The 72,089-nt window shown below is 42.1% G+C and overlaps 1 protein-coding gene across 3 annotated transcripts; it reads right to left on the reverse strand.

The window, feature by feature from the left end:
* Window positions 1-13,449: 13,449 nt before the first annotated feature.
* lrrc3b (leucine rich repeat containing 3B) lies at window positions 13,450-51,652 on the reverse strand. Of its 3 annotated transcripts, none has more exons than XM_078421011.1 (2): window positions 51,465-51,652; window positions 13,450-17,122 (listed from the first exon to the last, which is right to left on the reverse strand). In XM_078421011.1, exon 2 carries the CDS (start codon window positions 16,975-16,977, stop codon window positions 16,198-16,200), a length of 780 nt encoding a protein of 259 aa, XP_078277137.1. In that variant the 5' UTR covers window positions 16,978-17,122; window positions 51,465-51,652; the 3' UTR covers window positions 13,450-16,197. The 3 variants fall into 3 exon arrangements, with proteins under 3 accessions (XP_078277137.1, XP_078277127.1, XP_078277117.1); XM_078421001.1 differs by having other exon boundaries at window positions 51,265-51,652; XM_078420991.1 differs by having other exon boundaries at window positions 51,249-51,652.
* Window positions 51,653-72,089: the final 20,437 nt, after the last annotated feature.

The following is a 72,089-nucleotide window of genomic DNA, read 5'->3' on the forward strand; positions in this document are numbered from 1 at the left end:
GTATACCTCTATAAGGTCTTCCCTCAACCTCCTGCACTCCATGGAATGGAGACCCAGCCTACTCAGCCTCTCCCTATAGCTCAGACCCTCTAGTCCTGGCAACATCCTTGTAAATCTTTTCTGAACCCTTTGAAGCTTGACAATATCTTTCCTATCACATGGTGCCCAGAACTGAACACAATATTCTAAATGCGGCCTCACCAACGTCTTATACAACTGCAACATGACCTCCCACCTATATCCTTCCTTTGTCCCGCCCCCCTGACATCAGTCTGAAGAAGGGTCTCGACCCGAAACGTCACCCATTCCTTCTCTCCTGAGATGCTGCCTGACCTGCTGAGTTACTCCAGCATTTTGTGAATAATTCCCAACTTCTATACTCAATACTCTGACTGATGAAGGCCAAAGTGCCAAAAGCCTTTTTGACTACCTTATCTACCTGCGACTCGACCTTCAAGGAACCATGCACCTGTACTCCTAGATCCTTCTGCTCTACAACACAACCCAGAGGTCTACCATTTACTGTGTAGGTCCTGCCCTTGTTCGACATCGCAAAATGCAACCCCTCACCATTTTATGTATTAAATTCCATCAACCATTCCTCTGCCCACCTGGCCAATCGCTCCAGATCCTGCTGCAATCTTTCACAACCCATCTGCAAAACCACTAACTTTTGTATCATCAGCAAACTTGCTAATCTTGCCCTATATGTTCTCATCCAAATTATTGATGTAGATGACAAACAGTAACGGGCCCAACACCGAACCCTGAGGCACACCACTGGTCACAGGCCTCCAGTCTGAGAAGCAACCTTCCACCATCACCCTCTGTTTCCTTCCATCGAGCCAATTTGCCATCCATTCAGCTATCTCTCCTTGGATCCCATGCGATCTAACCTTCCAGAGCAGCCTACCATGCAGAACCTTGTCGAACGCCTTACTGAAGTCCATGTACACAACATCTACACCCCTGCCCTCATCAAACTTTTTGGTCACAACTTCTAAAAAATCAGATTTGTGAGACACGACCCTCCACGTACAAAACCATGCTGACTATCCCTAATCAGCCTTTGCCCATTCAAATGCCTGTATAACCTATCCCTCAGAATATTCTCTAGTATCTTTCCAACTAAAGATCTCACCGGCCTATAGATCCCAGCATTTTCCCTGCAACTCTTCTTGGAAAGAGGCACAACATTTGTCACCTCTCCTGCATTTAAGGACGACTCGTAAATTTCAACCTAGTTTCCCACAATGTCCTCGGATATATCTGATCAGGCCCTGGAGATTTGTCTACCTTCAAACATGACAGTACCTTCAGCACTTCTTCGACGGTAACCCTGACTGCTCTCAAGACACTTCCAGTGACTGCTCCAACTTCTCCGTCCTACTGTCTTTTCCCTCGGTAAATACAGAGGGGAAATACTCATTTATTACTTTGCCCATCTCCTATGACTCCACACAGAGGTGGAGATTCCTGAGAGGTCTTTCATTCCTGAGGGGTAACCTTTTCACAAAAAAACGGTGGTGGGTGTACAGAACAAGCTGCCAGAGGAGGTAGTTGAGGCAGGGACTATCCCAACATTTGAAAAACAGTTAGACAGGTACATGGATGGGACAGGTTTGGAGGGAAATGGACCAAACGCGAGCAAGTAGGACTAGTGTAGCTGGGACATGTTGGCCAGTGTGCCATTTACAGTTGGCCATTTACTTCCATTCTTGCCACAATCATCCTCTGCCAAATTGCAGTTTGCTCTTGTATTCTCTTAACCAGGGTGCTCCTTTAGGCAATCCTCTACCCAGCCTCTGTGGCAGGCTGAACGTTGGTCTGTGTTGATATCCAAGGACAGAATTTGGATGCCCATAGGCTGCACCATTCTGGCACAGCCAATTATCCTTTCATTTCCTCCTCCTATTCCTGACAAGGTACAAATGAATTTTTAGCCCATTACTATTTCAGCCCTGATCTAATTTTATATCCAGGGCAAATTTGGTCGACATGCTTACAATCTATTGTTTCAGTGAAGGATCAAGTAAAAGAAGCAGTGATTTTTCATTGATTATTCTGAAATTCTAAGTCCAGCAATGAACAAAAAATGACACTAAATCACATTCTACCTTGAGAGGGCTGGTGGGAAGCAAAAATTATGTTACTCAGTAAAACTGCTAAGGAAGTTAGAGTTTACCCAAGGGAAAGTTCTGAGATTATTTGGCTGGTCTTATTTGGATATTTCTTTTCTCAGGCCAATCTACAACTAAGGAGCAAAGTTTCAAAATAAGGTGGGGTGAAGAGGAATTTTCTTCCTCATGAGAGAGGTTTGAGAGTTTTGTTTCCTTCAAGGGATTTCCAGGGCTATGAAGTGTAGGGAGTAGCAATGAAGTCAAGCTCAGATCAATCATGACCTTATTAAATGGCAGAGTAGGCTCTAGAGCCCATGTGGGCAAACACTGCTCCTATTTCTTACATTTATTTCTGACAAATAATAGTTGCCTTGTGAATAAAGTATTTTCAGGTTTTCCAAGGTGATAGAGTGCTATTTAAATGTAAAAATATATGCATTTAATAATGACTTGAAAACATGGGTACAGAGGACAATATTTCAGAGCTCTTGAAAGCCAGTTAAATAATCCTAGATAAAATAAAACAATAAAAGTTGATCAGGCAAAGGTTCAATCATAATATTCCACCATAAAAATGTATGATTTGAATGTTGTTCAATCAAACATTTGCTCTATCATATCATAGTTTTATAATTGTAAACTGTTTTGAAGTAAGAATTAAGAAAAAAATGTATATTTTGAAATTAAGCCATGGAATTCAAAGGTTTCAAAGGTCTTTTATTGTCACATGTACCAATTAAAGTACAGTGATATGTGAATTACCATACAGCCATACGAAAAAAACGCAACAAAACACACGACTACATAAAAGTAGTTCTGGCAGTGCGTTCATTTAACATCCACCATAAAATAAATGGGAATGTCGATCTTTTAAAATAAAATTCTCTGCTGCAAAAACAGAAGGTGTTACCAATGTTCACGTGATTATTTCAAAGCCTGCACATCAATATTCATTTTAGGTAATCAAGTAATCTGCAGTCTGCTTGCTCTCCAAATGAAACTGTGAACTGTGACCACTATTTATTTGACATCACAAAACAAATAGTTTCCCAGAATCGCAGAGCGAACATAATAGGAACACTACCAGGTTTGGTACCATGGTTACTAACAGATGAAGATGACCAGCAAAGAGAAGTATTTTCATTACAATATTTTGCTGTTATCTTTGTTGTGTAATTATGTTAAACAGTGCATTTGGCGCAATTATTTCCATTTGAACCTTGCAGAATCCAACCAGACCTGAATGAATTGTAATTTAGTCTTGTCGTGCTTGTAAACTTGTCACGTTTGTATTTTTTTGTGACTATTTTTTAACCACAGATCTAAAATCATAATTTGTCTTCATATTTGACTCAAATCCAATGAACCATCATATAGGTCAAGTACCTGAAGGACAGCTTGGCATATGGTCTGAGTTGCTGAATCAATACCCAAGTATCATCTATTCCCATGGCCTCTATCACTGAAACTGGAAATCCCTATATTTCTGAAAATGTGAACTTTATTTGAAGAATGGCTAATGCTGCAGAGCTTCAAGAAGTTCAAGAAGTTATTATTGTGTTAAAATGTAGAATCATTTGCAAATTCAGCATACTATCCATCACACCTTGTGAGCCAAATGCACTGAACATAATTACACAACAAAGATAACAGCAAAGTATTGGAAATGGAGTAGTGAGCAACACAGGAGCCCCACGGGGGATGGTCCTCCCTTCCTGTTCACTATCTACACCTCGGACTTGAGATATAACTCGGATTCCCGTCACCTGCAGAAGTTCTCGGATGACTTTCAATTGTGGGCTACATCAGTGAGAGGAGGAAAGCTCAATGCAGAGGTGTAGTCAATGACTTTGTTGAGTGGTGTGGGCTGAATCACCTGCAGCTCACCACCGACAAGACTATGGAATTAGTGGTGGGGTTTAGCAGGAGAGGAACACCCCTGTCCCCTGTCTCCATCAATGATGTTGATGTGCAATTTACCAAGGAGTACAAATACCTTGGAGTGTACCTGGACAGTAAACTGGACTGGTTCAGGAACGCTGAGGCCCTGTACAAGAAGGGACAAAGCCGGCTGTACTTTTTGAGAAGGCTCCGCTCCTTCAACTTCTGCAGTGAGATGCTGCAGATGTTCTACCAATCGTTGGTAGCCAGTGCCATCTCCTTCACTGTCGTGTGCTGGGGCAGCAGGGCAAAGGCCGCGGACGCCAATAGGATCAACAAACTCATCAGGAAGGCTGGCTCTGTCCTGGGAATGGAGTTGGATTCATGGGAGGTGGTCTTGGAGGGGAGGATGCTCCTCAAACTGCGGAGCATCTCGGACATTACAACTCACCCCCTCCATGACACACTGGTCAACCTGACTGGCTCCACCAAGATGCAGTACAGAACACTACAGGAGATCCTTCTTCCCTGTGGCGATCAAAATGTACACCTCCTCCCCATTCTCTGGCGCTGTGAGGCAGCAGCTCTACCAGCTGCGCCACTGTGCCGCCCTAATTAATCTGTGTATCGTCAACTCATTTATGATATACATAAAACATAGATTAGACTATGTGAAAAACAGCAGCATCAACATAATTACATCCATTGGGGGAGCTTTTTTTCTTAGACTAGCATCCTTTAACTCAAACCCAAAATGGTTGGAAAACAATTTTTTTTTCTCTCAGTGGGGTCCAAAGATAATAAAGCAGAGCAAGATAGACCACTCAACCCTAAAAACCGTAGTGTGTCATGGCACCATTTTAGTAGGCAGAAACTTGCTGAAACATTTAAAAAGAAAAAAAACTAAAATCTGTGAATTGATAGATGAGATATATTCTGCATTTTTATGGTATCAACACATACTGTTCCCCCAAAACACTGATTACACTGCGAGAGGCATAACGGACGGCAGGTTTTGCTTACTAAAATGGCTCCTTTGCGTACTGCACTTCAGTATAGGTGATTTCGACAGGGTGGTCTATCTTGCTCTGCTCTTTTATCTTTGGTGGGGTCTTTCCATGCCATTGGTTTTGCCTGTGCTTGGCTGATTCCCTAAATTTCATCCCCATCCCCATCCCCATTCCCATTCCCATTCCCATTCCCATTCCCATTCCCATCCCCATCCCCATCCCCATCCCACAGTTGCTGCTTGAAGATATTTTTGAACAGTGTCAATGTCTAACCTGCCTGAGTGAAATTGCTGCAATTCCTCCCTCCACAACCAGCAGCCACCTGTCAACACCTGCCAGCAATCAGAGGGGCAACATTCTGACATCACCATCCAAACTCCTCCTCCCATTGGTCAAAGAGCAAAGTGCACCCACCCCTTCTTGCCCCTCAGCACCTGTGAACCGCATCCATGTTCCACCCACAACCCAACTCACGCTCATTGTTGCTGCCATCTTTGCCTCTGCCTTAAATTCGACATGGATATTTAGCAGATTTCCCGTGCTCCACCACTGGCGGCCATTGATTAGTGATCCGTCAGATGCCTGGCACGCTGCTGGCCTGCCCCCATTACTGTAAAGACCACTCCAAAACATTCTGTACAAGAATGGTAGATTAGTAAATCAGCTCTGCTTTAGGGAATCTAACAATTATTTGAAGATTTCCTTTGCACAATCTACTGATGTTATTCCATCTGTTTTCATCAACCCTAAAGCCACATAATTACTTTGAGCAGACATAAGCTTTTAAAGGCCACAGGAATGCTGCACTTTCTTAGGCATCAATATTGCATCCAATTGGTGTCATCCCTTTATTCTCTATTCCACCTTCTTCTATAAGAGCCCCAACATATTCTATCTTCTCCCTTCACGCCTGAAAACAGCTGTCCAGCGGAAGGAGGCATTCATCATATTAGAAATACAGGGCAGTTTCCTTACAATGTTGTAGATTTAAAGAACATTTTATGACACATATTGTCCATTTTTATATTATCAACCAAAAATAAATTCATTATAGGCGATATCTGGAAATCTAAAAAAAGATTGGAATTATTCTAAATTTATTTTGTTAGCAAGCAAGAATGAAGGCCTTTGCATACACAAATTCATCTGCTGAATGTCCTATAATAAGGTTGTCTGAAAGGAAGACTGAAATCAAACAGACCGCTGAAGCAAAGCTTTCAGCATAGATAACATTTAGAGAAACACTATCACATTCTCATTGGTATTAATAGCAGGCTCCTAACTATACAAACACTGTACACATATTGACTTCTTAATGACACATTAAGAAAAACTGAAGCTTATTCATTGACTTTCTGCTAAGAATGGATGAGAAAATATGGAGCAGCTTTTTGTTTTGGGCAGTAATCATGTAATAATCATATAAGCATAATAAGCAGTAATCATATAATACTAAACTCAAATATCAATGATTTCATTGCAGTTCCAAAAAAACTGTTACTATTATACATTTCTCAGCCACTTCTTTTATAGAATCAGAATGATACAGCACAGAAACAGGCCTTTCGGTCCAGCTTTTAACTACAGTCCTGGAAAAATCAGAACATACACTATACAGTATACGTATAATAGTAACGGTATTTACATCAGTAATTCATATAATTAGCAAGCTACAAAATTGTTCCTGTTTGTGCTCTTTTAGTTTAACTCAGTTATGATATAGCAGTGCGTGTGTGTTCTTTTGGGAAAGAAGGGGCAATTAGACCTGTCCAATCTCAAGCGAACTCATCTGGTAAATCTGCTACTGTGTGATGAAATAGGCTGTCAACACAGACCATCCAGAATTACATATGCAGTCGGATTTCAACTGTCAAAAATGTATTGAAAATCAGATGTAGCAGTACATACAAAACTAGAATCATGGAAAGATAATTTTAAAATTTGTCATAATAGTATTAAAGCATGACCTGTGACAGGATAACAAAATAAAGCTCCGTTTGAATCCACTCTGTGAAGCCATCTTTTAAATCTCTTTATTCCCATGGATCAGTTTTGTGCTATTTTTCAGACCAAGTTTGCTATATAGAGACTCTTACTAGCATGGATGGACTTTAGTGCCATCTACAAAATGATTAAAAAAAACTAGGAAAAATTGGCTCATTGGCCTTTTAGGACAACAATATTAAATATTACTGGGTATAGTTGTTGCTTAGTTGGCAGCAGGTGTGCTGATGGACTTTATCTTTCAGGTGCTGGTAGATGGCTAGTGTGAGACCCCTTATTCTAGAATTGATCCTGCCACTCTTCAGTGCACCTCTTGTTCTTGGTGCCTCCTTTTTCAACCAAGTTGTTAGTCTTCAACAGCTTTCTTGGAAAGTGGGGAACCATCGGTAATTGCGGCCTGTTAGCCATCCAAATACAATTCAGAATAGACATAAAGATCCACTGAGTGAAATTATACTGCATAAAATAATAAAGAGAAAATCGGGAGACACCGTGCCGGTGTTTATTGGTGGGTCAATGGTGGAGAGAGTCAGCGTCTTCAAATCCTGACTTTTTTAACATCTTGTATGATCTGTCCTGGGCTCAGCACAAAGATGCCCACGGCTCTACTTAGAAGTTTGAAGAGATTTGGTATTTTTCTGAGCACTCTAACAAACTTTTACAGATGGATCATAGAAAGTATCCTGAATGATATGGCAATTGCAATGCACACAAATGCAAAAGGCTGCAGAGAGTGGTGAACTCAGCCTAGTCCATCACAGACACAGTCCACCCCTCCATCTTCCTGAGGCCCTGCCTCAAGAAGGCCACGTTGTCCAAGACCAGGAGAAAATTGTCGCACAACTCCAAAGGTCTAACTAAAATAGGATTGCATCTCTCAGAGCAAGGTTGGATCTCCCAAAGCAACTCTTTAAATGATGATGCGAGCCTTTTCAGGAGGCAGATGATGTTATGGATTGCTCCATTCATTTTAGATGCCATGCTGGGAAAAGGAATAGCAGAGAAAGAAGCTGCCGGTTTTCTTCCAGAGCTGGAGAGGAAACTCTGGGGTCAGAACGAATGTCCTACTCCTGCACCTATTTTTCTATGTTTCTATACACCCTGCACCTGGACTGAGGTAGTTGGCTGAGTGCGATGTGAAGACTGGGATATTAGAGGATACTTATTTCTGGATGAAAGCAATTGTAAAACAATTTGGTATGAGTCTTAGCCAGTAGCAGCAGCAACTCCAGACCTTGGGTGCAGTACATTTCACCCCATCTTCTGTATCTGAAAATACTTTATATTAAACACAATGCTTCTGAAATATAGTCAATCTAATTTAGGAAAGATAGCAGCCCATTTTCGCACAGCAATTTTAAGCAAGCCGCAAAGTGTGAATTGCCATAAATGGTCTCGAAATGTTGATCATAGCACCAAGGATAACTCCCACGTTTTCTTTAAAAGTGCTGAGGAACTTTTTGTATCCAATCTAGAGGAAGTAGGGGTTTCGTTCAACATTTCATCTGAAACTTGGCATTGCCAACAGTGCAGCCTCCCTCCATCCCCTCTGAGGAGTTAGTCTACATTTTTGTGCTGAAGTCACTGGATTTGTCTTTCGTTTTGCCACCAGTTCCCCACCTTACATCCCATTCCTGGTTAAATAATCATTGATATTGGTCCAGGTATTGGCTTATTAATGTTATTCATGCTGAAATACGGTGAAAAAACTGTTTTGTGTGCTATTTAGACAAAACATACCACACATATGTACATCTGGTAGTGCAAAATAAATAAACAGAGTGCAGGATATAATATATCTACAGGTTTGACTTAAAATCTGCAATGCCTGTGGCTGAAGAGATGGGGAAACTATTGCAGGGGAGATATAAGCAAAAACTGCACATTTTGAGCTTCAGTCAATTCATTTTTTATTTCTCTAAAAGGATCACCAGACTTCAGACTTGTGAGGCATGCACTGATGGACAGAGAAATAACTAAATGTTAATGCTGTTGAAAAGATGTAGAAGGTTTGTTAAAAAATATCAACCAACCAGTGTAATTACACCTACTTTAGCTCCAATTTCTTTACAGGCAAGAACATTTAATTCCAAAAATAAAACAATATTGGCAGAAGACTAAAAATGGCCTAAAAAGAAAGGCTTATCATGCTGAAAGTCTACATCCAAAGTAAAGCAAAATAAGAATGTGTAGGTTGAAATTTGAACCTATTATTTGCAACAAAGATGGGTAAATGTATTTTGTTTCACGTACATCTGTAAGAGGCTATTTAACTTTTAAATATAATTACAGACACTTGTGTATATATAGCTGAGTGCTGTGCCAGGTTATTGTTCTGTGTTTAGTGTAGACTGAGGGCTCGTCTATTTTTATGCATATTGTCAAAGAGTACCAAAATAAAGAGAGATTTAAGTTGGAAAGTTATATTTGAGATTGTAATCGCAGAGTAATTTTCATTTTTACACTAATGATGCCCATTTCACCCATCAGCTGCCACTCTCAGCTACACCTTGAAAAGAAATACTACAGATGTTGAAAATCTGAAATGAAACATAACACACTAGACATGCATCTTATCTTACATTTACTGAAACATTAAGTGAGTTAAAAATCCTGTCAGGCAGCATCTGTCAAGAGAGAGGCAAAGCCAATGTTTCAGATTGATGACTTTTCATTAAAACTGGGAAAAATGATTTTTAAAAAGATTTTAGTTGTAAAGAACATGAGAGGTCAACCTTTTGACAACCCAATGTGATTAGTTCGGAACCAGTCACTGGTTACTACATATTAAAGGCACGCATTTGGCCTATCAAACTTGGTCCATCCAGAATTACCCTACTGTACTCTCATTGTGGGTTCTCATTATTTCTTAAATGTAATTGCTGAATCGGGACTACATATTTTGAATTCCAGTTTGTGATCCTTGTGGAGTCCAGGTAGGCGAGGAAGCATTTACTGAAGGAATGGATCTGGCATAGAATGAAGTGAAGTTGGGGTCCATTGCAGGTCTGGGTGAGTGAGGCCCGGAACTGTCCGAAGAGTTAGAGCGAGGGTCTGCTAGTGCCAGTACACGGTGATCGGTGTGGAACACAGAGCATGGTAGGAGAACTGTTGTGAGAAGCGGTGGATTGACTGTCGGTACCTGTAATCTGGGGTGGGTCCAAACACGGAGGCCTGGAACCAGAGATGGAGGCCATGGGGCACAAAATGGAAATGGAGGCAAGTGCCGAGGAAACACATGTGGCTGTGGTAGCGAGTCTGGGTTAAACCTGCTCTGTGGTCCTAGAGTTGGCGAGCATTAGGAATCACAGAGGGGGAGCAGTGAACGAGTGTCTTGCAAAAGACGCCAGACGCAACTAAATTTAAGGCAGCTCTTCTCCAAGAAGCCCTTCTTGCTTAAGCCCATACTCCGCCACCTCCAGTTTAAATTCCATTTGGAATATTTTGGAGGACCAAGAACCAAGAACCAAAACTCCCTTGGAGAACAACTTCAAAGTAGAAATATTAAGTTTTTTTTACCCCCTTCTGTCATAGGTGGGTCCCTCATATGTATCTCTTTTGTGTCCCGTAGTTCTGCTATCACTCCCCCTCTCGTCAGATGCAACAAGGAGAGATCCCTGGTCCGCATCTTTCACCCCAACAGCCTCCACATCCAACACATCATCCTCTGCTACTTCTGTCACCTCCAACATGATCTCACCACTAATCACATCTTCCCATCTCCACTCCTTTCCACCTTCCACAGAGACTGCTGGCTTTGTAACTCCTTGGCTCACTCACCCCTTTCCACCCAAACCACCGCCTCCCCAGGTCCTTTCCCCTGTAACCGCAGGAGATACAACATCTGCTCTTAGGCCTCCTTCTTCGACTCCATCCAAGGACCTCAACGGTCCTTCCAGGTGAGACAGAGGTTCACATGCACCTCCTCTAACTTCATGTACTGCATCCAGTATTCCCGATGTGGGCTCCTGTACATTGGCGAGACCAAGCATAGACTCACCAACCATTTCGCTGATCGCACGCCCAGTTCGCTAAGGCCTAAAGAATCTCCCAATTGCTAACTATTTTAACTCTCCATCCCATTCCCATGCTGACCTTCCTGTCCTGGGACTCTTCCATTGCCAGAGTGAGGCCACACATAAATTGAAGGAACAGCACCTCATATTTCGCTTGGATAGCTTACAACCCACCAGCATAAACATTGAATTCTCACATTTTAGGTAACTTCAACATAAACTCCCCTCCCACATCCCCTTGCTTTTCTCCCCCTTGTCCCCCCTTCCTCCACTACAAGTTTGTTACCAGTTCCACTGTTCTAAAGTTCGCAATGATGTGCCCCTCTTAGGATCACACCGTTCCTAGCCAACAATTAGCCTATCAGGGAACCTCCGTGCCTGAGGTCATCTGTTGCTGGCCCTGATTTATCCTGGTCTTTACTTGCCTCCAGTTCCTTTGCTACAATCAATCTGAAGAAGGGTCCCGACCCGAAATGTCACCTATACATTTTCTCCAGAGATGTTGCCTGATCCGCTGAGTTACTCCAGCATTTTGTGTCCATCTTTGGTATAAACCAATATTTGCTGTTCCTTTTTATTACATTTCAAATGGCAGATCTGTTCACAATTACTTTTTGAAAATGCATATCAGTAAACTCCTGGAACAAAGGAAACACTTAACCTGATCAAATGACTTTACCATCCATGTCCAGAGTTTACACAGAGATGTCACACATGGCTCAGACAAGGAATGCTCTGCAATAATGCCAATTTGATATTTCATCATAATGGGACACATTGGGCATCTCCATGGCGGGTTCCCTAACAGCTATATAATCAAGGACAGACTTCAAACAACTGGACTGGTCATTGTGTCAGAAGATCTTAAATAAATATAGGAAGGAAAAGAAAATATGAAACCTGTCAATGCCCTTGTCCCATAACCAGCCCATTTTTGGAAAGGACTATTGGCCTCAGTAAGAATGCTATTCAAAGTAATCTCTGAAGCCAACAAGCAGCCAGGCCATTCAGAAAAAATATTTAAATACCTTTCAATGGTCAATGGTTCTTTATTATTTGCATACAATTCAGTAAAGTATTGCAATACCCAAGTACAATCCCCGATTAGTACAAAGTGCATAGATCGGGGATTGTACTTGGGTATTGCAATACTTTCCTGCTGGTCCTTACTCTTGCGTCTGCCATCTCTGATCCTCAGCGACCTCCCTCTGCAAGCTGCAGCCCGCCACTCCTGCTTGTGGTCACGTGGGTCCTGTGTTCACGTGGGTCCTGTGCTCACGTGGGTCCTGTGCTCACGTGGGTCCTGTGCTCACGTGGGTCCTGTGCTGACAATCTCCTGTGTTTGAGCACCATTCACATTTTTCAGTGTGCTTGTGCATTTCACTGATGTGGAAGTAATGTTCGGCATGTTGAATGTTGACTGACCACAATGGGCACACCCAGTGCCCATCAACAAGCACATTATATGCATGAAGCAATCACACACAATAATGCTGATCACTCATCATCAACAGTTTTCCATTTCAAACATGTGCTGTGCAATTGAATTTCCATTCCCTAAAAATTCATAGTACATTTAGTTCAATGGTCTATGCACTGTTTATACTTCCATAGAAGTCTCTTCCTAATGTTTTATCCTTGGCAGCACATTGTCCCTTTCTCCTTCAGGTTCTTTAATACCCCTTAAACAATCAGGACTGTTTAGCGATGCAGATCTGGATTTTTATCTCTATTCTTGCAATGTGGACATTCCTGGCAATGCAATCAGTATTTGTCTTATAAAAGGGGAGGTGCTATCACATTGTGGTCAATCCCTCCCCCCCCCCTAACACACCCCCCCCCCCCCCTCCAATAATGCAGGCTCACACACACATACACACTAACACATACACTAACACACTCACACACACTAACACACTCTCACGCTAATACACTCTCCCACTAATACCCTCTCACACACAGGTTCATTTAGTAATTAGGATACAATCACATTGGTTGGTATCTGCTCCTTCGGCTATACCAACCACGGTTTACTAATTACAGCCATTCACTAATGCCACACTTTTTTATCATTGTTTGATACTAGCTTATTTTATTAGAAAATTGATACACTTGGCCTCTAGACTAATAGTCTAATAACTACTGTCCTCTATTGCAAAAATGTCAAAGATTAGTCACTCTGATTATCTAATTTTACCAGCTTGGATATATGTGTGGATAAAAAGACCGGGAATTTAAAAAATGCAATTCTTGATATCAATTTTACCATTCGACTGATCTAAACAAAATCCACAATTCATTTTATACTTTTAAAGAATAATCCATTAGTCATTTAAAAAATGAGAGAAGAAAAAGAAAACAGCTTAATTATCTGGCATTTATTTTAATCTAAGACTCAATACAAGCATGACATAAGGTAGCTGGACAAAATATGAATACTATAATATACAAATGCATTTGCTACAGACATCAGATGAAAGATAACAAAATTTATTTTCTTGCAGAAATTATCCAAGATTTGATACAAACAGGCAAACAGATTTGAGGCACTTAAAAAGGAGATCAGGATCATTCAGTACTAGATTGTGCTTGATCTTAAGACGCAAAATGGTCAGCGTTACTAGGTCAGGAGAACTATCTGTTGGTGCTGTTTCAACTCAACTCAGCACCCCCATTCCCATCTCATTAACTCCTTAGTGAAACAAGCACACTGCTCCTTTGTTACAACTGTCCCATATGCTGCCATTGATTTGGTAGAATAGCATTTTCTTTTTCACACCAAATGGTGACCAATTCATAGGATACAGCCTCATGTACTGAGTGCTGCGTTGTACTCCAAGTGTCTATTTTGATTGTGAGAATGAGCACTGGCAGAGTAATTTTGCATGGGAGGGATGCTTAAACTTACATTCTCCACATCCATTGCTGATAACACCATCCATTTAGAATGTGCACAAAAAGTATCTTGGCATCATCTTAAATGTCAAACAAAAGCATTTGGTTATTTCACATTAAGGGAAATTGAAATTGGGTTCTTTCTCCAAAATGTGTTGATACTGGGTCAATAAAAAATCTGAGACTGAGATAACTAGATGTTTGCTAAGCCAGGATGTAATATAAAGTAAGTTTTTGACAACCCAAACTATGGTCCGACTATTCCCTCCACAGTTGCTGTCCCGACTGACGCAGTGAGTTACTTCAGCACTATGCATTTTGCTCAAGATTCCAGCATCCACCGTTCCATGTGTCTCAGTTTTTGAGAGACAGTTCTAGTTCTATTCAGTTTTAAGCGGCTGAATATTATATTCCTCTTCCAAAACCCCATATATTCAGGTCTCAGCACACCAACAAACAGATCTCTGAAGAATGAAACCCATTTTCACTTTGTATCTCAGGTCAAATGAGCTGCAGGAGACAAGTCATAGAGAAACCCAGCTCCTTTTGTTGCTACAATAGACCCACCCTCATTTTGCCATAATACCCATAATAAAATCAGTAAGGAATTTAACTGCCTGCCTCCCAGCAGACTGGCAGGCACAGGTGCACATGAATTTTGATACTGAGTGTGCTATTTCTTCATGCCAGCTCGAGTTTATATTCTCATAGGGTGGGACAGTCCATTGACACAGGCCAATTAAAACTGGGTACAATTAATCCAAAAAGGTACAATATCTATTCTGGTAGATATTTTACATTATTTTGTGGATCTTGGCTATACATTCAAATTTTATCCTGGATGAACCAAACATTTAAGGTGTAATTTTGTCCTTTACCTGAATTAATGCAGAAGATGAGACCGACAAAATCAGAAATTATTCTTATTATGACGATAACCAGTGATCAAAAGTTTATTCTGATTCTAGTGCTACTTTTAGATTGACAACTATGCAAAGGTTAGGACCCTCACCTTTGCTAGCTGTGCCCACTGGCCCGTAGGGTTCAGCTTGTTACAGATATCCTGCAAGTGGAGTTCCAGATCTATTCTTGTCCTTCCCTCCTGTTTGTTTTTACTCGGCAGCTTGGTAGAAATGTTCCCCAAGAATAGCTTTCCTAGTCTTTTCCTACTCAGTGATCTTTCCCTTTCTTTGATCTTTGTTTTCTCAGCTCGGGTCTAACCCTTGCCCACCCAGCCTTTGGCTGATCGCATTGCACAACCAGCTGACAGCAGCAAGCTGTCCCAGCTGTGACGGGAACTGGTACAGTGGCTGAGTCCTGCTGACCTAGTCCCAGACGAGCTGAGTTGCCAGAAGATGCAGAAACTCTCCCGTGAGACCAGGGTCATTTCACTAAGTGGGCCACTTTATACTTTTCACTCCGCTGCCAGTTCAGGTAGGATGCAAGCATGTCTACCTGCAGAACTCCAAACATGTGAGCAGAGAAGCAAAAAAAACTTTACTGCCTCTGTCAGTCACTTGCAAACACTCTTGCAAGGTTATCATTCAAATTAAACTCTCATGTAGACTGTGTCCACAGTGATGCATCAAGGAGTTCTAAAAGTGACCCGGCACATTCTTCCACTATCAACTGATTATTGTCAGGAAGTGATTACTGTAGCAACTGGATGCTTATCGCCTTTGCATGTCTTCCCTTTCACCAAGTCAGAACACGTTTGAATAAAATATGAGACTAAGGAATGCCATGTGATACATGAATACCATTCACTAGATTTTTTCAAGCTTTTAACTCCCTCATTTGCTTCATACCGAGGGAACCCATGGCCATAATTGCTACTGATTAAAGTGTTTGTAGAGATTACAAAACAGATGTCTTCTTTCTCTATCTTTACCCAATTGGGGAGGGTGGGAGAACAAAGGACAATGGGGGCCCGGTGTGGAGGAACCGATGTGTGGGAGGGAGGTGGGAGGGAGGAGGGAGGGGGGAAGAACAAAAGGAGGAGCCGGCGTGCTTTGTAACTTTGTCAGCGCCGTAGGTGGCTGCTATTTGTATACGTTGTGTATGCAAGCAAAGAATCTCACTGTGCCTAGTCACATGTGACAATAAAGTATTCCATTCCATTCCATAAATCATGGATTTTTAAAAATCACTACCTCCAATGTTATTTGCAGTTAGACTTGTTGGCTACTTTTCTGCTGAGTGGGAATAACTTAAATATCCACAGAATAAGCTCCATTTCAAACCCTTTTTATGAAAGCATTTCCCACCTCATTATAGCACAGTACTAATGTCATCCGATTCCTCCGGCTTCTTTTGCTTGCTTGGGAGTGATTTTAAATATTCAAGATGCCTTCTTGTATCCTCCTGGTTCTGTCGCACATAGTACACCACATAAGATATTACCATGGTGAACCAGCCAAACATCGTGACCAGCATTGCCACATCGGTTGTCTTTTTCCACAGGTTACAGAGGTCAGCTTCTTTGGCAGCATTGAGGAAGGACTTGCCAGTGTGTTGCTCCAGGACGGCGGTCTCACAGATAATGTTGCTGGCTGTTTCATGTTTGGAGGGCATGTCGTGCAGTATCTTCTGGAGGGTGCAGTCACAATGCCACGGATTGTCAGAAATCTGGGCTCGGCCTTTGAGCTTACTGAAAGTGTCTTTGTGCACGCTTCTAATTTTGTTGTTCGAAAGATCGAGAGTCTGCAAGGTATCCACCACCCCTTTGAACGCCTGCTCCTCTATGGATTCAATAACATTTTTGGACAAATTAAGTACTTTGAGCTGATACAGGTCTTTGAAGATCTCATTGGGAACAGACCTGATTTGATTGGAGTCCAAGTAAAGTAAGGCAGTGTCTAGGGGCAGGTCCCTGGGAATCTCTTTAAGGTTCGCATTGCTGCAGCTTACATTTAAGCTGCTGATGTGAGAACACAGGCACCCCTTAGGACACATGCTGGTGGTGTGAAAGCACAGTATCAAGAGCACAAAACTTTGCAGCAAAAAATATGTGGAGAGAGAGCGAGCTAGGAATAGGTCCATCAGGTTCATGCTGGGATGTCTGCATAATCACATGGCCAGTTACTTCAACCAACAATGTGTGTCCAGAGCACTGTCATGATTCTTTCCTTTTCCGCAGGCATCTTGGTCAGGTCACACACACTGCCCACTTACATGACGTTTAGAAGTATTTTATCTGAAACAGAAATGTATGCATTTTATAAATGATGCAGCAAAATTTTAAAATGGACAGTTTATTTAAAATACAGACTATGGTGAACTCAACAATCCTTGATGTTGATTGCAAGATTTTCCAAGTGATAGTTTAACCTCTCCCTGTACTCGCTAAAGTGCACATCCCAGTTTGCACTCCTCCATCTCAGCTTCACCCATGCCTCATCTTCACCATTCATGGCTCATCAGTCAAGCAATGTGCTCCAGCTGAAGACAGACACACAAGGTTAGAGTAACTCAGTGGGTCAGACAGCACCTCTGGAGTAAAGGAATAGGTGTAGGAAAGAACTGCAGATGCTGGTTTAAATTGAAAGTAGACACAAAATGCTGGAGTAGCTCAGCGGGACAGGCAGCATCTCTGGAGAGAAGGAATAGGTGATGTTTCACCTATTCCGGTGAGGATTCTTCTCGACCTGAAACATCACCTATCCCTTTTCTCCATAGATGCTGTCTGACCTGCTGAGTTACTCCAGCTTTTTGTGTTTGTCTTCTGCATTTCCTCCCTACACAATGTGCTCCAGCACTTCCATTCCCTTCATCAACTCTTTTGTCCTTTTCCACTTCTCACCATTCTCGAACACTCCCTTAAACCTTTCTCTTCAATCATCCCATTGAACACAGTTGTGGTAATTTCCTCCCAAGAAGAATCTTGCAAAATGTTGCTCTCAGGAAAGGTCCAAAAAAATGTAGAAACAGAAAAATAGGTGCAGGAGTAGGCCATTCGACCCTTCGAGCCAGCAGCGCCATTCAATATGATCATGCTGATCTTCTAAAATCAGTATATTCACAAAATGCTGGAGTAACTCAGCAGGTCAGGCAGCATCTCGGGAGAGAAGGAATGGGTGACGTTTCGGGTCGAGACCCTTCTTCAGACTGATGTCAGGGGGGCGGGACAAAGGAAGGATATAGGTGGAGACAGGAAGATAGAGGGAGATCCGGGAAGGAGGAGGGGAAGGGAGGGCCAGAGGAACTATCTAAAGTTGGAGAAGTCGATGTTCATACCACTGGGCTGCAAACTGCCCAGGCGAAATATGAGGTGCTGTTCCTCCAATTTCCGGTGGGCCTCACTATGGCACTGGAGGAGGCCCATGACAGAAAGGTCAGATTGGGAATGGGAGGGGGAGTTGAAGTGCTCGGCCACCGGGAGATCAGTTTGGTTAATGCGGACCGAGCGCAGGTGTTCAGCGAAGCGATCGCCGAGCCTGCGCTTGGTTTCGCCGATGTAAATAAGCAGTACCCCGTTTCTAAAACTAAAATCAGTACCCCGTTTCTGGTTTTTCCCCATATCCTTTGATTCCTTTTGCCCTAAGAGCTAAATCTAACTCTCTTGAAAATATCCAGTGAATTGGCCTCCTCTACCTTCTGTGGCAGAGAATTCCACAGATTCACAACTTTCTGGGTGAAAAAGTTTTTCCTCATCTCAGTCCTAAATGGCTTACCCCTTATTCTTAAATTGTGAACCCTGGTTCTGGACTCCCACAACATCGGGAACATTTTTCCTGCATCTAGCCTGTCCAATCCTTTAAGAATTTTATATGTTTCTATAAGATCCTCTCTCATCCTTCTAAATTCCAGTGAATACAAGATGTATGTTTACTGAATAATGTTTCAGTCCTTTGGAATTCTGGCAGGAGGCTTCCATAGAAGAAAATCAAACAGACCCGCCAAACTTAAGTAAAGCAAACAAGGCATGCTAAAGTAGATAGATCCATGAAGTTACACTCTGCAGTGAATATTAATTCTTTAAGTACATGGTACACTTGAAATTCAGATTCATTCCTTTGACAAAAAAGAGGCAGATGAAGTAGAGATAGAAGCAAGACAGTCACAGGGTATGAGTAAATCAAGATGAAAAACTGCAAACAAAAACACCTCAGAATTGGAGAGTTGCCTAAGTCAGACTATTTAAATAGAGGCAGACTTGAGTTGCGGGTTTCTAAAAGTAGGAATTACTCTGAATAAAGTAGGCTGTCTGGAGGCTCGTCTTGTTATAGGGATGTGACACAAAGCAATAAGAGAGTTTTCGCTTAGGCTAAGTCCAGTTAAACATTCCACATTGCCAAATAAAACATTCAGGAGAAAGAATTACGAAGATGGGACACCAATATTCAAAAAGTAATTTATAACAGCATTAAATTAAATATACAATCCAAGATGATGGGAAAGAGAAATTAGAGCCAAGGATCAATTCTAGCATTTACTTTGGATTACCGAATAGCAAGTAGACTGAGGAAGCAATATCTTTGAAAGATAATAGCATAATGGCGAATTGCTTCCAAAAATAGACTTGAGTAAAAGCAATGCAATTGGTAAAGAGAAAGGAAATTTTACAATGTGTCCAAGGCTGCCAAATGGCTTATTGAGTCTGTGCCCACCCTTAACCAATCAATTACAAAATTAATTTAATTGCCACGATCTCTCAACCTCAGTTATGCACTTTAGCCAAAAATGTCACCGTCCAATCAGGTATAAAGGAAGGCACTCTGCAGAATAATAATCCAACACACTATGATTAACATACAAATAATCACCTGCTTTTCTCTTCCCTGAATGACCGTACTTATTTATCTACTTCTCCCATAAAAAAAGAATTTAGTTTAGAGATACGATGAGGAAACAGGCCCTTAGACCAACTGAGTCTGTGCCAACTAATGTTCACCCATCCACTAGTTCTCTCCTGCACATGAGGGACAATTTACAGAAGCAATTAACCTACAAACCTGGAATGCGGGAGGAAACCGGAGTGGTCACAGGAACAATGTACAAACTCCGTACAGATAGCACCCGCAGTCAGAATCAAACCCGGGTCTCTAGTGCTGTTAGGCAGCAACTCTACCGCTGCACCACTGTGCCGTCAATAGTCTACTGAACAGAGAAATTCAACACTTTGTACTCAGAAATTGTTTTCACTAATTTCAAATTTAAGTATTAGAACTTGTTGCCATTACTATAAAGTGCATTTAACAAAATAGGGAGTAAATTTCCAAAAAATATGACAACTTTATCACAAGCTCATAACATTTATTACTATTTTACTATGACCCTCATCACCGTTCCTCAAAGTAAACAGTCCCTAGTTATTTTATTGAGAGGTCTTGAATAAAAATATATAAAACCTGTTTAGAATTCCTTCTCTCCAGGGATGCTGCCTGTCCCGCTGAGTTACTCCAGCATTTTGCATCTACCTTCGATTTAAACCAGCATCTGCAGTTCTTTCTTACTATAAAATCTGTTTGATTATTTTGTCAGAATTCCCCACTTTGTGACTATTGTTGCCATCGAATTCTCACACAGACTTTATTCCATTGTATGCCACGTTGCACCTGATGTTGCATATGTTACTCTAACTGGGGTCGTAATAATACTACTTACAAATTTATCTCAACTTCTTTATTCTTTTTCTCCATGTCTTTACATTTGGACTTGTGTGTGATAATTTTGTGGTTTTATTCCGACCACACTTACAAGGAAGTGCCTGAACTCTTAGGTCTCTGTTTTATCCAAGTGATTTTCCAAATGGTGCAATTTCAATGTTGTCCAGCACTCCAACCTACATATACCTTCTTAAAAATCAGTTAAACCCTCTTCTCCACTCTATGCCTCAGAGAATACTAAACTTCTATATCCACAGAACATTTCAAGATTGTTTCCTACTTTCAGGATCAACTCAACACTGTAAAGAACTGGACATCTTGCATCCATCTCTGCTAACCCTCATTCAACGTGCACAATGTCCATTTGCCCCTACTTTCCATTTCTTTCATGTAGCCAATCTTTCATAACAAAAATAAAATGTTGGAATAACTTCTGGATTAAGCTTGTCCTGCTGATTTCTTCCAACATTCTAATTTTTGTGCTAGATTCCAGCATTTGCAATCTTCCTTGTCTTTGGCTGATCTTTTATGTTCTGATCCATTTTTCAGAAAGAAAGAAAGATAAAGAAAATAAAATGTAATGATGCTAACCAGAGTTGTAAGTGCAAGTTCAAATGAATACAAAGGAAAAAAGGCTTAATTGGAAAAAGAACAGTATCTTCTTGCAAAAAGCAATTCAAGTCTGCCATTGGTGAAAAGCTACAATGCATTAGGAGAGGAAATGGTGGATTTTAATTCACAATGTGCCACAAAGGCTGTTCCATGATTAAATAAAAAGAACACGTTGATAAGATTGGCTAATGAGTTTTTTCAAAAGTATTGTAATGTTATTAATATAGTTAACCAGTTATTATTGCTGGGATCTTTGAACAATATTGAATCACTGCAAATCTACATTTTTAATAATTTTACCTTCCCAATAACAACCTTCTCAAAGGGATGTGTCCAGTGTCTGCACAACTTAAAGGGCTTATTTTTACTTAGTCTCTTCCATGGATTTATTTTGGGCTCTTCACCACTGGACCTCATGTGATCATGACCTTCACACCCTCCTCATCTGATCATTGCATATTCATTCTTCCCTCTGATGATGGTGACCACACTCCCTTGCCCTGACCAAACTATCAAGGTTGTAATTTTCCCCTCCTCCCACACTGCCTAAAAACTCAGACACTCCTGTTGCAACCCACCCCACCCCCTTTGACCCCAAGCCTTTTGCAACCACATCCTTCCTTCACTCTTGCAACAGCTGAATTCCTCTGTAATCAGGCATTGCCACAGCCTTGTTCAAACATGCAATGGTCTGCTGCGCAGCAATAGTAAATCAGGTAAAGTGTGATGCCTGCTTACCCACTTACCTTCTGTGGCTTCTGCATGTTTGAGGTACTAATCTAAGATGACATGCACCAGCCTCCCAGCTGTGGGAGCATACGCTACATGTGCACGCTCCTCATTTACACCTTGTACCAGCTTTTATAGAATGATGAACTGATGGACCATCAAGAAAAAAAACTGGACTGCTCGACATGTTCGAGTAAATACACACCTTTGCGAAGGCCAAATAATTTCTCGGCGGCCTCCAGCTGGGATCGACCTTGAAGACTCCGGTCGCAGGGCCTGGACTTACCATCTCGGAGGCTTCGGCCGTGGGCCCTGCAGACCGCAACATCGGGAGCTCGCAGGTCCCTGGCTGGCGGCCGGTTTTTGGGAGCTCCAGCCGTAGCAGCTTCGACCGCCCCGAAGCGCGAGGTACGATCGACCCGCTCGCAGGCCCTTCATCACCCTGCGTGGCCCGGCCGCAGCATTTTCCATCGCCCGGTGGGGGCTCAGGACTTTCATCGGCCTGCTCGGCTCGGCCCTGGGACTTTCCATCGCCCAGTGGGGGCTCAGGACTTTCATCGGCCTGCTCGGCTCGGCTCGGCCCTGGGACTTTCCATCGCCCAGTGGGGGCTCAGGACTTTCATTGGCCTGCTCGGCTCGGCCCTGGGACTTTCCATCGCCCGGTGGGGGCTTCAAAAAGTTGGGAGCCTCGATCACCTCGTGGCACCACGGGAGAAGAATGAGGAGGAGATAAGACTTTTCTTTGCCTTCCATCACAGTGAGGGTATGCCTGGAGCAATCACTGTGATGGCTGTTTGTGTAAAAATTGTATCTGTGTGTCCTGTGCTTTTTGTTGTCTACTGCCGGACCCTGACGTGAGAGGACGCTGGCGTTGTTTATTCGCCGCTTTTCCGTTAGGATAGTTTGTCTGTTTGTTTTTATGTTGATTGTTTTTGTAAAGCACTTTGAGCACCCGATAAGGCGCTATATAAAATAAATGCTTATTATTATTATTATTAAAGCACAGATCTGATCAGAGTTTATTACAAATTTAGAAACTGCCATAGAGCTGTTGACAATACAGTGTAGTTGCATCTACAAGCATGTGCTTCCAAATTGGCTTATATTGCTGAACATCCATGTGATGGTTTGACCAAAGGGATATAAATGATGTCCTCCTTAACACAATGTGCAAAACTGTAAATTAGGTGTCGACCATCCAAACTCACATTCAGGGGTTCATTTGCTTGCACTTTCAACACTGGATTCAATTTCATGTCTCATTCCAAATTCTCATTCCAGTGTTGCAGGATAGCTGGGGTAAAAGAAGGCCCATTAACGCTTCTGGGCCAGGAGATCATTATTGATTTCTCTAACTTCAAGTAACCCTTGCATCCCCTCACTCTTTGTCCCTCCCCCACCTTAGTCGCCGCACTAGTTTCACTGTTGTCCTGTTGTATCTCATTGCCTGTATAACTCGTTATCACTTGGCCCACAGCCAACAATGGACTATTGTGAGCTCCACCTTGCCTTGATCATCGTTCATTATTTGCATATCTTTAATTCATATATTCTATATCTCTCGATATCACTGTTTGGGGGGGGGGGTGGGGGGGTGGGTGGGGGGGATGGGGTGGGGGGAGGATGGATGTGGTGGCTGAAGTTGTTTCCTGGTCTAGCCTTTTCAGGTTGACTTACTTCCACTCTTGTTCTAAAGAGACTAGGCTAATGTGGGAACCGTAGACATGTCCACCGATGGAGCAGTCGGGGGGCTGACTGGGCAGCAGGTGGGCAGAATCCCGCCACTATTTATGCCAGGTTGCTGGGTGCTCTCGGTGAATGGCTTTCAAGTTCTGAAGAAGGGTCTCGACCCGAAACGTCACCCATTCCTTCTCTCCAGAGATGCTGCCTGACCCGCTGAGTTACTCCAGCATTTTGTGTATGCTTTCAAGTTCTGTACCTTATCTTGAAACCCCCTTTACCACTTTCAGCTGGCGTGGGCCAGAAGTCAGTGGAGAGAAGTTTTATTTTTTTGAATGGGATGATTCGACAACATCCTTGAATCTTTTCCACTCTCTGCCTGGTGATCTCCACCCACGATGGAGCTTGGAATAGAGCATTTGTTTCAGGAGTCTGGCGTCAGACATGCCAGTGATGTGGTCTGCTCAGTGTAGCCAACTGAGTGTAATTATAGTGAGATCACCCTTGGATTGTTGTTCCATTCTGTGCTATGTGGGACTCGTTGCGTCTCAGTTTAATTTACTTGAATAGTTTAACTGTGGATACTGTGGGTTGCTTTGAACTGGTCTCTAAACAGAATATCACTGTCACTCATTCAATGAAAAAGACCTGCAAGTAAACTATCAATCTCCAACTGAACTGCAAGAATGATGCAAACCATATAACAAGATATAAATGAACAGCACAGTCTCGTCAGTAGAAATCCTGTAACATATTCCTCAACAGATTACAGGTTTACACTTTATAAAGGAGGAAACAAACAGGTGAAGCTATCCAAATGACTACACGCTGTCCATGGGAGCCCTGTGGGATTTCTGGGACTTCTGGGCACCGCGGGGGTGGAATGCATCCTTAATAAGGATGGCAATATAGTTGTATAATAGTATATTTAGTATTGAAGAATATTTGTTTGACTTGTATGATGTTGGTGGGTTTTGTTTTGATTTATTTCATACTCTACCTATTATTGTAAGTAATTGAATAAATTTTTTTTAGTTAAAAAAGGCGATTACACTGCAACTACACTGATAGGCAAACACGTGTAAACTTGCACCTATTCCCAGGAGCCAGACTTTTCACAAGCATTGGACCCAAAACATCACCTAACCAAGTTCTCCAGCGATCATGCTTGACCCACTGAGTTACTCCAGCATGTTCTGTCCTCGAGTATCCAAGTTCATCTACTGTACTCCATTTTGCCAAGAAATTTGGTAGTGTTGCATAAGAGTCAAGATTCACCTTAAGATTCAAGAAAATAATTTCTTCAACTCACAGATCAGTGCATTTCACTCCAGAACAAGGGTTCACAGTTTAAGGATAAGGGGGAAGTCTTTTAGGACCGAGATGAGAACGTTTTTTTTCACACAGAGTGGTGAATCTGTGGAATTCTCTGCCACAGAAGGTAGTTGAGGCCAGCTCATTGGCTATATTTAAGAGGGAGTTAGATGTGGCCCTTGTGGCTAAAGGGATCAGGGGGTATGGAGAGAAGGCAGGTACGGGATACTGAGTTGGATGATCAGCCATGATCATATTGAATGGCGGTGCAAGCTCGAAGGGCCGAATGGCCTACTCCTGCACCTATTTTCTATGTTTCTATGTTTCTATGTTAACATTGTCTCCTGCAGGCTTCACAATGTTGTTGAAGCTCGAGACATGTTTGAACACTCCAAATTAATATTAAAACATATCTTGTACTTTACTTTGATTCCTTAGCCTTCAAATATATCCCATCTTTATGTTTCTGCCATTTTGTGTTCTTTTTTGTGTGTATTCTGATGTGGTTTCATGTTCAAGGTATGTCCATGCTGCCAAGCATCTGCAAATTTGCAAACTCAGCAGGCTTTACTTTCTATAATAACAAAAACAAAAAATACTTGAAACAATCTGCAGACTCGAACCTCTGTGGAAGAAAAGTTAAAGTTAAAGTTAAAAAGACCTCCGATTGCCTGGGACCTCCATAACCCCTTCTCCCATCCTCGCTGCCAGTGTCATATGCTATACAGTAGTTACCTTTTGAATCATTCTGTAGATTTAAGTATACTGGCACTCATTGAAACAAGGAACCAGCAAACATGCAAACATTGTGTAAACGAGACAAAACCACATGACACCGTTTCTTAAGGTATCACTTTCCTTCACAGCTCACAGGCACATAACATCTTCACAGGTTTTACACGTCATTCTCTCCATGGACACAATAAACATAATTAGAAACCCGTTTACTGCAAGATCCCTATCCATGACACCAAAAAATATTCTTTCGCCCATCTGTTTGAATTTAGGAAATAAATCTCTGCAATTATTTTACTGTTTTTCACGTGGGGATCATAAGTATAATATATTATATTGAATAAATGAAACTGAACTTTGCTGTTATCCTTCAGTGATGCCTCTGCTTCCTTAGAAGATTGAGGAGATTCAGTATCTCAACCTGAACATCTACAGGTGTACAGTAGAGAACATATTGACTGGTCGAATCATGGCCTGGTTCGGCAACTCGAACGCCCGGGAACAAAGAAGATTGCAAAAAGTGGTGAGCACTGCCCAGTCCACCACAGGTATTGACCTCCCCACCATCAGAAGGATCTACAGGAGTCGCTGCCTCAAAAAAGCAACCAGCATCATCAAAGACCCACACCACCCTGGCCACACACTCATATCACTCCTGCCATCGCGAAGAAGATATAGGAGCCAGAAAACTGTAACGTCCAGGTTCAAGAGCAGCTTCTTACACCCATCACGCTATTAAACATTACAACCTCCAAATAAGCTCCGAACTACATAGACTTCTTTCTGGGCATTGTATTTTGCAAGATTATTTTAACTTTGTTATTTATTATGGTGTTTACAGAGTTCTATGTTTACATAGCTCTTGTGCTGCTGCAAGTAAGAATTTGATTGTTCCATTTTGGGTCATCTATATACTAAAACTCTCATTTGTTTGTTTGTTTGTTTGTTCCTGAACTACAGGCAAAATGGTACCCGATAGCGCAACAACTTTAGGCCCACATTAGTCACCGTCGTCCATTTGGTGCTAATGGAAGAAGTTTCATTGAAATCGGTGTTATAGTTTTAGTTATTCACATTTAAAAGTTTAAATCTATCTCCTAAGGAGGGAGGAGGGAGGAGGGAGGGAGGGAGGAGGGAGGGGGGGAGGGAGATGGAGAAGGGGGGTTGAGGGGGATGGAGTGGGGGAGGAGGGGAAGGGGGAGAGGGAGGGGGAGGGGGAGGGAGGAGGGAGGAAGGAGGGAGGGAGGACGGGAGGGATGGGGGGAAGGTGAGGGGGAGGTGAGGGGGGAGGTGAGGGGGAGATGAGGGGGGAGGTGAGGGGGGAAGTGAGGGGGTGGGGAGAGGGGGGGAGGGAGAGGAGGAGGAGGGAGGATAAGGGGGGTTGAAGGGTGTGGAGTGAGGGTAAGGGGGGAGGGGGAGTGGGGAGGGGGGGAGGGGAGGGTGCTGCACCAATGCAGGAGAGGTTTGGGCCCAACAGGTCCACTTGGTCTAGTATGACAATAAAACACTCTTGACTTGACTCTTGACGTATAGTTTTCCAGGAGTTGTTCTGAAAGTCTTCTAGAGGGTGGGACAAGATTGTATGCCAATGACTTCCGTTTGCGTTAAACAAAATTACATTCACATGATGGTCATGTTGAGGTTGTTTCATTGTAAAACATACAGCACAGGAACTGGCCCTTCAGAACACGATGTCCAGGCCCAAAATAATGCCTAGTTCAACTAATCACCTCTACCTGCACGTGATCCAAATCCGTACATTCCCTGCATATCCATGTGCCTATTCAAAGGCCTCATAACTGCCACTATCATATCTGCCTCTAACACATTCCCTGACAGTGCATTCCAGACACCCACTACTCTGTGTAAAAAATCTTGCCCTGCACAGTAGACTTGATGGGCCAAATGGCCTAATTCTACTCATTAGGACCTTATGACATCCCTTTTAAACTTTGGTCCTGTCACCTTAAAGCTATGTCCTTTAGTCCTTGCCATTTCCACCCTGGGATAAAGCTTCAGACTGTTTACACTATCTATGCTTCTCATACTTTTACATATTTCTATGATTCCCCACAACTTCTGACGTTCCAGAGAAAACAATTCAAGTTTGTCCAACCTCTCCTATTGCAAACACCTTCTAATCCAGGCAGCATTCTGGTCAAAACGCAAATTGCCTTAGCTGCAATTTAACATTTATGATGTGCCTGGTGCTAGCTGTCTGGACAAATTTATCTGATGGCTGACAAGCCCAGGGAAGGGGATGTCCAGGCCTTTTAGGTGTAGCAGGTCACATACTGAGGAACACCCTGCACTACACAAGGCCTCACCAGACCAACAAAGGGAGCACCCCCTTTGTAAGAACTTGCTAGGAGATGTGCTTGAGGAAACAGTGTGCTCCCAGTGGCATACAACAGCCAGCTAAGGAGGCTTAGCAGCCCACGGCCCTCTTTGGTGAATGTACATGATCTCAGAGCACGTTTAAAGAAGAGCAATTACCTCCAGTTTGCCTGGGAAACACTTGGGTCTGAAAATAAGGATCATCTGGTTCTTTATTAGAGGGATTTGACTGTACTTCAAATTACTTCATTAGCTGTAGGGATTTGGCGATGTCTGAAAAGGACATACAGTCTCTGTCTGAAAACACAAAGGATCGAAATTCCAATTTAAATCTCCAGGCTGCTCTCTTTGAAATATATCCACTCGAGAACCAGCTTCAACACAACAGTAGAATTTTTAACATATGCAAAGAATTTTTAACATATGCAAAGATACCTACCATCAAACTTGAAGATTTGGGGAAAAAGTGTGCATGATTAGCCTAAATCATACGAAAACGCACCAATATTAGACCCATGGAATAGGCGGAGAGCCGACCCATTCATTACTTTTAGGTTATGTTAAAATAGAGCAAAAATGTTCACTTTGCATCCTTTTCACTAATGTTCCATTAACCACACAATCTTCATTTAAAGTTCACTGGATGAGAAAGAATAATTAGAGAAATGTGATGTAATTGTTTAAAATTAACAGTAAATATTTAACCTTCCTGCACAGGTGTATTTATAGTTATTTATTTTCATTAATTTTTAGAAATCAGTGTACCTATAGGGAGAGGTTAAGTAGGCTAGGACTCTATTCTTTGGAGTGCAGGAGGATGAGGGGGGACCTTATAGTATATAAAATTATGAGAGGAATAGATTGGGTAGATGCACAGAGTCTCTTGTCCAGTTTAGGGGAATCGAGGACCAAGGACATAGGTTTAAGGTGAAAGGGAAAAGATTTAATAGGAACCTGAGGGGTAACTTTTTTACACAGTATGGTGGGTGTATAGAACGAGCTGCCAGAGGAGGTAGTTGAGGCAAGGACCATCGCAATGTTTAAGAAACAGTTATAGATACATGGATAGGACAGGTACAGAGGTATAGAAGTATAGAAGCAGGTGGGACTAGTGTAACTGGGACAAGTTGACCGGTGTGGGCAAGTTGGGCTAAAGGGCTGCATCACTCTGCCTTATTCCCTACATTCCAACACATCACCCTTTAGTTGAAGTGCAGCCAAGTAACCAGTTTCTGCGCTGCTGTGACCACTCACTAGGATGTATGTGATTCCGAGTTGATGTTTTCCCTGATGGCTTTTGCTCAGGCTTCCCTCAACACTGTAATGCCATCAAGATCAAAATGCTGTATGTTGGCATGAGCAACTGTCAACTCCTGTCTCACATATGCCAAAGCCTGGTGAAACATATTCATTGGGCAGCATGCTGAGATGTTAAAGACAATCTGTTAAGATGCCTGGAAATATTGATTTTGAGGAAAAATTATCCATTTTAGTTGGGGTGCCAGCCAATCTGCTGTGACATTATTACAGGGTTGTCTTTAGTTACACCATGGTCCAAATATGAAATTCAAAAATCAAGTGTTTACTTTTTACTTTATATCCTTTGACTGAACCGTATTATTTATAATCAAATAACAATTTGAATGACTCTCTTGTGAATAATTACCCTCTCACCTCTGAAGATCAGGTGCCCATTGTAAACTCTTCCTTTCACTGTCACTTTGAATGTGATTATTGCCTGGATATCTAGTGGCTTGGGCATCTTTATGTAGAATTATTATCCATTATATGCAATCGTTATTGAATCAAACAGCTCACATCTCTCAACAACTCACTATATCTCTGTGTCTATCTCCAAGATACCGGTAAATAGTTGATCATAGAAATTAATTACAAAAGTACTTCAGTAAATAAAAGAACGTTAGAGTGCCTGGAGCATTGTCACGGTGGGGCCCCAGGACAGATGCTGCAACAACTCAGAGCAATTAGTCACATAATACAATTCTCAAGAATCGACAGAGAGACAAGAAAGTTTACTTGTCATGTGTACTGGGAGCGGAACAATTAAATTCTTACTTGCAGTTGATACCTGGAGTATTGTGTGCAATTTTGGTCTCCTAATTTGAGGAAGGACATTATTGCTATTGAGGGAATGCAGCGTAGGTTCACCAGGTTAATTCCCAGGATAGCGGGACTGACGTATGATGAAAGAATGGGTCGACTGGGCTTGTATTCACTGGAATTTAGAAGGATGAGAGGGGATCTTATAGAAGCATAAAATTGTTAGAGGATTGGACAGGGTAGATGCAGGAAAAATGTTCCCGATGTTGGGGGAGACCAGAACTAGGGGTCACAGCTTAAAAATAAGGGGTAGTCCATTTAAGACTGAGATGAGGAAAAAAAATTTCACCCAGAGAGTTGTGAATCTGTGGAATTCTCTGCCACAGAAGGCAGTAGAGGCAAATTCACTGAATGTTTTCAAGAGAGAGTTAGATTTAGCTCTTAGGGCTAAGGGAATCAAGGGATATGGGGAAAAAGCCAGAATGGGGTACTGATTTTAAATGATCAGCCATGACCATCCTGAAAGGCTCGCTCGAAGGGCCGAAGAGCCTACTCCTGCACCTATTTTCTATGTTTCTATAATTGATGAAGGCCAATGTGCCAAAAGTGCCAAAAGCCCTATCTACCTGTGACACCACTTTCAAGGAACTATGTACCTGCACACCTAGATCCCTCTGCTCTACAACATTCCCCAAAGCCCTACCATTCACTGTGCAGATGGTGCCCATGTTAGACTTTGCAAAATGCAACACCTCACATTTCTCTGTATTAAACTCCAACCATTCCTCAGCCCACCTGCCCAACCGATCAAGATCCTGCTGCACTTTTTGACAACCACCTTCACTATCTACAATACCACCCACTTTTGTGTCATCTGCAAACTTGCTACTCATGCTATGTACTTTCTCATGCAAATTAAGTATTGAATATATTGAATTAGTTTTACTGAAGCAGCACAAGTTTGTTAGCATTTAACACGCAGCGCAGTAACAGATTCAAGGAAAAGATGTTCTCAGACCGCAATAGAATTAATTTAGAGGAACTGTTTGGAAACAGGGCCTTTGTCCGCCGGGTTCACATCGACCAACAATCATCCCATACACTAGTTCTATCCCACACTCTTGAGACAATATACAGAGGCTAATTAATCTACAAACCTGCACATCTTTGAAATGTGGGAGGAAACCGAAGCACACAGAGAAAACCCACGCGCTCATAGTGAGAACTCCACACAGACAGCACCCGTAGTCAGGATTGAACCTGAATCTCTGGCTCTGTGAGGCAGCAAGTCTACTGCTGTGCCACTGCACCATCCTATTGGAGGCATATTATTCAAAGAAGGTAACCCAGGGACAACATTTGCCCACTCCACGTCTTGAATCCTAGTATCCTGCACCACATCTAATCTTTAGTAACAATGACGTGCACCTTATTGACTGCTCACTTATAACCATATTGGATTCAATATTTCAACTTCATGTTGATAGAATTGAGTTGAGTTTAGTTTATTGTCATGACACTATGTTGGACATTGACTTCAATAGAACTGGATTATAAAACTTGAGGAACTAGACATAAAACCAATGATTGTGCTAGTGATCAAGAACAAATTTGTGCCCCAATGTTTTCTACCCATCCAGCCACATATTCAACTGCAGTTACTCCTCGAAATCCCTACACTGTTCAGCTTCAATTAGAAGTATTTTATATGGAACTTTTTCAAAGGCCTATTGGAAGCCCAAGTTCAAAGGATCAATTGATTTGGGATGTTATTTCAAAGGAATCAGAGGCCTGGTCTCACTGGAAGCTACGCTGATCGCTGTTCATCCTTTTGCTGATGACATTTAGCCTTGCACCAGTTAATGGATTTCCTATTTTAAAACAATGGATGGAAAGCAAATGGATCTTTAAACTATAATGGCAGTCCCTGGAGATTACTGGATGGCTGACGATGCCTCTCAAATCTCATCACAAGTTCTTCTCAGTACTTTGGGATCAATGCTACCTAATCCTGGGAACTTTATTTTACGATCGCTCAGCTTATTCAGACCATGAACTTCATCACAACTTGTGAATCATGACCAGGTCTTTTTCCCCGAGAGGATGGCATGTTGCTTCTGTCTCTTCTGTGAATAGTTTAAGGATGTAATCATTCTGAATGTTTACCATCTTACACTCATTAGCAGTTCACATCCTTTTCCCTGAGCTTTTAGTGTACTTTTCACTCCCATTTACTTCCAGGTTTTTTCATTGCCCTGGAGAGGATACTGGCGGGGATACCAAAAGAGAAAATTAAGATCGCTTGGATAAATAAGAATGTTGATGAGGACAATGTGGTATTTCCAGGCCTTGGGGAGGATGGCGACAGTTTTTCAAAGGCTTTGAGCAGAGATGTGGGATTGAGGATTCTTGAGTAGAAACGGTTGCATCAGAAGCAGTGTACAAAAAACAGTTAGTTAAACCTTCAGAAAATATTAATGTTACTATAATTAGATAGATGGTGGTGCATTCATACCACCAAGCCTCTTACCTTTCCTCCTGCTTTTGAATAAAAAGCAAATTTTCCTTCCTTTTTCTAATTTATTTGCCAGGTTTTTTTTGAGTCGGGTTGGTTTAGACTAAACCTGTTGTCCTTTGGTATGTATTTATCCTTGAAATCCAGCACAATCTTTAACATTTTTTTCTTTTTGCCTTTCACATTGAATAAGGACACTTCTTGCTCTAGTCTGGTTGTCTTGGATCATCATGCAATTAAAAAAAAAAAAATTGCCTGTTTATTTATTACATCGAGTTTAGTACCTCCCGACAAATGAAGCAGTGAGGCTTGATGCTCTCTCTGTGGATTCAGTGGTGAGTCCAGTAAGACTGCAAATGCGCAGATGCACCGATCTGCTTTCGTGCATTCCCAAGTTTTGCATTGCAATATGCCAACGTGAAAATCAGAAATGTGCTAACCCTGTACTGCAGTTAGCCTGTGGAAAAAACTTTGGATCCAACCCTTTATCTTGATATTTTAATTTAATTTTTAACACTTAACAGTTGTTATATTTTGAAACACTTAAAGAGTGCTGTATCTTTTATTTATTTAAATCCATGGAACAATTATTGGATCCTGATTATCAAAATTATTTGAAATCTCTTCAAAGGGTTTTAACAACAGCGAGTTGTCAAAAAGCCATTAGGTTGTTCCAGGGCAGGTCTTCCCACAGCTGGGTTGCCGTTCGTGAACCAACACCACCTGGTAGGTCATCAGTGGCAGCTGAGGCTCCAGCACTGGGCCTGGAGATCCACAAGATGTGCAACTACAGCACCAGTATGGTAAGAGAGGTTTCCCAAAGATGGCCCTTTAAGATGCCCAAATGCCCATGGCTGCTAGTGGCAAACTATTCCATGATTAAGATGCCCTTATTGGCAGGGGCCTATAAACAACCTTGGGGCTTCTATCAAAGACATCTCATCTGGACCAGCCACATACTATGAATATAAGAGTAGATCACAAGTTTGTATCCTGCTGCACCATGACTTGCCTGATAACAACTCAAAGTCTGTCCCATCATCTATGAGGGATGTGATGATGGAATACACATCACTCACCTGGATGAGTGCAGCTTTGGCAATTCTAGATGCTGTACAGCATGCAGGACCACGCAACCGACCACAACTGCACTCTAAACATTCATTTCCCTCTCCCCACCTCCTAACTGGCAACAACATGTACTATCTACAAATTGCACTGCATCTACTCACCCAGTCTAAACCAACAGCAGCTCCCAACAGAAACGCTACCATCAACAAGGACCAAGGGCATGGGAACACCATAACCTGCAGGCTCCTCTTTGAGGTACCATCCCATCATTAAAATTTGCTCGAAACTCTTGCACTCAGCCCCTGCAGGGCTGCAGCAGATCAATCTCGCTTGAAGGCCTCTTGGGATAGGTAATTAGATAGCTAGATACCAAAAAAGCTTAAAGAATTTTAAAAAATCACCAACAATGTCTCATATCTTAGATAAATAAGAGGTAGATTGATCCAGGCAAATCCTGTTGCAAATTACACCAGCCAGAACAACCTTTTGCATGTTCAATCCATATATAATGATTTTCAACCTCTCATTATTGAGGTCTGTGGTTCCCACCTGCTTTAAGAGGGCATCAATAATACCGGTGCCCAAGAAGAGTAAGGTGACATGCCTCAACGACTATCGACCAGTGGCACTAACGTCCGTGGTGATGAAGTGCTTTGAGAGGTTGGTTATGGTGCATATCAACTCCTACCTCAAGAACCTCGACCCATTACAGTTCGCCTACTGTCACATCAGGTCAATGGAGGATGCAATCTCACTGGCTCCCCACTCTGCACTGGACCACTTGGACAATAAAAATACTTATGTCAGGCCGTTGTTTATAGACTACAGCTCGGCGTTCAATCCCCTCCAAGCTGGTTACCAAGCTCACGGAACTGGGTCTCTGCACAGTCTGTTCGAATTAGCAGAAATACCTTCCTCGTTAACAATTAGTACGGGAGCACCTCAAGGCTGCGTGCTCAGCCCCCTGTTCTACTCACTCTATACTCATGACTGTGCTGCCGGACACAGTGCAAACTCCATCTTCAAGTTCGCCAACGACAACACCGTGGTTGGACGAATTACAGATGGTGATGAGTCAGAGTATAGAAGTAAGATCGACCAATTGACCAAATGGTGCCAGCACAACAACCTGGCTCTCAATATCAGTAAAACCAATTAACTGATTGTGGACGTTGGAAGAGGAAAGATGAGGCCCCACAATCCTGTTTCTATCAACGGGACTCCAATCGAAGGCCAACGTTGGGTTGCTAATATCCTATCACATTTCTTAAATCTTCCACAAATCTATGCTCCATCAAAAAAATGCAGCATCTTTTCAAAATGTTGTCAAGGGAGACCTGCGTATCCTAAATATTGACATGCATCTCTATTTTAATGGACATATTCCCCACATTATATGTACAAGGAAAAATATTAAAAGCCATGTTACCTGTTAAATGACTCTTACGTCTAATTCACTGAAATACAGAAGTTGGAAACAATACTGACAATGACAAAGCCCCATAAAATCAACAAATTAGCTCACATAAAACTAACAATGCAACTCGCTCTAATTTCTCAAAGCTAATAACTGCGAGCCATCATCACCTGCGATTGATCGGATTGCCTCATTACTGATAATCAACCACTGAATAAAATACAATTCTAACATAATATATTTACAGAGAGTGTTCAAACTTATCCAGAAAATTGACCAAGCTGGCTTGGAGATCTGCCAAGTAAGTCTTGCCTGCAGAGCCCAAGTCCCGCACAGTTCTTGGGGCACAACGTTTTATTTTATTTTCCCAGGAACTTGGATGTTGAAGACTAAAATTTTACAGAGCTCCACTCAAGAGCTATCTCTTTCCCTTGCTCAGTTTCCCATTTTTAATGCCTCTCTTCTTCATTAGAATAAATAGCTCTGTCCTCTGAGGCAGCTGTCGCTGCTAAATTTGCTCCTCATGTGGCTAGACACTATTTGTTCTCCTGTTGTGGTTACAGCCACTGTATGTCTTCCAGCTGTGTCTGCAGCTGCTGCCTATATCTATAGTCCTGGTCCTGTGACAATCTGTGTTTCTGCTGGGACCTGACCCCCCATGCCTGTGGCTGATGGGAATAGAGCCACTTTATACTCTCACAGGTGATTCCATGGACTCAGCTACTCTGAACGCAGTGTCCATGCCCAAATGCAGCCAAACTTAAAACTCTCCTGCCATCTGCCTGGAAGACCATTCATTTCAAACACCAGCACTGTAACAACATTTGCCTCTGGGATCAGACTCACTCCATTCTTAACCTCCGGTGTTATCAAATACTCGCAAACTTTGGATCTGCTCATTGCACCCACATCTGCCGTGCCCTAAATCCAAGCTCAGTAGCCCAAGTTCGTAAAGCATCAACACATCCACCCTTGCTTTCAATGTTACAGGATTCACACAAAACTCAGTCAGAACTGCATTCAACTACTTCTGTACAAAGAGAAACATTCTAAGCCCCTCATTTGCGACCAAGGTTTACAAAGTTATAAACACTAGATGTTCCTGATCCTACGTCCCAAGTGTATAGGAGGAACTGCAGATGCTGGTTTACGCTGAAGATAGACACAAAATACTGGAGCAACTCAGTGGGTCAGGCAGCATCCGCTGAGTTACTCCAGCATTGTGTCCATCTCCTGAGTCCCAAATATCCTCCATCTCCAAGGATATTCTACTTCTTGCCACCCTTTCTCCCGCCAGGCTACACAGCAGCTACGACACCGTATTCGTTTACAGCTCATCTCACGAAGTCTCCACCTTTGTTCACATTTGAAAGGCTTCCAGCTACACTTGGACACACCTTCTTGACTGGATCCTAATTTTTGCTTTCAGTACGGTAGGTGATGTCTGCTCTGTCTCTTCATCTATAAAATTTGGTCAGAAATAGAAACTCCAGACATAGAGAACATATGTGGCAGTCTTTCTAAAGATTACTGAACAAATACACAAAGGCCCAGGCCATTGATGTAAAAACAAATTCAAATTGGAACTTAAGCAGAATTTATTTTTAAAAAATCAGGTTTAGTCACAAAGACTAGAAAACTAAAACTTCATCTGGTTCAGTAATAGCCCTCAGAGAAATAAATCTGTAGTTCCTCCCTCCTCTGGCCTCTGTGTGACCTCAGACAACAGCAGCATGATTGATGCTCACAGATATATTGTAATAACAAACTGCAAATGCTGGAAATATAAAATAAAATTAGAAAATTGTGTGAAAACTCAGCAGATTAGAGAGTCTGCATGGAAAAGGAAACTGAAACATTGGCTATTCAAGTTGATTTGAAATATTTGATTTGAGGCATTAAGCAGTCACTAACAAAAACAGGCCCAGCAGCAACATCCCCATCTCAAGATGGAATACATTAAAAGTTAAGGAAGAAAATCTATCAGTTTACAGTTTTAAAGGAACTGCTCCAATACATCGAGCGGGCGGGCCGACCAGACTTTGGACTTTGAATAATGGCGCCAAAAACGGAAATGGCCGCATGTGTAATGTATGCAAAAAGAATTTCATTGCGCAGTTGTGTCAGAAGGCTCAGAAATGGAAAGGACTCGAATGCAGGCTCACCGAGAAATACTGAAGAAAACTCCAAATGTGAATGGAACCAAAAGATATAGAGCTGGAACCAACAAAACTCCGAACTGCTATCGAACTGACAGAATGCAGAACTGATTAGTCAGCACCCAATTGGTGATGATCAAAGGTACTAGAGGAGCAAGATGGACCACTCCGTCAAAATCGCATATACTGGTGTAGTACGCAAAGGAGCGGAATGTCCGCCATTTTAGTAGACAAAACCCGCCGTTCGCTATGTCTCTTGCAGTGTAATCAGTGTTGTGGGGAACAGTATGTGTGATGATACCATTAAAATGCAGAAAATATCTCATCTATCAACTCATATTTTTTTGTTATTTTTAAATGTTTTTCCCCTGCTAAATTTCTCTGATTTTATTATTTCTTACTGTTTCTGCCCATTTCCCTCCCATCCTTCCTCCCAGCCCCCTCTTTTGTGCAGTTTCCCTTGTATTGCTCAAACACACACTCTGCACAAATTTAACTTACATATATATATGAATGTGTGTGTGTGTATGTGTGTGAGAGGCAAGATAGAGATAAATAGATCTCAAAGTTCCTTCTCATGGATCAGTAGCAACTTTGATTTAAAGCAATGCTCTATTTCTCTCTTCATCTTATTTTTCACATTTTTCACATAAAGGCATTTGACCTTTATGGTTTATGTATATATATATATATATATATATATATATATATATATACACACACACACACACACACACACACATATATATCTCTAGTTTCTTGTGATTTCCTCTAATTATTTGTTTAACAACCTATCTCTCTCTATTTTTTTATATCAATATATATACATACATACATACATACATATATATATATATATAAAATCAGTCATGCACACACTTCTCAGCACATGGTTCTCCCTATTATGATCACTGTTCTCTCACATACATTTCATTAAGGCCCATCCGTACACATTCGCAATCAGTGACATCAAACCTATTTCCAGAAATCCCAATATTGTGAATAAAATAACTACGAACACATGTCAAGATATTTTTTCATTCTTTTCATTCTATATTAGTGTAATAAAATGTAATGCATATATACCCACACTGATACAGAAGTGCTAGCTTTGGACATAAATAATGTACATTGTCACCATAATTTCGTTTTGAATTTAACATTTAATTGAGGAGGTCGGTGCAATATAGTGCTAACCCTCACTTTTGTGAAAAATGAGTTACATGCATTAACACAATCCTTACCCACTACCCTGCAACCTGTAAAAAAAATCATATTTAAATTCAACTGATAAGTTGGTCAAATAACATAAGCACCTTCTTTTTTTTTGTGATTTATGGATTTTTCAAATGTGAATATCTCATAACGACAAATTTGTGGGTTAGCAGTATACTGCACCAACCCCCTTCAATTTTACATCATTCAAAAATGAACTTCATCAACAAGGATAACACTTTTTATTTCTGTCATTCATGGTAAGATTTACATCATTTTGTGTGTGAGATATACAGGGTTGCACTGTTTCGCATATCAGCTAACCAATGAAAAGATCAGGTCCTGATTTATACCAGCTCTTTACCTTCCCCACCCCCCCCCCCCCCCCCCCCCACCCCCCTTGTCTGAAGAAGGGTCCCAACCTGAAACATCACCCATCCTTTTTCTCCAGAGATGCTGCCTGACCCGGTGATTTATTCCACCACTGTGTCTATTTGAATTGGATTGATGGTTCTGTACCATGTCAGGCAGCATTGGTCATTTTAGTGGCTGTCAAGGGTTTTTAACTAATCAATTCACCAATTCAAATTTTCTTGGCTCTAAGTATAAAGTTAAATGTCTTTTCAATTATATTGTGGATTCAGTAGAGTTCTATTGTTTGCAAATGCCTAATCTCTGCTTCCATGACTTTTTAAAATAAAACAAAAAGAAAGACAGTTCGTGGAGGTAAAATTAAAATGAACAGAGAAGGCAAAGAAGAACAGTTCATTAAATATGAACAATTGGCTTGATACAGACAGAGTGGATCTCTAGTGCAAATATTCAATCAGGTACACATAAAGTTTAAAGATCACGAAACAGCAACTCTTCAAGAAATAGTTATAAATGTCAACTACCAACTTATCCAAGAAGTTGAACATAAATAATTATTTGCAAACATTTTATATACAAAGAAATCGCAGAGTTGTGAACATTGCCCAGTCTAGCTCGCAGAATCTGCTTTAGCTGTTGAGTTACTTCAGTCACTTTTTTGACAGAACGTTATCTCTTTGACAAATAATTGGTCATCTGCCTTAATATTTTCTTATGTGACTCAACATCAATTTTTCGTTTGATAATAAATATGCATACACATTGTTTCTATGTTGAAGCCAGCTAAAAAATACAAATTATTGGTGCATTTGCTCAACAACCTATTGTGATGCAGTCTGCATGTTCCATGGCAGCACTTCACAAGGTATAGAATTCAGTCCATCTTCCAATGCTTTTGAGAAGGAAGAAGAACCTAATACAGGCTAAGTACCAACAATGGGGCAGTTGTTCCCACAGGGTCACTCAAGAGCACAATGCCTTGGGGAAGAATACTCCAAATGCAAAGACATTATTGCATCAGATGCCTTTCTGATGTTGTTCACATCAAACCTGTTGCCTTTTTAATAGCCCCAACTTCCACTCAGAAAAATATAACAACCCCATTGGTTGCAATCCAAATAGATTCACCAGCATCTACAGCAGATAAAGTTATTTCTAGGCCTCTCTGAACTGAGTTGAATTGATGAGGAATTTAACCGCTAAATATGGATTGCCTGTGAAGAAAGGGACAGCCAAATACTAAGCCAAGATGACTGGATATTTTAATCCAAATATATATAGCTCATATTTTCTTCTTGGTATAACATCCATGTTGTTGTTAGAGAAACCCTGTGGGATGCTTCAATAATTATACCTCATTTAGCACAAAAATACTGCAAAGTGGCAAATATTTCACTGTATCAGGAGGTAGTCTTTAAATATTACAATCTAATTACATAAAGGAAGTGACACATTCTGGTTCTGATAACCTGGTTATGAAAGAGTTAATGGCTATTAATTTTGCATGATGGGATGCTTGGCCATTATGCTTTTGGGGCTTCTATATTGTTGTAAGTGGAGGAATGTTAATTGCTCATAAGGATGTGTCTGGTAGCTGAAACTTACAATCCCTGGAAACCACAGAAATAATAAAATGGTAGAATGAATGAACAGGATGAGCCTGAACTTTGGGTCCTGAATAGCTGATGTTTGGAAAATTGCACCAGGCAGGATATAACTATGTGATTCCTAAAGCTTCAATGCCAGCTTCGACGCTATATCCTGTTATGCCTGGGAAGGATGTCTGGGAAAGACGGTGGACAATGCTCTCGCTAACATTATGATGTGGTTAACTGTTGACTACTTGTGGGAGTGTGTAAACAAGACCTTCTGTGGTATGATAAGGATCCTTACCTTCGACTAATGACGTATTGTGTGGAATATTTTATGACTGTAGGGTGTCAAATATATTGTGTTCGATACAGTTTGTGATTGATTTGAAGGAAATGTTGTGTTAAACACTCTGGCTGCAAATTCTGTATAAAAATGCTGCGAAAATGCTTTATCTTTGAGTGGAAGCAAGGGGAGTGCTGAGTATGGTCATACACCATACACCTAATCCCCCCCACTCCCGTCTGACGATAATTAAAGCTTTTCTTGGTTTACCTTTAACTGTTTGTGTTGTTGTCTGTTTTAAGAACCGAACTTTAACAGTTATCCCAGTTTGGGTTCGCTCCATGGTGGACATTTAATCACAAACTCTCCGATGTCTAATTTTCCTGCTTGTTTCAACAAACGTTTCACCACAATAATTTGTGTCATTCCTACATAAGACGTGTAATAGAAGTTTTTAAAAGCAAACAGAAGAGACTCAGTCGGTGCACAGAAATCAGCACATCATGACTGCTCAGTGGCAAGAGGACTGATGGTGCACTTGGCACTTTAACTCCTTGTCTAAATAATGGAAGGTCACACCAAGGCTTTTCTTAGAAACTTTATGTGGATAATAATTCGCAATTGAACATTATTTTCAGCTGGCATGTGCACTGTGGCCCAAATGGCATCTAATATTATACCACTCCCAGATTCTAGAACAGAAAAGTGAGCAGAAATTTACATTTTTTCTGTGCATATTGAAGGTAAACATTAGACTAGTTTTTGTTGTAATATTCCTCATTACATCTAATGTTTTAATTCCAATGTTAACTCTAAACTACACATGATGTTCACACATGATTGGCTAATGTATAAGATTGTACATCTGTGTAGAAATGGCAACCTTCCTCCATGCTGATACCCCTGGTCCATATTTATGCTGCTCAGTACCAAAGCTGCAGCAGCCTTAGTGCACTGAAAAACGGCAAATGAGAATGAATGAGAATGTCATTGTATGCTCAGGATCATAATACATGGTAAATGTTCCCATTTGGCAGGCCTAAAGATGCCGAGAAATAATTGAAAGGCAAACCTTATTATCAGTACGCCTCTGAAATTTGATGCCACCCGCAGCCCATATATCCAGAAATGTTAACAACCTTCTTCACTGTCCACAATACCTTATATTTTAGTGTCATCTTCAAACTTACTCACAATTCGCATCCACATTGTTTAAAGAAATGACAACAATGGGTCAATCCCTGAGGCACACCACTAATCACCGGCCTCCGGTCAGGAAAGCAAACTTTCACCATCATCCTACCTTTAAGCCAATTATGCATCCAGATAGCTAGCTCTCCCTGGATCCAATCTGATCTCATCTTTCAAGAGAGAGCTAGATAGAGCTCTTAAGGATAGCGGAGTCAGGGGGTATGGGGAGAAGGCAGGAACGGGGTACTGATTGAGAATGATCAGACATGATCACATGAATGGTGGTGCTGGCTCGAAGGGAAGAATAGCCTACTCCTGCACCTATTGTCTATTATCTTTTTTAATTAATATTTCTCATCAGTTTTTACTGTGGAGAAGATCATGGAAACTAGGGAATTAAGGGAAATGAAGTGTGATATTTTAGACCATATATGAATTGTCAAAGAGGTGGCACTAGCAGTCCTACAACACGTTAAAATGGATAATCCCCAGGATCAAACAAAGAAATTGCGAGACCCATGCAGAGATATTTGCATCTTTTTTAACCACGGGGAAAGTTTCTGAAGACTGGAGGGTAACTATGGTCGTAGTGTCACGTAAGGAGGGCAGCAAGGAGAAGCAAGGAACCACAGAGTGGTGAGCCTGACATCAGTGATGGTAAGTTACTGGAGGGGTTTCCGATTTTGAAATGATATTGAGAAGCAGCTAAAAGTGCAGAGATTTAACAAGCAAATCCCAGAGCACAAGCCACACACTTGATGGCAAAATGAAATGAAATAACGATTAATTCTTAAAACATTGAATGGAGGTTGAAAGAGTAGCACATTTTTGAACCTAGTCATAAACTCGCAAAAAAACATTATACGTAGACATTCCCTTGAGTTAATAATTATCTTTCAATGAAACCAGTGACAGTGCATTTCCCAATTTCACGGATTATTATCTGTCCCTAATCCATTCCAGTGCATTCTCCAGACATTAACTTCTGATAATTCAAATCCAAAAATACCATTTCCAGACATTATCATGATTAGATACGTATACATCTTGTTCTTTCCCATTAACCATTATCATATTATAAATTCAATAGCCAATCCTTTATACGTTTGCAAATGTACAGGTGCTGTTTCATTTGCCAAAATTAGCATCATTTTCTCACGCTTTTCAACAACATCACTAATTTTGTTCCCATCATGGTGATCTGCACTTCTTTTATCATACGTTAATTTTTTATACTAGAATGGCACTTAAGAGGCTTTTAGATAGGCACATGAAAGTGTGGGGAATAAAGGGATATGGATCTTGTGCAGGCAGATGTGATCAGTTCAGCTAGGTAACATGTTCGCCACAAACATTGTGGGCTGTAGGGCCCATTCCTGTGCGGTACTTGTTCCGTGTTCTATGTTCTAATCATGTCTGTTTCTTGCACAAATCTTTATCATCTCTTGTCTTCTAAATCACTTCCCTTTCTTACCTGCACATGATTGTATATCAATTTTGCACATCATCAACACCACAGAATACTAACGTTTCTGTATTTTCACACAATTCGCCAAGTGACAGAAAATTAGTTAGCCAAATCTGCACATTATTTTAAACTCTGATGCTTTCCACAGTCCCTATCCAATATTTCACAGCTGCATCTTACTGTCTGTCCTCTACATTAAGCAGCCCCTTCAAATGTAACATTCTCCAATGTTCCTCGCATTTATATTCTACTGAACCAAAAGCTATGCTGCAGGGACTGTTATTTTTGCAAATTGTACCTTTTTTGTATAAAGTGTTCCTGTGAAACAAAATCTGACTATGCTCTTAATAACCTTTACTGAAAGTATCATAGAAATAGAAGGCCATGCCTAATTTAAATTTGGTTCCTTTTATTTTTTTAAACAGTAGTTCCAGTCAGTACCCACCAGTTCTGATGCAAGGTCACTGACTGGAAACATTAAGGGGCCTGTCCCACTTAGGCATTTTTTTAGGCGACTGCAATAGTCGTAGCTGTTCACCGAAAAAACGGCGACTGGACCCCCTCCCTACGACAATGTCTACGACAAGCTACAACAACCTACCACCTCGTCGACGTCAAGCTACGGCAAGCTACGGCAAGCTACCGACAACCGTCGACCCAATCGTCGCGACTTAGGACGTCCACCTACGACCGCACCTACGACAACCTACGACCACACAGGCGGCAACCTACGACAACCGAAGTCAACCTACGTCTACCCGCGACAAGCCATGACAAGCTACGACCGTGTCGGCGACAACTGAAGACAATTCATGTCATTATGGCCTCTGGTTTTGACGCCGGTACCTGTCGCCGGTTGACGTAGTCGCCAATGGGATTCAACAAAGTCAGCACCGGCAACAACCTACATCACCTGGCGACAACCTACGACAGCGCCTACATCAGCAGACGTCAGGCTATGATCATTGGCTTCAAACCAACAGTCGCCAAATTTTTTTAAACATTTCAAAATCCAGAGGCGACCAGAAAAACGCTACGACTCTTTGGAGACTACTCACGACCATACAGGCGACACCCCGGCGACCGTGTGGCAACAGCCTAGTCGCCTGTAGTCGCCTCAAAAATCGCCTAAGTGGGACAGGGGTTTAACTCTTCCTCTCCACACAGGTGCTGCCTGACCTGCTGAGTGTTTCCAGCATTTTCAGTTTTTGTATTAGAATTCCAGCGTAAACATCTTTTGCTTTTGTATTCTAGAAAATACTTATCGTTCTCTGCAACAGTCAATACTCAGTGGATCAGATGTGTTTGTCTCTCCCAAACTCATGATCAGCTGTAAACTTCAGGTGCCAAATGTGTCTTTCTTCCAAATGTACAGTTCCAGCTGTTTAAAGAACAATCTCTGGGTGCTCAGGAAATGCTGAGTGGCTTCTCAAATAGCAATAAAATCCTGTTGCTAATTGTGGCAATTAGACTGAGTAATTCGTTTTCCACCACAATTGTTTATTTTATTTAAAAAACATTTTCATCATAATAAATCTAAAATATATAAATAATGGTCCAGTCACCATTTTCATAACATATTCCATTTCATAACATTACCAAATCATCGGTTATCATTCATTAACGGACTTAATGTAAATTATTCATGAGGTTATAACACAAATTGTAACTATGTAGAATGGCAGGAGGACTTTGACCTGCAGTCCGTCCCCATTGAACGTACATAAATATACATGTTTGTAATGCTGACATGTTATATTAAAATACAATTGTCTCCTGCAATGCCCATGGTCCTGGAATGCCTTCAGCAAGCTAATGCATACTGTGTGCTCCATCTCCATGGACACCTGGGAATTGATGTATTCTCAGATGAGGGGCAGGCAGCCAGCTTGGATGGACTCCTCATTGGGTTGTTGTCTGGATCTGTAAATGGCCATCATGGCTAAACCTAGAAGCAGAACAACAAGGAGTCCTCTGACCAACCCTGCCTCTTTCTCCTTGGCACCAAGTGCTGGATAGAGCTCTTAAGGATAGCGGAGTCAGGGGGTATGGGGAGAAGGCAGGAACGGGGTACTGATTGAGAATGATCAGCCATGATCACATTGAATGGCGGTGCTGGCTCGAAAGGCCGAATGGCCTCCTCCTGCACCTATTGTGTATTGTCTATTGCTCAAAGATCAGGATCATAGAGCCGAAGTGCAACCAGAAACTTGAGGAGCAACCTCTCCAAATACTGAAAAAGTAGTTGTAGCCTTTCACATCCTGTACAAACATGGAAGATGGACTGCCCCAGGCCACAGAATTGACCCAGGAGTCTATAAACCATCTAAACAAAACTGTTGTTTTAGGTCTGGAACTGCATAGACCAGGCTGAATAAGGGCAAGTTTACTTCCCTAAAGGACTTTAGCAAACCAAGACAGATTTTACAAAAGGATATAATGTGCTGAAGTTACTCAGCAGGTCAGGCAGCATCTGTGGAGAACATGGATGTGTGATGTTTCGGGTCGGGACCCCACTTCATACTGCTTGACCCGCCGAGTTACTCCAGCACTTCCTGTCCTTTTTGTAAGCCATCATCTGCAGTTCCTTGTCTCTATATTTTGACCTATCCATATTCTCCGGAGATACTGCCTGACCTGCTGACTCCAGCATTTTGCATCCTTTTCTGTAAACCAGAATCAGCAGTTCCTTGTCTCTACTCAGAGATTTCACAATGCTCACTCACTTTTACTCGTGGTTGCTTTTTATCTCCATGTCCTTTTGGTTAAACAATTCAGGTTCAGAATCTTGGTCGTGTGATTTTAAACTTGCACTCTAGGTTGCTATCCTGTCCTCTGAATAACATACTCAGTAACAAAAACTGTTCTCTACCCTGAGAAATTGATATTTTCCTGCCAGGTTTATTACGCCTCCTCGCACAACCATAAAAGACTCCAACTACCATGAAGAAAATATTTGATTAAAATTATTCAGGGTTTCACTTGCTGTTCTTTTATTTCAATTCATTGCATAATGTTGTATTCACAATATCCCTTATCAAAATGTGTATGCCACTAAATGAAATTGGGACGTTGGTATTGCATGTGCCCAACGCAAAAATGGGAAATGTGCAATACATGCAAGGTTTTTTGATATGTCGCGTACACTGTAAATAAATTAACAGAGATGCTGAGAAAGTTGTATCTTATGTTTCAAAGTGCTTAGTTTAAATCTGAGTTTGTTACCAAGTTAGGCGATGTCATGTTATTACAAATCAACCTTTGCTTGAAAAGAGGAAATAAAATGGAAGCTGAGAGTCTTCCTGTTTTGGGTAGTTATCCACTATTCCCTTCAGCAACAAAAAAAAAATACGAGCAGACCGTGTCGTTCCATTCATCAACTTTCACTAACCGGGACTATAAAGGCAGCGGACTGTTACTGGTAGCAGATTATTCCATCTTCCTGATAAGGATATTCGCAAATGCTCTGCAAATTTCTTCTACCAAATGAAAGATATACGGACCAAGACAATCCCAAACACCTTGAATTAAATTTTGTTGATTTCAACCAGGAAAAGGCAGAAGGGGGGTGCATCCGAGTGTTGGTGGGAAAAGGGAAATTCGATTTCTGTGCATTAATCAGTGTGTCTGCATTGATAGGCCATGTCTCTGCATGACAACCTTGGCAGTCATGGCTCGACTGTTGCTACTAAGACCCACAGTCAAGGCCGACTCAGACCATGATAGCACATGCTATCGCTCAATGTCCAGGGGCCATTTATCAAATAAACCTCACTGGGAAAGGGAGAATGGGAATCAGCAGGGAAAATACTACGGAACACAGAAACTGAAGTAACAAAATGCTGGAATCACCCAGCAGGTCAGGAAGCACCTGTGGGGGAACAGAAACAGAGTTAATGTTCAATCTTCCCCTGCTGTATGTCACCAGCATTTTATTTCAGTTTTCCAGCGTGTGGAGTCATTTAGAGTCATTTCAGAAACTGAGAAGCGGCAACAAATGGGAGCTCAAGCATTCAATAATTGGTAACTGTGTAGAAGAGCAGCCAAAGTCAAATTTTACATTGAAGTGAATTATAGTACCCAGGCAAATATTCAGGAAAAAAGTAGATTCTCCCATTGAATGGATTCGCGCATTGAACATTTTCCAATGTTCAATAGATTCAGGATCATTTCCTGTGGATTGGAGGATAGCTAATGTTATCCCACTTTTCAAGAAAAGAGCGAGAGAGAAAACGGGGAATCACAGACCAGTTAGGCTGACTTCGGTGGTGGGAAAGATGCTGGAGTTAATTATTAAAGAGGTAATAACGGTGCATTTGGATAGCAGTAAAAAGATAAGTCCAAGTCAGCATGGATTTATGAAAGGGAAATCATGCTTGACTAATCTTCTGGAATTTTTTGAGGATGTAATAAGTAAAATGGATAAAGGGGAGCCAGTGGATGTAGTGTATCTAGACTTTCAGAAAGCCTTTGATAAGGTCCCGCACGAGAGATTGGTGACTAAAATTAGAACACATGGTATTGGGGGTAGGGTGTTGACATGGATAGAAAATTGGTTGGCAGACAGGAAGCAAAGAGTAGGAGTAAACGGGTCCTTTTCAGAATGGCAGGCAGTGGCAAGTGGATTGCCGCAAGGCTCGGTGTTGGGGCCGCAACTGTTTACCATATATATTAATGATTTGGAAGAGGGAATTAGAAGCAACACTAGCAAGTTTGCGGATGACACAAAGCTGGCTGGGAGAGTAAACTGTGAAGAGGATGTTAGGAGGTTGCAGGGTGACCTGGACAGGTTGAGTGAGTGGGCAGATGCGTGGCAGATGCAGTATAATACAGATAAATGTGAGGTTATCCACTTTGGCGTCAAAAACAAGGAGGCAGATTATTATCTCAATGGAGTTAGGTTAGGTAAGGGGGAGGTGCAGCGAGACCTGGGTGTCCTTGTACGACAGTCACTGAAAGTTGGCGTGCAGGTACAGCAGGCAGTGAAGAAAGCTAATGGAATGTTGGCCTTCATAACAAGAGGATTTCAGTATAGGACTAAAGAGGTTCTTCTGCAGTTGTGTAGGGCCCTGGTAAGACCACATCTGGAGTATTGTGTACCGTTTTGGTCTCCTAATTTTAGGAAGGACATCCTTGTAATTGAGGCAGTGCAGCATAGTTCACGAGATTGATCCCTGGGATGGCGGGACTGTCATATGAGGAAAGATTGAAAAGACTAGGCTTGTATTCACTGGAGTTTAGAAGGATGAGATTGGATCTTATAGAAACATATAAAATTATAAAAGGACTGGACAAGCTAGATTCAGGAAAAATGTTCCCAATGTTGGGCGAGTCCAGAACCAGGGGCCACAGACTTAGAATAAAGGGGAGGCTATTTAAAACTGAGGTGAGAAAAAACGTTTTCACCCAGAGAGTTGTGAATTTGTGGAATTCTCTGCCACAGAGGGCAGTGGAGGCCAAATCACTAGATGGATTTAAGAGAGAGTTAGATAGAGCTCTAGGGGTTAGTGGAATCAAGGGATTTGGGGAGAAGGCAGGCACGGGTTATTGATTGGGGATGATCAGCCATGATCACAATGAATGGTGATGCTGGTACAAAGGGCCAAATGGCCTCCCCTGCACCTATTTTCTATGTTTCGATGTTTCTATCAATGCTCCCATTTCTGATTTCCCTAGGATTAAATTTGCATTCCCCGCTAATCCCTCGTTACCTTGTGTTGTGCTCAATTTCTCTTGCGTACCACCTCTCAGTGATAGCGGACACTATTATTTGCTATTGCATCAAGTAAGCAAACGATGTGCCATGAGGAAGATGGATTAAAATAATAATCTCCTCAGTTGTTTGCATTTGAAGTCACCAATGCCGTTCAATGTCCTTGTGCTGTCGGGGGGTGGGTGGAGGGTGTATGGGTACGGGTAGATGGATGGAAGACGGTGGGGGGGTGGGGGGGTGAGGGAAGCAGAGCGAAATTGACGGGAACCCCGCTGATTTCCATCTTTATCACTGCAATGTAACCTTGCTCAATGTTTAGTCCAAGCTAATTATGTGCGGCACGGTGGCGCAGCGGTAGAGTTGCTGCCTTACAGCGAATGCAGCGCCGGAGACTCAGGTTCGATCCTGACTACGGGCGCCGTCTGTACGGAGTTTGTACGTTCTCCCCGTGACCTGCGTGGGTTTTCTCCGAGATCTTCGGTTTCCTCCCACACTCCAAAGACGTACAGGTTTGTAGGTTAATTGACTGGGTAAAATGTTTTTTTTAAAATTGTCCCTAGTGTGTGTAGGATAGTGTTAATGTGCGGGGATCGCTGAGCGGCGCGGATTTGGTGGGCCGAAGGGCCTGTTTCCGCGCTGTATCACTAAATCTAAAAAACTGCTAAACCTGTTCGGTCAGGCTTCCTGGCTGAGCATTTCAGAGAAGCTATATGAACACAGGGGGCGCCGACAATGGCAGCCTCGCCAACGGTCTGTCTCGTCTTTTTCTTCTTTGTTGTTTTTAGTTTGTTATAAAATGTATGTTTTAGTGTACTTTTAGTTTTATGTGGGGGGGGGGACGGGGGGGGACGGACTTTTAAAATCTCATTCCTCGATAGAAATGCAACTTTTTTCCATGTCATATCTCCGTCCGCACTGCGACCTAACTTCGTGGAGCTGGTGGCCTTTTGCTGGGGATCAACCTTTGAGCGCCATCCATGGGAGCCTGTGGACTTTAACATCGTGGAGCCCGCGGCCCCTTGGTTAGGGATCAACTTCGGGAGCTCCAAGTCGCAGGATCTTCGACCGTCCCATTCGCGGGAGCTTCGATCGCCCCGACATGGGAGTTTCAATCGCCGGCTGTGGGAGCTTCGATGGTTCGACTACCCCGACCACGGAAGAAAAAGGAGGAAAGAAGATAAGACTATTATTGCCTTCCATCACAGTGAGGAATGTTGAGGAGCAGCTGTGGTGGATGTTTATGTCAAATTTTATGTAGTTGTGCGTCTTGTTGCTTTTTTGGTATGACTGTATGGCAAATCAAATTCCTCCTATGTTGCAAAACATACTTGGCTAATAAATTACGATTATGATTATGATTAATTGTGCTGGACATACAGTCGTTGCGAATGTCCAGCACAATGTACAGTATTCTACACCGGAGTCAGGATAAGGGGGGAACAACCCCCCCCCCCCCCCTCCCCCCTCTCTCTCTCTCTCTCTCTCTCCTCGATTTTGTCAGGCGCTGTGCAGGTAAACAAAGGTACCAGGGGTAGTTTCAAGTCTTAGGTACAAATTTAAATCAGAAATAACTGAGCAGAGATTCTATCAGAAATGTCATATCCTCAGCCACACAACCCCACCGAAAGCCACATCGGATGGCTAGAGATTGCAGAGTTTAACACGCCAGCGCCGATGCTAGAGAGGATCAATATCTTATTTACCACGTTGTGTTCACGCCCAACATTAGTAATACAACTGTCGATCGATAGCGTTACTCCATGCAGTGACCATTGTATTCGCGCCTTCCAGCAATTACAACGTACATCTATCTCACAGAACTGCTATACCAGCTGCCACAAATTAAATTTTAAAAAAAGTCATGCAATCCAGTTATTTAAATGTATCGTACTTGCCCTTCAGAGATTAAAGAACTATTGGCAATGAGGAAGAATATGTAACTACACAGACTGAAGAAGCCTCTTCACGCGAATTGGTCATGAAAAGAAAACCTATTATACATAACTATATATTACATTTACCTCTCTCTCCTTTACCACATTATGCTAAACGTAACATGGTAAAGCGCAATTGAAATATATGCAATGCCAACAATGCCATTCTTATGTTAGATTGCAGTACGATTACTGTTCATTTACTTTCGAGCAATGCAGTTTTGCTTCGGCCAGGCACCGATGGAAGCCCGAGTGCAGGTAAGGACGGGGCTTGATTTACTTTCAAGGAGTCACGATACAGCACAAATGAATTTACCAGACATCCAGCTCACCCCGAGCCATTAGCGATGGGCGGTAAGGAAAGATCGTGGCTCAGTAGCTCGCAGCGACCGGGGGCGAAGGTGCATGAGTCCAGGCGCAACAGGCAGCCAGCCTTGTGTTTACCAGATGGAGCAAATGAGATGGCAGGCGGCGGTCCACCTCTGCCGGGGTTGGTTCTCGATTCCGTTTCCTCCCACCGTCTTTATCTTACCGAAAAGTGGCGCCTCATTTGCGGCAGGAAAGGAGGGCAGGTCTCCCTGGTCGTCACAACCCCGCTTCGTGCAGACAGCTCGTCGATGTAATGCCCGACTCTACTGGCATCTCTGGGAGGCTGCGGTCTGGACAAGTCTAGTCCATCACTGAGCTGCCAGGCCACCGCATCGACGTGGGACTGACTCTTCAGGTCGCCTCCCTCCCGCTCTCAGGGTCAGGGTGTGTGTGGGGAGTGTGGCGGGCGGTTACGGTGCAATCTCAGCCGAAACTAAACCTTCCGACTGCATGAACCACCCTGAAAGTCATCGCGGCGCCTCCAAGAACCTGATAGACTTTCGGAATAATTGTCAAATCGGTAAACTAATAATGTTAATGATTAGCCCAACTCAAAGCTTGGGATGCGGGGCGCAACTTGTAGTGAGATCAGATCAACAAGCTGCACAAATCCAGTGTGTTTGTTTGTCACGACCGTCGCCGTGAGATGGCAGGTTTGAGGAGCTCTCATTTATACACGATCAAACCTGGCGTCCAGTCGCGGCCCTTCTGCCCTGGGGACCCATGTACTGGGGGGTGGGGGGGGGGGGGGAACCGGTGTGGCATTTGTGGGATTCGCTGTGCTCTTGGCCTCATTCACACTCGCCATTCCCTATCACCCTTCCTGGGGTAAGGACCAGAGCCCCCTGATATGATCGCGCTGAGAGCTTGGTTGTTTTAGCTGGAGAGTCGTGACCCACGATCCTGGCCTTTGGGATAATGTCTCGGCCATGTGGTACTGAACTGCGGGGACATACACGCAGAGCGACGGCTGCAAATGTGTGGCATTCAATACTTGTAAGGCGTGGACGCGCTGCCGTGTTGTGTTTGAAAGACTGTATCTCCGTGCGCACAGAGACGTGGGGTCAGGGCCGTTTTTACAGCATGGGCCCCCGGGCAAAGCAGTGTACTGGGGCCCCTACCGTTACTCTCCCCCACCCCTCTTTCCCTACCAGCCCCCCCCCCCCCCTGTCGTGCCGGCGAAAAGCACTTACCGAAAAGCACTTAGCGATGGACTTAGGGTGCTACATTGTTGCGAAAAGCACTCACAGATCGCTGTGAGAAGCACTTACTGACCGAAAATGTTGCGAAAAAGCACTTATTGAACCTACATTTTAAAAGTAGTATTTATTTATTGCAAGTCACTTAACGTACACAGATCAGCATGGGGCCCCTATGCTCGCGGGCCCCCGGGCAAGTGCCCATCAGGCCCATGCGTTAAGACGGCCCTGCGTGGGGTAGAGATGAGCGGTGGGTTGATAGTTGACTTGGGGCACAGGACCACTCGTGACCTTATGAACAGACAGTGGTTACACACCAAGGCCAGCACCTCTTTCTTGTGTTCGATCCACCACTTCTGATCCAGGCGACAATGATTCTACATTTCCTTGAACATCGTTTGCATTGATATCCACATATCTCAGTCTCCCTCCCCCCTGACTCTCAGTCTGAAGAAAGATCTCGGCCTGAAACGTCACCCATTCCTTCTCTCCAGAGATGCTGCCTGTCCCGCTGAGTTGCTCCAGCATTTTGTCTTTCTCGATGTAAACCAGCATCTACAGTTCCTTCCTACACAATGATCCATTATTACCTTGGCCTCGCTCACTCACTCTGATTTCCTCTCCATTGCTATACCCACGACGACATACGCAAAATGTGCACTCCGACCACAGCAGTCTAGGGACAAGGATCAGATGGAGCGATGAGTAGGGGGGTGGTGGTGGGGTGTGTGTGTGTGGGGGGGGGGGGGGGGGGGGGAGGATGTAAGAACTGATGCAAGGAAGCGAATGAGTGACCAAGAGCGAGGTCAGTTAGCACGTGGAGAGAGCATAGCATTTTATTTTTGATCCGAATTCATTTGGTTTCCAGTGCCATAACTGGGAACCAACATCCTTGCAAAATTACACACACAGGATCCACAAGAATGGACAGTGAAAATATTGTAAACCAGCATCTGCCATTCCTTAGATAGACACAAAAACTGGAATAACAAGCGGGTCAGGTGGCATCTCTGGAGAAAAGGAATAGGTGAAGTCTCAGGTCAAGACCCTTCTTCAGTCACCTATTCCTTTGCTCCAGAGATGCTGCCTGACCCGCTGAGTTACTTCAGCTACAGTATGTGTGTCTATCTTCAGTTTAAATCAGCATCTGCAGTTCCTTCCTGCACATTTTGTCTGCAATTCCATGTAGGTTCTTCTACACTCTAGTGAGAATCTTGATGCTGCTTTACTTTGTATCACTGTTTAAAAAGTACAAATTGAAAAAGCACTTGCGTATTTAAGTTAATTCCTATTTTAAACTTGCTGGAAGAAATTACTGTAACTTTCTACTGCAGTCCGTATAATAAATATATATATTTATAACAAAATTGTTGCATAATGTACTTAAATATCATTTTCACACCACTTAATCTTTTCAAGATAAATCTGAAAGTTGTTTTGTATTAACAATGATGCATCGCATTATTGTCCCTGTTCCACAAAATGCAGCCTCCTCACTATATTGATATTGCTTTACAGTTTGTTCACAAGCTTAGAATCATAGAGTCATACAGCATGGAAACAAGCTCTTTGGCCCAACTTGCCCATGCCAACCTAGATGCCTCATCTAAACTAGGCCCATCTGCCTGCGTTTGGCCCATATCCTTCTAAAACTTTCCCATCCATTCTGTCCCGTTTGTTCTCACAGCTACCCCCTTTGCCCATGGTGGGGCAAATCCTCAGTCTGAAGAAGGGTCTCGACCCGAAACGTCACCCATTCCTTCCCTCCTGAGATGCTGCCTGACCTGCTGAGTTACTCCAGCATTTTGTGAATAAATACCTTCCTTTTGCCCATGGGTTGTCAGAGTTGCTTCCCCACCCCCCAACTGGCCCTTACACAGAATGCAATGTCATGAATTATTATTTTTTCAAATTGATGTTACCAACATTGCAGATTTATGCATAGGAAAATAACTGCAGATGCTGGTACAAATCGAAGGTATTTATTCACAAAATGCTGGAGTAACTCAGCAAGTCAGGCAGCATCTCAGGAGAGAAGGAATGGGTGACATTTCGGGTCAAGACCCTTCTTCAGACTGATGTCAGGGGGCGGGACAAAGGAGGATATAGGTGGAGACAGGAAGATAGAGGGAGAACTGGGAAGGGGAGAGGAAGAGAGGGACAGCAGAACTATCTAAAGTTGGCTCGGTGATCGTTTCGCTCAACACCTTCGCTCAGTCCGCCTTAACCAACCTGATCTCCCGGTGGCTGAGCACTTCAACTCCCCCTCCCACTCCCAGTCTGACCTTTCTGTCATGGGGCTCCTCCAGTGCCAGAGTGATGCCCACCGGAAATTGGAGGAACAGCACCTCATATTTCGCTTAGGCAGCTTGCAGCTCAGCGGTATGAACATTGACTTCTCCAACTTTAGATAGTTCCTCTGTCCCTCTCTTCCCCATCCCCTTCCCAGTTCTCCCTCTATCTTCCTGTCTCCACCTATATCCTTCCTTTGTCCCGCCCCCCTGACATCAGTCTGAAGAAGGGTCTCGACGCGAAACGTCACCCATTCCTTCTCTCCTGAGATGCTGCCTGATCTGCTGAGTTACTCCAGCATTTTGTGAATAAATACCGCAGATTTATGCATGGTGCTCTTCAGAAGTGTTCTCAGCTGGAAAATATCTTAATGTGATATGATCAGTTGACAAGTCAGTGGGAATGTAAACAACCAATTACCCATCTTTGCTGGTATTGGATGAATATTAGTTTTCAGTCTCCAATTACAACTGAAATAATTCCAGTTTATACCTTGAAGCTATTTATTGAAAAGAGCTTTGAGGTTTAATTTTATCCCATTCTTAGAAATGACCTTATTTCATATGGTAGGTATTTTTTCACAAAATGCTAGAGTAACTCAGCAGGTCAGGCAGCATCTCAGGAGAGAAGGAATGGGTGACGTTTCGGGTCGAGACCCTTCTTCAGACTGATGTCAGGGGGGCGGGACAAAGGGAGGATATATTTCATATGGAACATTTTTGCAGAGTAAGACATAAAGTGCTGGGTAAATCAGCCGGTCAGGCTGAGATAGGTCTTCTATCCATGTTCTCCAGAGGTGCTGCCTGTCCTGCTGCGTTACTCCACCATTTGTGTCTGTTTTCTTGTAAACCAGCACCTGCAGTTCCTTGTTTCTACATTGAAGCAGAGTAATCCACTTGGGACCTTCATGATCAATGCATCAGGTCTTGATACTACCTTCCACATACTCATAGAGTAGGAGGGGTAATGTGCCAATCTGTCCATTTCTATGCAGCTATGCAGAAGTACCAAAAGTACAAAGGCAGCAAAAACATGGGATATCACCAGCTGGAAGTCGCCCTTCAAGCCACACATCACATTGACCTGGAAATATATTGCCTTTCCTTCACCATTGCTGGGTCAAAATGTTGGAACTCCCCTTACAGCTTTGTGGATATAGCTCAAGGACTGCAGCAGTTCAAGAAAGCTCACCATCACCAAGGGCAATCAGGGATGGGCAATTCAATGCAGGCTCAGCTTACGAAGCTCACATTCTATGAATAAATATCAAGATCCCTCTGTCTCAAAGGAGTAAAAACACCTACCATAGACTGAAAATGACCTTGTTATGCCCAAGACCATAAACAGGCAACAGTTTGAAAAGTTTTATTTGAAACTTTATCCCTGGTTGTGTGTGTTAATCTTGCAATACAAAAGTATTTGTGCATTCTACTGATGTTCATAAGTTCATAAGGCATAAGAACAGAATTAGACCAATCGGCCCATCGAGTTACTTCGCCATTCAATCATGGCTGATTTATCTTTCCCTCTCAACCCCTTTCTCCTGCCTTCTCCCTGAAAACCTTTGACACACTAATGAAGAATCTATCAATCTCCGCTTTAAAAATACCCTATTATTTGACCTCCATTGCCGTCTGTGGCAATGAATTCCACAGACTCATCACCCACTGGCTAAAGAAATTTCTCCTCATCCCCTTTCTAAAGGCATGTCTTTTCATTCTGATCTCTGCTCCTAGACTCTCCAACTAGTGTAAAGTTCCTCTCCACATTCATTCTATCCGGCCTTTCATTATTCAGTAAGTTTCAATGAGATCACCCCTCATCCTTCTAAACTCCAGTGAGTACATGTCCATAGCCTTAAAATGCTCATCATACATTAACCCAATCATCTCCAAGATAATTCTTGTAAATCTCCTCTGGACCTTCACCAATGCTAGCACATCCTTCCTCAGATATGGGGCCCAAAACTGCTTGCCACACTCCAAATGCAGTCTGACCAGTGCCCTATAAAGCCTTAGCATTAATCCATGCTTTTATATTCAAGTCCTCTTGACATTACTGCTAACATTGCATTTGCCTTCCTTACTACCGATTCAACATGCAAATTAACCTTTTGGGACTCCTGCACCAGCATTCCCAGGACCTTTTGCACTTCTGATTTCTGTGTCCTTTCGACATTTAGAAAATAGTCCACACCTTTATTCCTACTACCAAAGTGTATGACCGCACATGTGTGTATTCCATTTGCCACTTCTTTGCCCACTCTCCCAATCTGGCCAAGTCCTTCTGCAGACTCCCTGCTTCCTCTACATTACCTGCCCTTCACCCTTCATCGTGTCATCCACAAATGTGGCCACAAAGCCTTTTATTCCATCATTCAAATCATTAATATACAACGTGAAAAGTAGCGGGCCCAATAATGTCCCCTGCGGAACACAATTAGTCACCGGCAACCAACCAGAAAAAGCCCCCTATATTCCCACTCTTTGCCTGCAATTTAGCCAATCTTCTAAACATGCTAATATCTTCCCTCTAAAACCATGGACTCTCATCTTCTTTAGCAGCCTCACATGCAGCACCTTATCAAAGGCATTTTGAAAATCCAAGTAAATAACATCCACTGAATCTAGCAGATTTGTCAGGCATAATCTCCCACTCACAAAACCATGCTGACTTTGACTTATTTTATTATGTGCTTCTCAGTCGTCTGATACCTCAACTTAATAATGGACTCTAAAATCTTACCAAACACTGACGTTAGGCTAAACGGCCTATAGTTCTCCCTCTTTTATCTCGCTCGCTTCTTGAACAGTGGAGTAACACTTGCAATCTCCCAGTCTCTGGGACCATTCCTGACTATTGATTCTTGACTCTATTGATCCTATTCATAGACTACAGCTCTGCCTTTAACACTATTAAACCATCCAAACGTATCACCAAACTCGTGGGACTTGGTGTCAGCATTCATCTCTGCAACTGGATCCTCGACTTCCTAACCAACAGGCCCCAATCAGTGAAGATAGGGGACAAATCATCCTCTACGATAATCCTCAACACTGGTGCTTCACAAGGCTGCATTCTCAGCCCCCTTCTTAGCTTCTTGTACACCCACAACTGTGCAACCATGTACAAATCTAATTCAATTTTTAAATTCGTAAACAACTGCACCATTGTGGGCCGGATATCAAATAAGGATGAGATGGAGTGCAGGAAGGAGATTGAGAACCTCATGTCCTGGTGTTGAGACAACAACCTTTCTCTCAATGTCAGCAAAACAAAGGAGATAATGATCGACTTCAGGAAGCGAAGAGGAAAAAAACATGCCCCAGTTTGCTTTGACGGTGCTGAAGTAGAGATGGTTGAAAACTTCAAATTATTAGAAATTAATATCGTCAACAACTTCTCCTGGACCACCCATATTGAAGCAATGAACAAGAGCGCACACCATTGCCTCTACTTCCATAGAAGGCTTAGGAAGTTCGGCATGTCCCCTACAACCCTCACCAAGTTCTACAGATGCACCACAGAAAGCATTTTATCAGGATGCATCACAGCTTGGTTTAGGAACAGCTCCATTCATGAGATCCAACCTTCCTTCCATTGACTCCATTTATACCTCACTCAGCCTTGGCAAGGCCAGCAACATAATCAAGGACGAGTTTAACCCTGGCCACTCCCTCTTCTCCCCTCTCCCATCAGGCAAAAGATATAGAAGTGTGAAAGCACATGCCTCCAGATTCAGGGGCAGTTTCTTCTCAGCTGTTATCAGGCAACTGAATCATCCTACCACAACCAGGGAGAAATCCTGAACTACTATCTACCTCATTGGTGACCCTCAGACTTTCCTTGATCGGACTTTGCTGGCTTTACCTTGCACTAAACATTATTCCCTCATCATGTATATATACACTGTAAATGGGTCAATTGTAATCATTGATTGTCTTTCCACTGACTGGATAGCACACAGCAAAAGCTTTTCACTGTACTTTGGTACATGTAACAATAAACTAAACTGAACTGAACTGAACTTAATGATCACCATTAATAATTCCACAATCTCTAAAGCTATCTTCAGGCTACTTCCATTTGGAAATTCACCCTGTTCAGATCAATCGAAGTGGATTTCTAGACCCAAGGCTAAAATATTTGACAATGCATTTTATGGTGCTTCAAGTGCCACCTGAGATCCAATATAAAATCCAAAATACACATACCCATTTGTGATGTAATTTGAACCGATCACTGTATTCCTGAGCAATTAATTATTGCCGAGACAGCTGATGTAGATAGCTAATGCTAGTGGTGGTGCACCAGCTGAAACCCTTAAAACCTTTGTTCCATTTGCTGCGTTGGTGATTTCTATTCTTTTTGGGAGTAGGGAAAATAATAATAATAATAATAATAATAATAATAATAATAATAATAATAATAATAATAATAATAATAATAATAATAATAATAATAATAATAATATATTCCTTTATTCATCGCACACCGGGGAAATTTACAGTGTTACAGCAGCAAAGTGGATAGCACTTATAGTGGATACAAGTGGATATGAACGGTGTCTCTTAATTTTGCACAGGTGAACAATTCCTACTGGGAGTATGTCGCCAGGTGCTTATTAAGTTTGGCCTGATTTCAAATTAGTTGTTTACAAGCAAGGGTGCATTAATAGATATTTCCCTTGGGGTACTTTATGATTTGGAGAATGGGTGAAGGTCAGTCAGAGGGAGGAGAGGGTAATGGATGTTCAGCAAACATAGTCATTTAGCATGTCAAGGTTACAATCGGCCATCTGGGTTGGGGCTATGTGTAAGCTGTAAGGTTTCTCTTTGAAACATGTCAAATGCTCTTGTTTAGTAGATTTGTCAACCATTCCGTGTACCACACAAGGTCCAGAGTGTGCACAGAGCATTGTAACATATATTTTCCATTTCATTAAAGGTAATGCAAAACAAGTTACTTTTTGCCCAGACTATTTAATTTGTATGCTATTTCTCATGATTCAATATCAAAGGGTCTTAAGCTTGAAATTTGGTGAATATATAATCCTAAGAGTGCTCAAACTGTTTTTAATGAGAGAAATTAAAGATAGTACTAGATTAAGGGAAACAGATTATAAAGCCTCCCCAACTAAGAATTCGGCATGCTTCAATGAGATCAACTCTCATTCTTTTAAACTCAAAAGTGTATTGCATGCTTTACTGGTCCTCAAAGAACAAACTCTCATTCTTCGAATCAATCTGATGAATGCTTCATTTTGTTCACTCTATTGTGAGTACATACTTCTTGAGAAGGATAGACCAGACCTGTACACAATGCTCCAATTGTGGTCTTACCACAGATTTAAATTACAGGCAGATACGTTGTTCAACTCCTCTTGCAATGAAGATTAATATATGGTTTCTTGGTTTGCTTGGTTTCCTAATTGTTTGCTGTACATATTCATTGACTTGCAGTGGTTGGTGTACAAGGATATACATTACCTTTGAACACTAACACTTTTCAATCTTTCACCATTTGAAAAATTGCTATTCTATTTTATTTCTGCCAAGGTGAATGACATCATACTTTTTCGCTTAATGTTCCACATTCCATGTCATCGCACATTATCTTAACATTTTTACATTCCCTTGCAGCATTTGTGCCCTCTCTTCACAACTCACACCATCATTCAGCTTCATAGATTCAGCAATGTTGGATATATCAATTAGAATGGGTGGGTCCCAACACCTATCCCTTCTGCACCCAATAATCACAGCTCCTATGCTGAGAAAGACTCATTGCTCTCTGTGGTCTGTCACACCAAGTCCACACTGACCGTCACGCATCCATTTTACACTTAATCCGATACTATTCCCATTTTATTCACGCCCACATTCCCAACAAATTCCCCAAAGTCTACCACTCACTAACATACCCGTAGCCATTTATTGTGGTCAATTAACCAACCAACTTACATGTCTTTGGGGTGAGGGAGGAAACTGCAGCGCCTGGAGGAAACTCGCACAGTCACTTGCAAACATCCAGCGGAGAACCTGCAAACTCCACACAGACAGCACAAGAGGTCAGTGTTGAACCAGGTCACTGCAGTTATGAGGCAGCTGCTGGCTGTGCCACTGTGCTGCCAAAATGTTACAAATTAAGTGATCGATGTGGATAGTGAGTTGCTGAAGACCCATTGCTGATCCCTGGTAATTGGCTGACAATCTGAAAAAAGTCTCATTTATTCCTTATGTTTTCTATCCTTTAGACACGTGTTCATTAATGCTAAGATATTTACTTCATAACCCTTGCTTCCCCTCCCCCTTCCCAGTTCTTTGACCAGTCTTACCGTCTCCGAGTACATTTGATCTTTGTTTGCTTTGTTACCTTCTCTCAACCAACAATAATCTATTCTACATTTTCCTTGATCTGCATTCCCTTTGTCCTGTTTTCACACCTGACACTTCCTTATCTATACACTTCCTTATCTATGTACCTCCCACTCCCCTGACATCAATCTGAAGAAGGATCTCGACCCGAAACGTCACCCATTCCTTCTCTCCAGAGATGCTTCCTGTCCCGCTGAGTTACTCCAGCATTTTGTGTCTATCTTTATTCTAAGGTATTACTCCTAATCCTGCGAACTGTTATGGTATGTATCAAAGATATACTGTATGTAGTACTTTATTGAGATACATCACGTCCATTGACTTGCACTTACTGGCCATCAGTTCTATCTTTTGCTCATAAAACTATGCTGACTTTACATATTCAGATTGGGATATTTTATGTATCTTGCTTATTTTAAAATACTTAGTCTAATATTAAGAATCGTTAATAATATTTTACTGCTAATGCACCTCAAGCGAATTGGTCCCAAGGTTCCAACTTTCTCTCTCCCTCTTGAATAATGCTATAACATTTGCTACCTCGTTTACAGAGATTTTGAAGGAGATTCTTGGTCCTTGTAGTTTATAAATATGAGAATAGATCTGCAAATAGAACAAGGTGCCTTTAAAAACTAAGATCTGCCTCTTACCCTTTCTTTAAAATATTTCAATGTATATTTTAATCAATGTCATGAAGAATGCAGAGAAGAACAATAAACGGTGTTCAATGACAAAATTCTTTATTGTTTCAACATACTTGATTAAAGGGTCACACCTCTTACTTGTTAATGGTTTCAATTTCCACCAGTCTAGTATAAACGCCTTCTACAAGATTTTGGAGGTTATCAATTTGCATTATTGTCCCTTATCCTGCATTGTCCCTCATTCTATTTCATCTAAGGAATTATTCTCTTCCTGCACAGAAGCAGTACAGTTATCATATTTACGTAAAATCTCTGCAACATGCCAACATTTTACTCAAAAGCTCTTAATAAAACGTTTTTAAAAAGTTTATCCTCCCAAATCTTTTCTATGCTTGCAATGCATTAAGGAACAATGCTCAGAAATATATATAAAGGGTTCTACAAGTGAGGATGTTACTTTATGACATTGACTAAAATACACTTTGAAACATTTTGAAGACCGGGTAAGAGGCAGATTTTCATTTTTAATGCCACTCTGTACTAACTGCAAATGTATTCTCATTTATAAAATGCAAGGACCAGTGTTCTCCTTCAAAATCTCAGTAAATGACGTAGCAGATATTACAATAGGGAACCAGGTAGGGCAAGTGACTGAAGTGTCGGTGTAGGAGCACTTTGTGACCAGTAACTATAATTCTCTTAGTTCCAATGTAGTATGGAAAAGGATAGAGCTAGTTAAGGTCCTATAATGGAGCATGGCTAATTTTGTAGGCATTTGGTGGGAACTTGCAGTGGTTGATTGAGAGAGTCTGTTTGGATGGAAGGGGATTGTTGGCAAGTGGCCAGCTTTCAAAGGTGAGATTACAAGAGTGCAGGGGCAGCATGTTCCTGTTAAAATGAAAGGCAAGGCAGGCAAGTTTAGGGAACTCTGTTGTCGAGAGACATTGAGGTTCTGGTCAGGAAACAGAATTAGACATGTGTCAGATTCAGGGAGTCGTGATCAAGCAAACCCCTCCGCGAATATCAGCTGTTGGAATAGATTTAAAGCAATCAGAGGGCAAAAAGTGAACATGAAATGGAGCTGGCTGGCAATGTAAAGAAAAATCCCAAGAGATTCTATACATATATTAAGAGTAAAAGGGTGGCTTGGAAAAGAATTGGTTCCCTGAAAGATCAGCATGGCTGTCTTTGTGAACTACAGGATGCGGGGGAGATATTGAATAAACACTTCTCATCCGTTTTTATTAAGAAAATCATGGAAACTAAGGAATTGAGGAATAAGAGTTGTGATGTCTTAGATCAGATATGAATTACCAAAGAGAAGGTACTGGTGGTTTTTAAACAAATGAAGGTGGATAAATCCCTAGGTTCTGACGGAGCTTGGAGGGAAGCTAGGGAGGAAATTGCACAGGCCCTTGCAGAGATATTAACAACATCTTCATAAGAACTGGAGGTTGATTAATGCTATACAGTTATTTAAGGACAGCAAGGATGCCAAGGAATTGCAGGCACCGACCGGTAAACTTGTAATCAGTGGTGGGAAAGTTGTTGGAGGGGATTCATAGGGATAGGAACTACCAACATTTAGATAGACATGGACTGATTAGGAATAGTCATCATAGCTTTGTGTGTGGGGAATCATTTCTCGTCGTTCTCAGTCAGGTAGATAGTGTGGTGAAGAAGGCATTTGGCACACTTGCCTTCATTGGGATGGGTATTGAGCACCATGATGCATGCAAGTTGTTGGTGATACCACACTTGGAGTACTGTGTGCAGTTCTGGTCACCCAGCTATAGGAATATTGTCGTTAAGCTGGAAAGGGTGCAGAAGTGATTCTTCAGGATGTTATCTGGGCTTGTGGGCTTGAGATATAGGGGGAGGTTGGAAAATCTGGGACGTTTTAATATGGAGCATAGGAGGCTGAAGGTGACTTTACTGAAGATCATGAGGAGCATAAATAAAGTGAACGCACACATCTTTTTCCCAGGATAGAGCATTCTATAACTAGAGGGCATAGGCTTAAGGTGAGACTGGAGAGAAGAATGACGGACTTCAGGGGCAATCTTTTCGTTCAATTTGTTGTCTGTATCTGAAACGAGCTGAGGGAAGAAGCTAGAGAAGTGGATACAATTATGACTTTTAAAAGATGTTTGTACAGATGTATCGAACGGAAGGGTTTAGGGGGCTTTGGGCCAAATGCAAGCAAATGGGATTAGCCCAATATGCCAACTTGATCGGCATGAATAAGGTAGACTGAAGGGCCTGTATCTGGACTGTATGACTCTATGACTCTTGACTCTATAATCTGTAATGAATGAACATTGTTGAATAATTGCAATATTCCAATGGTAATATCTTTATTGGTGGCACAGTGAACATAATGGGCTGTATCAAGCACAAGCCAGTCTGTAACAGCTCAAGACTTATTTACTTGGCAGCCTCTGAATGTCACAGTCAAGGTGAGTCAACCCTGAATCCTAAAATCAAATGTTCCCTGGCAGGTTCATTTTTATAGATTCTCTCATTCAATCTACACCACTGGGTAAATGCTGGGAGGATGCATTCTCTCATGAGGGTGTCCGGAACCAGAGGGCATGGTAAGGAGACACCCACTTTAGGTCAAGATGAGGAAGAATGTCTTGCCTTCTCTCAGAAGGATGTATTGTACCCACACTGTTGAAGGAGAGAAGAGCATGGAATCCCAACCACTGCTGGCAGTTGGGAGTAGTATCGACAGCAAAGGCAGTACAGGCACAGCATTGGGCATCTTGGTTCATCCACATGAACGTCAAATACCTGGTCAAGGAGATACATAGGCAGAGCGTGGCAGTGGCTTCATAGACCACGAGTCTTCCGTCCTCTCTCATGGTGACAGCATTCACTGCCACTGTCTCCAGTTACTGGTCTCACTTTGGTAGAAGATATTGCAACGTCAGAAAAAAAGTAAGGAGTTATTCCTGGCTGTTATTCATCCCTCAAAAAGCATCACAAAAGCAAATTATCTTGTGACATGAGATGCTTTGTGCGGAAGCTTGATCGGTATAAATCGAAAGCTGTGTTTCTAACATTGTTGCAAAGTACTCAACGCCCTGAGATGTGAAACGTGTCACATTAGTTTAACGACCTTTTTCATGTCACTGCAGAACAAAGAATTTTTCAAATAATTGCTTATGTTTCAGAAAAAGCTTTGCTGTTGAAATGTTTGGTGTCATATTTTATAAGCATCTTGAGTATCTCCATAATTATCAGATGTTTCCAGACAGAAAGTTCCAGTGGGAATTATTTTTCCATTTTGACAAGGGATTGGAAGAATTATGCTCCCTGATGCATTTAGTTGTCAGGCAAAACAGCTTTATGCATAATTGACTGCTTTTTAAATGTGTTCAATAATTGTTTCCTGGTGCTGCTGTTGTTACATTTACATGGTTTGGGGGATGTAACTTTAAAGCTCACATCAGCAGTGCACACAATAACTCACACTGGACCAAGTGGACCCGTTGGGCCCAAACCACTCTACATTGGTGCAGCACCCTCTCCTCCCCCACTCCCCCCTCCCCTATTTCCCCCGATTCCCCCCGCCCCTCTCTCCCCCTTTCCCTCCCACCCCTCCCTCACCCCCTTGCCCCCAGTCGATTTTCAGTCTTCTGTCAAAGTTAACGTTGTTCGTTGTACAGAGTGGGCCGAGTTCTTCCCACATTTCCATTTTCCAGGTGACTAACAACCTATTATACTTCTGAGTGTGCATTGGGTGATCACATTTGGAGTACTGTGTACAATTCTGCTCGCCCTGCTATAGGAAGGATGTCTTTATACTGTCATTATATATTTCTGCATCTGACTTTGACATTATATATGACTCATATATATGTCATTATAAAAAAAGATTTATGAGGATGTTACCAAGTCTGGAAGATTTGAGTAATAGAGAAAGACTGGATAGGCCAGTTTTTTCCCCCGGGAGCATTGAAGGGTGAGGGCTGGTAGGCAGAGCCTAGAAGACGAAAGGCAAAACATTTAAGGTGAAAGGCGAAACATTTTAAAGAGACCTGATGGTCAAGATTTTCCACACAGAGGGTGACACATACAGTATATGGAACGAGTTGCCAGAAGAAGTGGTTGAGGCAGGTACAATTACGACATTTAGAAGACTCTTAGGCATGTATATGAATAGGAAAGGTGCAAAGGACAGGTGCAAGAAGGTAGGACTATTTCACTTAGGCAACTTGGTCGGTATGGATGAGTTGGGCCAAAGGATTTGTTTCTGTGCTGTATAGGTCTGTGACTCCATGAAGCTATGGTAAGGGGTCATTCCAGGTGTTAAATACTTGATCCTTGATGAGTGCTGAACACATAGTTTTGGCTGGACAACTGATTTTTATTTTTGTGGTACAGGAATTCATACAGTATTGCACATTGATTGGGTTTTGATTTTTCTGCCCTCTGTATTACTGGTGGCTAGTGATACATGTGCCAACCCTTCTCTAAATGCTGGCCACTGGGACTCGTGCTGCAAATGTGCATGTGTTGGTCAGATATTAAACTCTAAACTAATCTGTACTTGAAGAATAGGCATGGCAAAGTCAGGGTTTGTGTTTAGATTATGACAATGTGCTGAAAGCTACTTTACAATAACTTTTCCATAATATTCATAGATCCATTATTAGTCTCTGGTGTGATCTCCTGTGCCCTGTATTTTATACATCCTGTCTTCAATTTCTAAATCTTTATCACATATTAAATGTGAATGAAATATCATGAAATATATATAATTTAGGAAGCCAAACTAGATATTTACTCGCATTTTATATAACTTTTATTTATAACAGGTGAAGGTATAATGAAAGGGCGAGGATAGCTAAAGATGAATTGAAGCAAAGCACACACTCTCCCTTTTTGTAATGTATCACTATTTGTCAGGTTTAGTTTCTCATGGGGAATTGAATGATACAGCCTGATTGAAGAGAGTACTTACTTCTCTGGAACCTTGGGTTCAATTACAATCCAAACTGGAGAAAATTATGGTCTCGTTTCACTGATGGCTGCTGAGCGATATAATTGAAATCAATTTGTAGATACTTAATCCTGATCCACGGCACAACACTCAGGCTAAGATGAAGGGCAATCAACTCCAAACAGTAATTCTGTTTCTCCCTCCTCAGATGCTACCTGATTGAGGACTGATTCAAGGATTGTCTGTACTTATTTACAGATTTCAGCATCTGCATCTTCTCTACATTTTGACTCAAGTTCTGTTATTAGCAGAAAGTCTTAAGCCTTCAGCCTTAAAAGAACTGGGAGTGAAAGAGCTCCTCTGATAGTGGCATGGAAGTTGCATTTTGAAAGAGGCATAAATTCAATATTATTATACCAATCTCAAGGGAACTGTATGACCACAAGGACCACATTTGTGTAACATGTGCTTACATGAGTTGTCATTGCATACATTTTATATTGTTGTTAAATTCATATCTAAATAAGCTCTGTCACCTAGCTGAAATATTAAAAACGTACCTATTTCAGAATCTGTTATATTTGTCCCTTTTCAAGGCTTTAGTCAATTGTGTTACAATGTTTTAAGACAAAGACAAAACTTTCACCAGATTTATTATTTTACGTACTTCTCCATTGGCTTTCAGAGTTGTCAGTCAGTACACCTCAAGCCTCTTTCCTCAACCACTAATCCTAGATTCCCGCTACTTCCAGAACACTCTGATCTCTCTTCCTTCAGCCCAAAGTGGATAAACTTGCATGGATAAACAAGAGACTCCATACACTGGAATCTAGAACAAAAACAAACTGCTGGAGGAACTCAGTGAATCAAACAGCATCTTTGGAGCAAAGGAATAGTCAATGTTTTTTGTGGAGACCCTGCATCAGGACTAACCATGCATGTCCCTGCATTAATCTACATCTGTCATAATTTTCCTCACAATGCAATTTACTCTGGTAACCAAAAGTGGGAAGAATGATTCTCTATTCTTTTGTGTCATTTATTTAAAAGTACAATGAAAACTAATAGGGGATGTCATTAGTTAATTTAAATATATACACATTATCTCCTCTTCTATCTTGTAACAAATACACCATCCATTCCAACTCCATCAACTATCTATTTTTTTTAACAATCTCTTATGCAGAACCATATCAAATGCCTTCTACAACTCCACATAAATGACATACAATACATTCCTGCCAGCTTTGTTCTACCCTCTGTTTGTAAAATCCAAGATCCCACATGCTCTTTAAACCATTATCTCAACACACCCTGCCTGATTCAAACAATCATATACTTAGCCCTCCAAGGTCCGCCATGGTCTACTGGATCTCATGGCTGCTAACCATTTTAATTCCCCTTCCCATTCCCATTCTGACTTTTCTGTCCTGGGCCTCCTCCATTGGCAGAGTGAGGGCACACAAAAACTGGAGGAACAGCACCTCGTATTCTGCTTGAACAGTTGGTATGAACACTGAATTCTCTCATTTTAAGTAACCTCTAACTAAACCCCCCCACCCCTACTCCCTTCCCTTTTTTCCCCCTCTCAACCCCTTTCCCTGGACTCACACCTATTTCTCCCGTTAGTTTCCTCCATCTGACTTCACAATTCACAACTATTCAATCCTGTTTCATGCCTCTTCTTTTATCTGTAGCCTTTGTTCCAACCATCTGCCTATCAACCAGTGCCTCTGTCCATCTGTTACATGCCACGCTTTGCTCTGCCTCTTCCATCTTCCAGCTTTCTTCTCTCACCCACGAAAATCAGTCAGAAGAAGAATCTCGACCTGAAACCACCTATCCATGTACACCAGAGATGCTGCCTGACCTACTGAGTTACCCCAGCACTTTGTGTCATTTTGTGTATTAACCAGCATCTGCAGTTCCTTGTTTCTGCAAACATACACATAAATCCCCAGATTTTTGTTCTTGTTCCCCTTTTAAAATTGTGACCTTTAGATTGCTTTTTGTCAATATGAAATAGACCACAATATGTCAGGCTACAGAACTGTGTCTCGGACATGGTGATGAGCAACACAGGGGCCCCAGAGGGGACAGTCCTCTCTCCCTTCCAGTTACTATCTACCCCTTGGACTTCAGATATAACTCCGACCTCCTGCCGCCTGCAGAAGATTTCAGATGACTCTGCAATTGTGGGCTGCATCAGTGAAGGGAGGGAAGCTGAATACATAGGTGTAGTCAACGACTTTGTTGAGTGGTGTGGGCTGAATCACCTGCAACTCAACACCAACAAGACTAGGGAGTTGGTGGTGGACTTTGGGAGGAGGGGAACACCTTTGTTCCCTGTTTCCATCAATTGTTTGGATGTGCAGTTTACAAGGGAGTATGAATACCTGGGAGTGTACCTGGACAGTAAACTAGACTGGTCCAGGAACGCTGAGGCCCTGTACAAGAAGGGACAGAGCCGGCTGTACTTTTTGAGAAGGCTCCGCTCCTTCAACGTCTGCAGTGAGATGCTGCAGATGTTCTACCAATCGTTGGTAGCCAGTGCCACCTTCATCACTGCCATGTGCTGGGGCAGCAGGGCGAAGGCTGCAGACGCCAATAGGATCAACATACTCATCAGGAAGGTTGGCACCGTCCTGGGGGCGGAGTTGGATTCATGGGAGGTGGTCTTGGAGGTGAGGATGCTCCTCGAACTGCGGAGCATCCCGGACAATACAGCTTACCCCCTCCATGACACACTGGTCAACCTGAGGAGTACCTTCAGCAACAGGCTGGTTCCACCAAGATGCAGTACAGAACGCCACAGGAGATCCTTCCTCCCTGTGGCTATCAAACTTTACAACTCCTCCCCCTTTTGTCACAGGGTAGACTGAGACTGAGATTGACCCCCCCCACCTCTTCCACCTTTGCACGTCCCCAAAGCCTTACCACTCATCACTTTAATTTCATATTTCATATATTTTGTGTTTTTTTATGACGGCAAATTAATTTCCCTCCTGGGATAAATAAAGTTCTATCGTATCGTATCATATCGTATCATTCACCTGACTAAAAGGTGAATCGTATGATGTTAAATGGGTCACCAAAACTGATCAGGCAATGGTCAGCAATGCAGGCCAGTTGTATAAATGACGTTGGGTAAAGGCCCAGGAAACTTAAGCAGAGCACTGGAGAGAGTGACCTTGGAGCTAAGGGGGAGCAAGTGTTTGCAGAGGCTGGATGTGCAGAGAGTTGCACAGCCAGCCTCAACTAGGAGCACATAACAGTCAAATGTACATGAAATATCTTTTTGTCATGACACTGCCTTTCAGAGTTTAACAAAATGGTTTGATGGTACATAAAACTAGATTTATAATTGGCCGGTTATTATTATTATTGGGTTGTATGGGTAAACCATTTCATTAAACTAGGTCACTTTGATTAAAGAGCTTGAAAATCACTGTCCTGGATGTTCCCCTACTAATACTTGCCCCACTTGACTGCCTCATTTCCCACAACAAATCAGCAGTACCACTTTCTTTATTGCATCAAAAATATATTGATCCATTAAGTTCTCTTGAGCATACTTCAACAATAATTCCCTTTTTGCCCTTATGTTTTTGCTATCTTACTCCATATTTGGGTAGCAGAAATCTCCTAATGTCATTGTTCTATGGATTTACAATTTACCTTGCAATTTACCTGCAAGATGCTCCTCAATATCCTTCCCACTAGTTGACAACCAATAGAACAATAGAATAGTCTCAATATTGTAGTGACATCACTATTATTTCTTAATTCAAAACTGAGTGGTTATCTCTCAGAGGGTAGAACATGAGTCAGCATTTCGGGTCAAGGACCTTTGCCTTCTGATATGAAATCCTTCTGAGCTAAAATATTGACATTGTTTCTCTTTTCATTAATTTTGCTGACCCATTGCAGCATTTACTGTATTTCGTTTGATTTCCAGCATCTGCAATTAGATTCTGATTGATCCCAGACATCTTTCCTCTCAAGCACCACAATATTCTCTTTAATCAATTCTACCATACATCCTCCTTTAGAACACAAAACAGTACAGCACAGGAACAGGCCTTTTGGCCCACAGTGTCTGTGCTGAACATGATGACAAGTTAAACTAATCTTTTCTGCCTGCACATGATCCATACCCCTCCATTCCCTGCCTATCCAGGTCCCTATCTGAAAACCACAAATGTATTCCAGTCACCCACTATTCTCTGTGTAAAAAGCAGCCCCGCACATCTCTTTCAAACTTTGCCCCTCTCACTTAAAGCTATGCCCTCTAGTCTTTGACATTTACACTCTGGGTAAAAGGAGTTCTGACTATCTATCCTATCTCTGCCTCTGAAAATTTGATATACCTATCAGGTCTCCCCTCAACATCCAACACTCCGGAGAAAACAATCTAAGTTTGTCCAATCTGGCCCTGGTGAGACCACATCTGGAGTATTGTGCACAGTTTTGGTCTCCCAATTTGAGGAAGGACGTCCTTGCTATTGAGGCAGTGCAGCGTAGGTTCACGAGGTTAATCCCTGGGATGGAGGGACTGTCATATGAGGAAAGATTGGAAAGACTAAGCTTGTATTCACTGGAGTTTAGAAGGATGAGAGGGGATCTTATAGAGACTTATAAAATTATAAAAGGACTTGACAAGCTAGATGCAGAAAAAATGTTCCCAATGTTGGGGGAGTCCAGAACCAGGGAACACAGTCTCAGAATAAAGAGGAGGCCATTTAAAACTGAGGTGAGAAGAAACTTTTTCACCCAGAGAGTTGTGAATTTGTGGAATTTTCTGTCACAGAAGGTAGTGGAGGCCAATTCACTGGATGAATTTAAAAGAGAGTTAGATAGAGCTCTAGGGGCTAGTGGAATCAAGGGATATGGGGAGAAGGCAGGCACAGGTTACTGATTGTAGATGATCAGCCATGACCACAATGAATTGCGGTGCTGGCTCGAAGGGCCAAATGGCCTCCTCCTGCACCTATTTTCTATGTTTCTATGTTTCTATGTAATCTCTCCCTATAACTAATATCCTCTAATTCAGACAAATTTTGATAAACCTCTTTCAAGCCCTCCCCAAAGCCCCTATTCCTGCAATGGGTGACCAGAACTGCACACAATTTGTTAGCGGTGGATCAGCGATGGATACACGTGACAATAAAGTACCAATGAACCATCAATCATTATCAAAGTTGCTGTCTGAATGGCCTACTTCCATTTCATTCCTTTCACACTTCCAAGGCCTTTTAATGGGTGCCACTGTTTTGTTTCTCTGGCTATAGAAGCCAGAGCCCATACACCACCAAAACAGGCTCT

This window comes from Rhinoraja longicauda, chromosome 2, assembly GCF_053455715.1.
Source record: "Rhinoraja longicauda isolate Sanriku21f chromosome 2, sRhiLon1.1, whole genome shotgun sequence".
Classification (NCBI taxonomy): domain Eukaryota; kingdom Metazoa; phylum Chordata; class Chondrichthyes; order Rajiformes; family Arhynchobatidae; genus Rhinoraja; species Rhinoraja longicauda.

What these genes read in the sequence shown, in the direction of transcription:
- lrrc3b (XM_078421011.1), bottom strand. Translation starts at nt 16,977, where the DNA reads ATGAACCTGATGGACCTATTCCTAGCTCGCTCTCTCTCCACATATTTT.